Genomic DNA, 72,089 nt, shown 5'->3' with positions numbered 1-72,089 from the left:
ATAATTCATATGTATATGTACCACATCTTCTTGCTCCAGTCATCTATTTTTGGGCATTTGGATTGTTTCCAAAGCTTACCTATTGTAAATAGTGCTGCTATAAACATAGGGGTGCAGGTGCCCTTTTGAATCATTGTTTTTGTGTCCTTTGGGTAAATACCTAGGAGGGGAATTGCTGGATCATATGGAAGCTCCATATTACTCAGCAATAAAAAAAGATAAACTCGAACAGAGGGCGGAGCAACATGGCGGCGAGGAGACGCTGCGAGTAAGATCTCCCATTAAAAAAAGTTAATAGGGAGGAAAAGCGGCAGGTCCCAGTGAGAACTGGGACACGGAAGATAAACGGACGACTCCAGCAAACTGCCCGAAGAAGAAAGTGGCCATAAAAGAGGACCAGAAGGGAGGGAAGCGCAGAACCCTGCTCCCCTCCCCCGCCCACAGAGGCGGCACTCTCCGACCGGCAGAGAGGAGGGAAAAAACAAACCAAAATGGCCAACAAGAACAAAGGACGCAGCAAGCGGGACTGTGAGTGGAAAGGAACTATTGCAGCCACCACACCCCGTGAACGGGAGCTGCGGAGAACCCTGCAGGATCCGCCGCAGAGGTGAGCTCCAGGCGCCATTAAAGAGAGACCCCGCCCCTCAGGAGGAGACCAGCACCAGCACACAGCCCCGGCCCCCCGGTAAGCTTGCGCGGAAAGCTGCGCGCTGGAAAAGCAGACGCGGATCAGGATTGCGCGGAAAAGCAGCGCGGATCGCGCTGAAAAGCAGTGCGGTTGAAAAGCAAACGCGGATCCGGATCGGATCGCAGCTGCCCAGGTCCCCGCGCCTGCGACCTAGGCTTGCGGGGAGACGCGCGGAGGCCCTCCCTGAGTGAGCAGGAACCAGGCGCCCAGACAGGGGAGCGGGATTCAAAAGGCGCCATTCCCGCGCCACTGATCTGGGCTACAGCCCGCATCCTGGAACTGAGGGCTTTGGAACTGAGACCCGGGGCACGAAATTAGGGGCGTGGGTTCCCCACGACGGTGGGGCACAAGGCAGACACAGCACCCCAAAGCCGTTGAGGTGTACCCTACCATCCCCGCTCTGTTCCCTGTCCCACGGGGTGGAAAATCAGCTCCCCAAGGGCTCTAGGAGAGATCTCTGGCGCCACCTAGCGACTTGAAGCCAGCAGAGACCCCTGAAGGTGCCAGTGGCCAGCTGGGGAGTTAGCCCACACCGGGCCCCTTCCGACCAGTAGTCTGAGACCACAGGGAGAGCGAGCACCCACAGCCGGGGCAGACCAGGCGCGCAGAAGAGTGTGCCTGAGACCGGACGCGCAGGGAGTGTGTCCCACATCACCATTTTAGAACAGGGACATTTCTTCAGTAAAGACTACCTGCATAAGGCTTCCTCAGGAGCCAGAGGTGAGCGGGGGAAGTTCACCCACGCCAGACCCCCTCTGGCCTGCAGTCCAAGCCCAGAGGGGGAGCAGGAACCCACCGCCGGGGCAGACCAGGCGCACAGGGGAGTGTGTCCCCACAGCGGCATTTTAGAACAGGGACCTTTCTCCAGTAAAGACTGCTAGAAACTGACAGATGACTCCTGGAGGAACCAGAGGGGAGCAGAGAAGCCCACCCAAGATGCCGGCCAGTCCCAACAACACAGTGTCCCAACGCATATGGCAAATTAGAAAACAGACAGTAGGGAGGAGAAGAACCACACGCAACCTAGCAACTCTCCAGACAAAAAGCACACCACAAAAAGAAAACCAGCCCCCAGATTGCAACGACAATAACTTGGAAGAATTTCTGAGCCTTCCAGAAAGAGAATTTAAAATTGCCGTGATTAAAAAACTGACAGAAGTCATAAAGGAAAACAATGATAAGGGAAAAATAATCAACGATCAGAAGAATGCAATTGAGTCCCTAGAGAGGGAAAACAATGGTCAGAAGAAAGAAATTGAGTCCCTAAAGAGGGAAGTAAAAGAAATGCAGGAGATCAAAGAATTAATGGAAGAACTAAAGAATTCTGGGAAAAGCAATGAAAGCAGAATAGATGAAATGGAAGAACGAATAAGTAATCTTGAAGACACAGAAATAAAAAGAACCAAAACAGAAAAGGAAAGAGAAGTACGAAGGAAAAAGAACGAAGAAAGACTTCGGGAACTATCTGACTCCATGAGGAAAGGAAATATAAGAGTTATAGGAATACCAGAAGGAGAGGAGAGAGATGTAGGAACAGAGAAAATATTCAAAGAGATAATTGAAGAGAACTTCCCAAATGTGAAGAAGGAGCTGAAAATTGATATACAAGAAGCAAGAAGAACACCAAACTTCCACGACGAAAGGAAAAATACAGCAAGACACATAATAGTAAAGCTCCCAAGAATCCAGGACAAGGAAAAAATAATGAAGCTGGCAAGAGGGAAGAAACAGATAACATTCAAAGGAAAGCCAATCAGGCTGACATCAGACTTCTCCGAAGAAACACTACGGGCAAGGAGAGAGTGGAGGGACATAGTCAACAGACTCCAAGAAAACAGATGCCAACCAAGAATACTCTATCCCGCAAAGCTCTCCTTCCTCTTTGAAGAAAGAATATGGACCTTCCCAGACAAACAGAAACTCCAGAATTTCATTACAACTAAACCCCCACTCCAAAAAATACTACAAGGAGTCCTAAAGCCAGAACCTCAGAGGGACGAATAACAACAAAAGAAGGCCAAAGAAAAAAAAAAAAGTTATTAAAAGAATAAATAAATAAAATCAAAGGAAAGACAATCACAATGGCAAATACAGATGCTAACATATCAATATTAACTCTAAATGTAAATGGATTAAACTCTTCAATAAAAAGACATAGAGTTGCAGCCTGGATTAAGAAACAAAACCCAACCTTTTGCTGTCTCCAGGAAACACATTTAGCTACAAAAGATAAAAATAGGCTCAAAGTTAAAGGATGGAAAACAATCCTACAAGCAAATGGACCAAAAAAGAAAGCAGGAACCGCTATACTTATATCAGATAAAACAGATTTCAAACTCAAAAAGATAAAAAGAGACCCCAATGGTCACTACATTATGATCAAGGGGACAATACTTCAAGAAGAAATAACACTCATTAACATATACTCACCAAACGAAGGAGCACCAAAATATATCAGACAACTGTTGTCCTCTCTGAAAACAGACATCGGAGAAAACACATACGTTGTGGGAGACTTCAACACACCACTATCAACAATGGATAGATCAACAAGACAAAAAATAAGTAAAGAAACCAAAGCTCTAAGTAAGGACCTAGAGCAATTGGGCTTAACAGACATCTATAGAACACTAAACCCCAAAAAAACGGAGTACACATTTTTCTCAAGCGCACACGGATCATTCTCTAGGATCGATCACATACTGGGGCACAAGACAAACATCAACAGATACACCAAGATTGAAATCATATCAACCATCTTTTCTGACCATGAAGGCATCAAACTAGAAATAAACCAAAAAAAGAAGGCAAGGAACTTTCCTACCTCGTGGAGATTAAAAACCACACTACTGGAAGACCACTGGACTAATGAGGAGATCAAAGAAGAAATTAAAAAATCTTTTGAATTGAACGACAAGGAGGACACCAATATCCTAAATGTATGGGATGCAGCAAAAGCAGTAATTGGAGGAAAATATATAGCAATAGAAGCTCACATCAAGAACCAAGAAAGAACTCAAAGAAACAACCTAATCTCGAAGCTCAAAGATCTAGAAAAAGAACAACAAAAAAACCCCAAAACCAGTAGAAGAAAAGAAATAATAAAAACCAAAGCAGAAATAAATGAAATTGAAACTAAAAAAACAATCCAAAAGATCAATGAAACCAAGAGCTGGTTCTTTGAAAAAATCAATAAAATAGACAAACCCCTAGCCAGGCTCACAAAGGAAAAAAGGGAGAAAGCACAAATACACAGGATCATCAATGAAAGAGGAGAAATCACAACGGACACAGCAGAAATCAAAAGAATAATCAGTAACTACTATGAACAGTTATATGGAAACAAGTTTAACAATCTAGAGGAGATGGACAAATTCCTACAACTCTACAATCACCCAAAGCTAGATAAAGAAGAAATAGAACACCTAAACAGACCAATTACAATTAGCGAAATTGAAATGGTAATCAAAAACCTCCCCAAAAACAAAAGCCCAGGACCTGATGGATTTACAAATGAATTCTACCAAACATTCAGAGATGAATTAGTGCCTATCCTTCACAAACTCTTCCAAAAAATTGAGAAGGAAGGGACAATACCAAACACGTTCTATGAAGCCAACATTACACTAATACCAAAACCGAACAAGGACAACATAAAAAAGGAAAACTACAGGCCAATCTCCCTAATGAACACTGATGCAAAAATCCTCAATAAAATTTTAGCTATCAGAATCCAACAATGTATCCATAAGATAATTCACCACGACCAAGTAGGATTCATTCCAGGGACACAAGGATGGTTCAACATCCGAAAATCAATCAACGTTATCCAACACATCAACAAAAAGAAATATAAAAACCATATGATAATATCAATAGATGCTGAGAAAGCTTTTGACAAAGTGCAACACCCATTCATGATAAAAGCCCTTGAAATTCTTGGGATACAAGGAACATACCTCAACATCATAAAGGCCATCTATGACAAGCCAACAGCCAGTATCATTCTCAATGGTGAAAAGCTGAAAGCAATTCCATTAAGATCTGGAACAAGACAAGGATGTCCACTCTCACCACTGCTTTTCAATATAATACTGGAAGTCCTAGCCAGGGCAATAAGACAAGAGAAAGACATCCAAGGAATCCAAATAGGAAAAGAAGAAGTCAAACTATCACTATTTGCAGACGATATGATATTATACATAGAGAACCCCAAAAACTCCACAGAAAAGCTAATTCAACTCATCAATCAGTTCAGTAAAGTGGCAGGATACAAAATCAACACGCAAAAGTCAGTAGCCTTCCTATACACAAACAATAAATCTGAAGAAGAAGAAATCAAAAAAACCATCCCTTTTGTTATTGAAACAAAAAAAATAAAATATTTGGGAATAAATCTAACAAAAGAGGTAAAGGACCTATACAAAGAAAACTATAAAACACTGTTAAAAGAAATAGAAGAAGACACAAAGAAATGGAGAGACATCCCCTGCTCATGGATTGGAAGAATAAACATTATTAAAATGGCCATCCTTCCAAAAGCAATATACAGATTCAATGCTATTCCAATCAAAATTTCAATGTCATTCTTCAAAGAAATAGAACCATTATTGATGAAATTCATATGGAATCACCAAAAACCCCGAATAGCCAAAGCTCTCCTGAAAAAAAAAGAAGGGAATGGAGGCATCACACTCCCAGACTTCAAACTATACTACAAAGCCATAATCATCAAAACTGCATGGTATTGGAACAAGAACAGACACACAGACCAATGGAATCAAATAGAAAATCCAGAAATAAACCCACAGATTTATGGTCAACTAATCTTTGACAAAGGAGCAAAGACTATGCATTGGAGCAAAGAAAGTTTGTTCAATAAATGGTGCTGGGAAAACTGGGTCGCTACATGCAAAAGAATGAAGCTTGACCACTACCTCACACCATACACAAAAATCAACTCAAAATGGATTAAAGAACTAGACATAAGACCTGAAACCATAAAATATATAGAAGGAAATATAGGCAAAACACTACGTGATTTGCACATCAAAGACATCTTTACAGACACATCACCCAAAGCAGTGATAGTGAAGGCAAAGATAAACAGCTGGGACTACATCAAATTAAAGAGCTTCTGCACAGCAAAAGAGACAATAACAAAAACAAAGAGAAACCCCACCAACTGGGAGAACATTTTTGCACCCAACTCTAATGATAAAGGACTGATCACAAAAATCTGCAAAGAGCTGATGAGACTCAACAACAACAAAGAAAATAATCCAGTCAAAAAATGGGCAGAAGAGCTAAAAAGAAACTTCTCTGAAGAGGAAATGCAAATGGCCAACAGGCATATGAAAAAATGTTCAACATCACTTGTCATCAGGGAAATGCAAATCAAAACTACCATGAGATACCATCTTACACCATTGAGAATGGCACATATTAAAAAAACTAGCAACAACAAATGTTGGCAAGGGTGTGGAGAAAAAGGAACTCTTCTGCACTGTTTGTGGGAGTGCAAACTGGTCCAACCACTGTGGAAAGCTGTGTGGAGATTTCTGGACCTACTAAACATAGAGCTTCCATATGATCCAGCAATTCCACTCCTAGGTATTTACCCAAAGGACACAGAAACATCAATTCCAAAGAACACCTGCACCCCTATGTTTATAGCAGCACTGTTTACAATAGCTAAGCTTTGGAAACAACCCAAATGCCCAAAAATAGATGACTGGATCAAGAAGATGTGGTACATATATACCATGGAATATTACTCAGCTTTCAAAAAAGATAAACACATGCAATTTGCAGCAACATGGATGGCGCTGGAAGGGATCATGCTCAGTGAAATAAGCCAAAAAGAAAAAGAAAAATACCGGATGGTCTCACTCATAGCAGGAATCTAGAAAACTTAAATAAGGGACCAGGAAAATGAATAACTATAAGAAAGTGAAAATCAAAATCAACAAAAAACTATGAACCAGAGACACTTTTAGGGGGGCGGGGGCGGGAGGGGAGGGATTGGGGTCAGAATGGGGGGGCTGCAATTGTATGGGGAATATAACAATAAAATTTATTATCTAAAAAAAAAAAAAAAGATAAACTCATGCAATTTGTAGCATCATGGATGGAGCTGGAAGGGATCATGCTCAGTAAAATAAGCCAGAAAGAAAAAGAAAAATACCGGATGGTCTCACTCATAGCAGGAATTTAGAAAACCTAAATAAGGGATCAGGAAAAAGACTAATTATTATACAGTAAAAATCAAAATCAACAAGCAACTATAAACCAGAGACAACACTACAGGGGGGGAGAAGGGAGTAGGATCAAAACAAGGGGGGTGGGAATTTCATGGGGACTATAACCAAGATGAAAATGCATACATTGTATAAAAATGAAAAATGATGTAAAAAACACATAAAAGATATCATTCATATACCATATAATTCACCTATTTATATAATTCAATGATTTTTGGCTGTGAGAATTGGGCAACTATCATCATAATCAATTTTAGAACATACTGATGATCCAAAAAGAAACCCTGGGCCCTTCAGTCTTCCTCCCCCAACTTCTCCACCCCCCTCAATGCCAGGAAACCACCAGTCACATTTCTGTCTCTATAGATTTACCTGGGGTGGACATTTCCTAGAAATGGTATCATACATGTAGGGGCTTTGTGACTGGCCTTTTTCTCTTAGCATAATATGTTCAAGGTCCATCCATGTTGTAGCATGTAGCAGCATTTCATTTTTTATTCTCAAATATTTCCTTTATTCATTCATCTACTGATGGGCCTTCAGGTTGTTTCCACTTGGGGGCTCTTATGAATGATGCTACTTACTATGGACAACTCTTTGCATGGACATAAGTAGTGATTTTGGGGGGTATATACCTAGGAATGGTATTACCGGGTAATACCACAATAACTATAAGTTTAACTTTTTGAGGAACTATCAAACTGTTTTCCAAAGTGACTGCACCATTTTGCAACCCCATCAGGAGCGTAGGATTTCCATTCTCTCCACATCCTCATCAACACTTGCTATTGTCCATCTTTTTTATTAGGTGTGACGTGGTACCACGTATTTTCATGTTGCATATCCCTGATGGCTAATGATGTTGGACATCTTTTTATGTGCTTATTAGCCATTTTGTATATCTCCTTTAGATAAACGTCTATTCAGAATCTTTGGTCACTTAAATTGGATTGGCTTTTTGTTTTCTATAAGATTGAATTTTTAGTAACATATCAACTGTACTTTAAAACTCAACCTCGATAGGAATCGGTTAGGTTCCTCTAATTTTGTATCTCTCCCCCAGGAAATAGAACACCATTCTGGGACAATTCTAGTCCCCTAAATTGTGATTCTTAATCTCTTTTTAGCTCATCTTTGAGAGGCTGATGAACTATGGACACCCCCCCCCAAAAAAAAACGTACATATGCATATTTGCATATTTTGCATTTAATATCAGGAAGTTCTGAGAACTTCCACCATTCAAACATGGCCTTGATCAGGTTCTTTTCATCAGACCCACTTTTGACTGGATTGGCAAATCATTTGAACCTGGCCTTAATGGACAACACAAAATTCCCAAGTTCTAGATTCCCTCAGAGAAAAAAAAAAAAAGAGTGAACTGTTGTTGTAATTATCAAAATCTCACTGTGGAGAAACAACTTTCACAGAAGATTGCTTTACGGGAGGCCCATCACTCCCCTAAACTGTCCCCTTTGATCAAGCCAGGCCACGTAAGCTTTAACCAGCATGTTCTGGACTCTGCAAGAACTGGCTTCTCTGAATCGCACTTTATCCTTTTGCCCACGCCAGCACCGAGGCATGCTGCCTGGTGCTGCGCAGTCGCTGCTTACCAGTAATGAAGTTGTGGCAGGCCCTCTCCCAGTGCTCACTGACCTAGCCAAATGCTCACATAAGCAGCAGAAAGAGATGTGTCCCCTTGAGCCCATGATATGTTTTGATCTTGTGGGTACCACAGAGCTTTTATATGTTTTCCCTCTGTTTTTGTCCTTAACAAGTTCACAAGTAATTGTTGCCTGCCTCTAGCAACTGGAGTGGGCTAAATGTGAATCAACATTTACAGTGCTCATTTTCCCTTTGCCCTGATTCCACTGTCACTTTTTGGTATATTTTCATATCTCAAACTGTTTCCAAGTCAACACATCTCTTACTCTAATCTTGCTGATCTGCACCTGAATGTTGTCCTCACAACTGTTTGCTGTAGCTCTGTTCTCAGTGACATAGACAGAGCTTATTTTCTAGTTTTTTTCTCGCCTGTAACTTTTAGGTGCTGGACTCAAGGGTGTCTTGCAAGCAGATGACAATCACTCATAGTTCACCAGGTGCTACCTGTCTGTGTATGAGAAGAAAAGTTGAATTTTTTTGCAGGTAAGTAGACGTGGCAGAAACAGAGCGTTTTTTCTATTCAGATTACTTTCAAGGTGCTTGCTCAACCAGGCACTCCAAAGTTTACAAATACAAGGAAATTCTATGAGGGAGGACAATTTTATTTCCCCCACTTTATAGTTAAGAAAATGAGACAAGGAGAGGTTAATTAACTCAACCAAGGTCACCCAGCTAATAAATGGCAGAGGAACTGTTAGGAACAGGGCTGTCTGCTTACACACTGTCTCCCTAAGCTCTGCTGGAAAGAGCCCTGGTTTGGGGACCCTGACAAGTCACTTAAATCCTCCTACCAAATGGGAACAGTGATACCCACTGCCTCCTAGATATCTGGAGATCAACTGAGGCTCCACAGAAAGTCAGCGTCCAACCCACACTGGGAACTCAACTTTGTCCCTGTAAGGTAAGGAAAAATGTCAGGCTTTTCTGCCCTCCCACCATCAGGATAGATGGTGGATCCTTGCAGTCCTGAATGCATGTCTGATGGCGGGCACCTGGAATAGGGTGTGGGCAGATGTAGATAGGATTCACCTGGGCTAAGACTGGGCTTTTAAGGGCGGCATCATGAGGATGCCAGTAGAAGCCAGGAAACCGAGAAAGGAGCAGCAGAAGCCGAGAGAGAAGCAAGAGAAGCAGTAGCCAAGAGAAGGCCGTAGAGCCCAGAATGAAGAAGACCTGCTGGGGGCTGGGAGGCCTGCCAGTCTACTGGCCCCCCAGCACTCCTGCCTGCTGTGTACCTGGTAATCCCAATAAAAAGCCTGCAAAAGCCACTGAGGGCTCCAGAACTGACTCCTCCTTTACCCGGTCTGCTGGATCAGAAAACCTGCACTGTGTCATTCCTGCCCCTACAGTCCCCTTCAGCTAAAATTCACATATAAAACCAGACAAAACTTCACAGGGAATACAGGCAAAGAGGAATGAGATACTCACATGACATGAACAGCAAATCCGCAAACACCAAAACCAGACTAGATCCCCTTCATCTTTCATCGCATTTAGATACCCTGATCATTGAGAATTTGTAAACTGTGCATTGAGACACTAACTCAAAGTTAGCTTTGCCAGATTTTAACACTTGGCATATTTTGAAAAATGAAGTTGAGATTAAATTAAAATCAAATGTTCAAATTGAAGTAGTTAACTCCTTCAGCACAGTATAAATTTAAGAAAGTACATACCTTGTGAGTTCTTAAGTATCTCCAGTGCTACAGAGTCTTTTTCCTCCCAGTCAATATGTATAATAAAAACTTCAAAGCAGAGGTTGTACCCAACATATTTTAAATACAAGCTTGGGGACTGTCTGAAACTGAGAAATTCCCTCATACACAGACATAGTGTTTCTAGTCTGCAAAGCCCTTCCAGAAACGTGTTTTCAGCAAATCCTCTGAACCCCATGAGGTAATACCCCCAATCGAAACCTCAATAGTAGTGATTTTCATCTATGCAGTATTTGCTTAGTATCTATTATGAGTTAGGCAGCTCATTAAGGGTATTGGCAGGGCCTGGCCTCCATTTTTAAGGGGCTTTAAGTTTAGTGGGAAAGACAGCATTTAGAGACAGCGCAGTGTGGTGGGGCAACCGGGTGGCAGGGTGGGCAGGGGAGTTGGGAGGCAGGCAGGCAACCAAGCCTTCCAACCCCCGCCCATCCCCACGAATCTTTACACTCTTTCTCTGGTCTCTCTGGCATTCTCTCTTGTACATAGTCTCCTGGTCTAACCTCTCCTGCAGACTCCTACATAGTCTCCTGGTCTTACCTCTCTTGTAGTCATGCCGCTGGTCCTCACTGCCACCACTTTTATCCCTCCTGTAGGTTCAGGTGTGCACACTCATGCTCGGGGTGGCCAGTCAGGCACTCGTGCCCCGTGCCCGCGCTCCCAAGTGCCTTATGCATTAACATGATCATGGCGGCAGGTAGTAGCCAGAGGCTAGTGGCACAGAAAGCTTGATTAATTCATTCACCCTACACACAGTGTGGACAGTGTTTTGAGAGGGGCAAACAGGCTGCTGTGAGAAATGAGGAGAAACTCCCTGAGTTGGATCAACAGATGTTTGCCAAGCTAGGTGCCGATGAAAATATGTGAAAAGAGCAGGCTGACCCAAGAAACAGCACATACAAAGCTGCAAAGGAGAAATGCAGTGCATCTGAGGAAGGACAGTGTCCTGAGCACCTTGGGTGGATGATGGACCCCAAACAGGCAAAGTTGTTGTCCTCAAGGAACATAATTCTAAAGGTAGAAACAGACAAAACAACAGAAGTCACATAACAAAATTATTACTATAGAGTCATAGTGAATCCTTATGAAGAAAATAACACAGCAGAGCTAGGGTACCTTAGAGAAGCAGATTTAGAAAGAGCATCAGGGACGTTTTCTCAAGAGGGGACATTTTAGTGCAGACATGGGGTAGAAGAGCCCCCAATCATGTGTGAGGCGAGGGACTCCAGGTAAACCGTCAACAAAGACCCTCACAAGTTCAAGTTGGCTGCACTCAAACAGAAAGTCTGACTGGAGCACAATGAAATAAGATGCAGTGGGTGAGAAGCAGACCCAGATCATCTAGACCTTGTGGGCTCTGGCAAGCAATTCGCATTTATTCCAAGTACAAGAGTCCCTTAAAAGTTTTTAAAGGAGGCAGTGGTGACATTGTTTCATTTACATTTCTGAAGGATAACTCTGGAGGCACTGTGAGGAATGAATTATCAGTGTCATGAGTAAGATGCTACTAGGTGAGATTGGGTTCTTTGGGTCAGGATGTCAGCTGTGGAGGTCAGCAATGGTCGGATCTGAAGATAGGTCTTGACAGGACCTTCCAGTGGCCTGCATATGCAGTATGGAGAAGGAAGTAGATAAAGATACTCCTAGGGCATCAAAAACCTCAGGACCTTCCTTTACCTGCTGCAGATTTTTGAAATTTGAATCCTTCACTCTTCCCAACTGCTCTTTCTTGGGGACAGCTTCAAGTGCTCCAAAACTTGATTGACAGCTGAGATGCACAATGGAACCAATGGAAGGCGACAACTGGGACACACTATGGCATGAATGAAGAAGGGCAGAGAGCAGTGTGGGAGAGTATGAAGATGACCCAACTGCAGTCAGGCAAACCGCCCAGGGAAACATGGCTCCTGGTAGCAACGGAGGCCAATGTGCCAGGCCCAGTGAAGAATTCAGGCAGGTGGTGAATGGCCATTAAAGCCAAAAGCACAAAAGGGGGAAAGTGTTCCAAGAAATTTTCTTTACTAAGATTCCCTCACCTACGCATGCAAAAGCTATACCGTCCTACGATGAGAAAGCAGCTATTTGGAGATGCTGCCTAGGTCTTTTACAGTGCCTGCTCACACCCAGAGTCTGGACATTTAGAAAAGAACCTGAGCTACCATTCCTGCCTCCAAAGTGCCACATTTGCTGCAGCTCTTTAAGAGTTGAGCCCACTAACAGCGACCTCTGCCCCAATCACCTTGCAAATAATAATAGGTGCCTGCTTTTCTATTCTCTATCTTCTACTCATCTGTGAGCTGGAGACGAGGGTTGCCTTTCACCCATCTCACTGTACTCTCCTTCTGGGACCTGTAATAAATCTTGTAATTTCAAAGAAGTTTGAAAAGGATAACTTGTAGCAACTGGCAAACCCAAATGGGATGCAGTCCTGACATGGAATTTTAGCAAGAGAGAGAATCAAGAGTGCTCTCTTGGGGATGTTGAACACAAAATACCACATTCAGGTGAAGATCTCCCATAAGCAGTCAGAGATCAAAGCAGCTCCAAGAGGAGAGGTCTCAACATAGGTACCACTGGCCTATAGATGGTATCAAAAGCTACCACTGGACTATAGATGGTATTAAAAGCTTGTCAAACAAATGGAATATTCTAGGGAAGAGGATGCTGAGTAAGAAAACCCACCTCAAAGCCCTAGGGGGCCTTTAGGAGAGGAAAAGCCAGGAAAGTAGAGACAGGGAAATGACCTCCAACTAGGAGTGAAACTAGGAATGTCAAGTCCCAGAAGTCAAAAGGGGAGGAGGAAGAGACCTACTATGTAAAATGATGTCCGGGGACCTCAAGAATGAGAGAGCATTTTCATGGAGTGGGGGGGAAGTGGGGCTGAGGTGGGTAAGGAATTGGAAAAAGCCAGTGCAGACACTATTGCCAGAAATGTTTGGGTGAGCCAATATATGGCGCATTAAGAGGCATATGAAATTGAGGTGTGCTTTTGCTTTACAGGGAGGAGAAATAACAGGATATTTGTATGCTGATGGGAAAGATCCAGTGGGGAGAATTGCTGGCGCCTCATCTTCCAGCTGGCAAATCTGCTACATTTCATCTTCCTGTCACTAAGTACCAGATCCTCTACCAGCTTCTCTGGTAGATCTATTTCCTACAATCCTCACATGCTGGCCTCCTTCAGGGGCCCAAGAACTGAATTCTGCTCTTCTCTTCTTCCATGCCCCCCTCAGTAGAGCTCATCAACTCTCCACATTTTCCAGTGCCTACTAGTGCACATTGAGATTTGTCTCCTCAGAAATGCAGCTGAACATTTCCATTGACTTGCCCAGTCACCACACCCCAAAACTAGCTGATTCCCTCCCCACCTCTCTCTCGAGTTTTGAGCAAGAGAGGGCTTGTCAGGGTTCTGTAGCAAGGCCCCTCTAATCACTGCCAGTCAGACTATGCACATGACCAGCCCAAATGGCAAGCAAATGGCTACCAACCCAGTAAATAACCAGTGCACTAAGAGCAAACCCAGCACACCAACCCAGATCACTTCCACTCTGAAAGCCACACCTCTACTACATACTTCCCTTAAGCACCTGTAGTTACTTTATTTTCAACATATATCATAAAATCTTTAGTCTGTAATTATTCATATTTAAGTCAGCAAGAGAAAGTATCCCAGTATAAGTATTAATATGAGTGGAAAGTCTAGCAAAGTGGTTTATTCTTACAAGTTATTGCTAGAAAAAGTCCTTCTAGCAAACCTGTGTAGTAACATTCCCTGAGAGAAGTAACAGATTTCTTAATAACTACTTTAGTATGTCTCATCTTTATAATTTTTATACAGTTCATGTGTTTAAAGAGCTGCTACTCCACGTGATAGTAACTCTTTGGTGTTTATTTCCAAGTTTGTGATTTTATAAGAGGCTACTTTAGGGTTGTGAATTGTTTCACTGTCTTTTCACTCTCTCTCTTTAGTTCTTCAATATGGGCATCCAGGCGCTCTAGAATATGATGAGACCTCAGTTCCTCCTCTTCCAAAAATCTTGTAGCTATTGAACCAAGAGGAGACACAGGCAAGGGACACTAGAAGAAAAATAAAATTTGACATAAGTAAACTGAATATATTTCTAGGACACATTAATCACGGTATTTTCTAACATGCAGTACTCTAAAAGTTTTTTAAAATCACTTTTTACATCTAAAGAGAGGTTTCTCTGTTTTTATCCTAATAATAACAGCAGAAGAAAAATGTAAGTTTTGCAAAAAAATAACAGAGATCTCTTCCTTTCCAGCTCAAGTTGTAAAATGTAAAGTGTCATATAAATATGAGATATTTGTTATTGGTCTGAAAAGCATCTCAATTTAGATACTTCTACGCTCCAAAGGAATATATATCTAGTGCCTGTTATTTCATTCACTTTTAAAATATGTTACTTTAATTTTAAGGCACAGAAAATCTACCAATAATAAATAAGATACTAGTTATAATCATTATTTTCCCTCTTCTAAAATGTCAGTCCACGGTTCCTTTGTTGAAACCCTTGGGGCAAGTGTTATTTTAGAATTCAGATTTTAGAAAGGTAACATAAGATATACAATATATATCATCAATCCTCACTTGCAGTATTTTCTATTAAGTCACCTCAAAACAGTGAATTAGTGAATATAGAAGCATTGCTCTTAGGAGAATCAATCTCTCTCTCTTTTTGATTGTCATCCTAAAACCAATTCATTTATTTATTTCACAAAGAGAAAAGAGGTTCAGAAGTGTTTCGTGACTTCTCTGAGGCTTCCCCAGGTAAGTTGGGATTCCAATCCTGTCCTATGGCCTGAGAGTCTGGGTTTCTTGTATGGCACTGCCCTGCCCCTACCAGCAGCTTCATCCTCTGGTCATCTCTGTGTGGGAGCTGAAATGAGTGGGCAGAGCCCAGTTGACCTCAGCTAGGAAGGTGCAAGTCCACTGACTCAAACTTCTCACAGCTCTGCACAGGGCGGTGAATGAGTGCAGATATGCTGCAAGTCCTGGGCAGGGGTCACACCTGAGTTAGCAGGTATGCGAATTCACAAAACAGAATCCATAACTCATGAAGATTGAGTGTATCACCCTAGCGGAATCTGAGTTACCATCCCATAATCAAACATACTGGTTATTTCTGAGTAAAATGCTAAATGGGATAAATAAAGTCTATTCATACTATCACATCAGTTCAGTTCAGGTCGGGTTTATTGCCAAATAATTGTTGCCAAACTCAGGGAAGAAAGTTAGTTTTTTTTATTTCTTTGGATTCTAGAATTATATATAAGTGAATGGAGACTTAATTTGAAAACTAAAGGAAATCTTTCCATTGACTTGTTGACACAGTAAGAAGTCAAAAATACCGAACTTTTGCAAGTATAGGATCATATAAAGGATGGTGGGAAATAATGACCCCGTGCCATGCAAGTGCTCCAATCCCAAAGATGGTGGCATCTGCCTGGAAGCTGCAGGAATAAGGAGGCAGCACAGAGGCAAAGGGCAACCTCTGCCCCAAGGCCACCATCTGGGTGTGGCACCAGACCCTGTCCTGGATGTGTTGGGTGCAGTTCCTTTCTCCACCTTCAACCACCCCGCTTTTCTCCAACAGTTGCTATTTTCCTTCACCATCTATGCATCAGAACTGTCCCAGCATTGGGAGATACTCCCTGAACCAACCATTCCAATACAAAACTGCCCTTCTCTGAAAAAGGCTGGCAGAGAATTTGTAACTGTCACCTATGTTCTATTTCAGAACTAAGATATAGTTTGAAAAGTAATTAATAGCTGTATCATCACAAGCAAAACCATAAGAGAGAAATACATGAGAATAATCAAGAGAGTCTGTATAGGATGGTAAGAAAAACAAAACCATCACCCTCCTCACCTTTACAATAAAAAATTAAATCAAACTTAATAAACTAGTAAGATCATTCAGTTTCCATACCGAAAATATAAACTCTTCTTGGTCATTTACACTCTCAGAGACAGAGTCAGAAAAGTTGGCTTCATTTGTATCTAGCATTGAAGGCAAAGAGTGAATTTTACACTGAAAGTTGGAAGGCAAAGAGATGGTAGAGCTGTCAGTACTGATTTGAGGACTCAGGGGGGTGAGGACCCTGATCATGGGTTCTATACTATCCGATGCTTGTCCTCTTGGAGAATGAAGATCTTTTTTGTAGTGCTCAGTATTTATTCCATCATGTCTGTGCTGGCCATGGGTTGGACTGGATAGCAGATTAGAAAACAAAATAAATAAAAAAATTGTAGCAACTTTCCTCTTTCCTAACAGAAACTTTGTACTTTATTTACAAATAAACAGGCTAACTACTAAGACTGTAATTTATACAATGAGCCACCCACTTAGTCCAGGGGTTATTTCATTCATTCAGACCCCAAATATTCAATCCCTACTGCCAGACCCCTGCCCTCACACACAGCAAGGAAAATAGACAAGCTGTCAGTGTAACCTCATGGGGTTAGTGCTGGGAATTCGTGTCCACGCTTTTTGTGCACACTGTACTTCAGAATTAGAGAGTCCTCTGATGAAGATTTAATTGGAAATCACTCCCAAAGAAAGGAGAATTCTATTACAATAATACACATTTTACAAAGGGTACTTAAAACCTCATCTGGGTGGGGAATGAGGAGTAGGGATGTGGGTCAGCAAAGGCTTTTGGTAGGAAAACCTGTAAGTCATAGTCAGAGTAGAGCCAGGTGCTTTTTCATTCAATGTTGACTTCTAATGGCAACAGCCTATAATTAATTGACCAAAAATACAAAGAAAGCTTTTTATAAAAAAACAAAATAAAACAACTTCTACTTGTTACGGGGCATGTGGGATTGGGGAAGTGGAAGGCAGCACAAAAAGGCTCAGTGGAATAAGGACAGTGTTCATACACCCAGAGTGCCTAACACAGACCTGACAGGAGCTTTACTTGTGCACACTATACTTCAGATTTAGAGAGTCCTCTGATAAAAATTTAATTGGAAATCATTTTCAAAAAAATTCTATTACAATGATACACACTTTAGATATACTGCAAAGAAATTTTACTTGAAATCTGTATTCTTGAACTCTGTTGCTCTGCTGTGTGTCGGTTTAAAGGCTCTGTCATGGGTTTTTTTGCACATGTGAGTAGAAACAGAAATCTCCAGCTTAGATTTAGTATCCATCAAATCTTTCTGTAGTTGTTGATTTTCAGACACTAATTTACTTAATGTCTCAATATAATTCTCCTGAAGGTCTGCTAGTGAAATATCTTTTGCCTAATAAAAAGAATACTAGAGTCACTTCATTTGCATAAGTATTCTTGTGATCTGTGATACTACCGGTAGAAAATTAGATTTATTTACTTTTTTCAGTTGTAATTAGCTCATCTATGGCTTTACTTTGCTTTTCCAGGATTTGTTTTGGGGCTTTTTTATTATTTATTTATTTATTTATTTATTTATGCATACAAGAACTGGAGTGTAGGCCAGAGGTATCTGTGGGGGGAGGGTAGGAAGGGGTAAGAGGACTCACCAGGAACAGAGTGGGGAGCAGAACAGGTAGCGTCACTGAAATATACTGCTAAGGGGAGCAGTGGGCGAGACAGGAGAAGTCTGCTGTGCCATGTGGGCCAGGTGGCCTGGGACTGAACTCATGCCACAGTGGCTGGTGATAGCCCAACAGTGCTGCTTCCTCAACCCCTGCACCACCAGGGAAGTCCTGTTTTTGGACCTTGAGACTAAGCAAAAGTGTTCTGTTTCTTACAGCAAATGGGGATGAAAAGTTCAAAGCACAGTGAGAATCCCCATTGTGCCAAGGCATAAATATTCAAGGAGCTGGAGGAAGGATGGAACTAGGATGGAGGAAAGTTATGAGTGAGAATCAGAAACGGGGGAAAGGTAGCAGCCATGGGTTCTTTCTCAGGAAAGAGAAGATTGACTAGCACCCAGAAGCACCCAGAACATCTGTAGAAGAAAATCAACAGTCCTACTTCAAAAAAAGAAATGTGAGGGCCTCCCCTGGTGGCGCAGCGGTTGAACGCTGGACTACGAAGCTGCCCGCAGCCTCTGCAGCGCCGGTTCGATCCCCGGTCACAGGGTGAGGGTCCCACATGGTGTGCAGACCTCTCCTGTCGCCCGCTGCTCCCCTCAGCAGTGTACTTCGTCAGTCTGCCTGCTCCGCTCTCCCCTCTGGCTCTGGTGAATTCTCTCACCCTCCTGCGCTTCTGACTGTACCCAGTGCTTATATAAATAAATAAATAAATCTTGAAAAAAAATTAAAAAAGAGAAATGTGAACAGAAGATTCTGAAAAGGAGTTCTGACTGGCAGGGCCAAATTTTAAACAAATACTCTCTGGTTTTAAATACTTTCACGTAACATTGGCACCCATTCTTGTGTGTGAAATGAATCTGGACATGCTAAAGCAGCATGCAAGTACAGGGTGAGAATTAATATTCTGTGATCATAAATTTCATTGTTCTTCAATTCAAGGTGTTTCCCAGTAATACAGTACATGAAAAAACAGTAGTCTGAACCATATTTTTCTAGTGACAAAATATTTGAATTAGCATTCTGAAAAATTATGGTAATCTTCTTTGGAGTTTAATACATTATTTAGCTTGGTCTTTTCTGTAAAGAATTCCCTGTAAAGTTAGCCAACAGTGGTCTCAACAACAGATTTACTTAATAAAATATAAACTTTAAAATACAACTACCTATCAGTAGTGACGATCAGTTACAAAACATTTTAACAAGTTGTCAGTGCCAGATAAAATCTCAAACAAAAAAAAACCCATTTGCAGGTCATATAAGTTAACTTGAAAACATCTGTCAGTAATGGGGTAAATTATTTTATCAGAGTTTTTGCTTTTGTTATTGAGATAATTAATCTTATTTGAAAAAGATATTGAAGCCAAGCTTTAATATGAAAGAGTAATTCCACCTTGCTAGGTGGTAAAATGCAAAAAGGCACTTTCTAATAATTATTCATAATAATGATCAACATAACATGGTCACACTATAACTTCAAAACCAAAGGAAGTTTACACTGCTGACAGGATTTTCACTAGTCAGAGTTTGATGTCTGATATCATTAAATACACTTTTTTAAAAAGATAATGATTGCCTTTGCCAGGCATCTTTTTAAGTTTTTCTCAAAGTTACTATTCTATTAACAACAATTACAGATAAGTGAGTATGAAGGTTAATACAAAACCTGCATAACAGACACCTAGGTATGTAAAGAAAGGATAGTTCTATCACTGTTAGATGGAAGTGTCAGAAGAAATTAAGTTGAACAAAATCTCTGGTCAGAATACAGCAGAGTTCCCAACAGAAGTTAAGATTCTCTTAGTCAGGGATTGCCATATACTGAGCCTTTTAAAGATTTTTAAAATCTTCCTTGTACTTAAAAAAAAAGTCCTTTCATTTTTGGAGGGATTAGAAGAGGGTGCATGATTAAATGCGTACTTTTATCTGCCACTTTAAATGACAGCATAACACTTCATACTGAAAGTCACAAATTAACAAATCTATAAACTGACATTGAGTTCATTTCAAAATTTTGGATATTGCAAACAACAGTGAAATGACCATTTTTATACATTTGCTCCTATAGGATGGGTTCTTTGGGAATGAAAACTGTTATGACCTTTAGGGGGAACTATTCAGCAAAAACCATCAAAGTCAGAAATGCACATGACCCAGAGTTTATAGATTATATATATTTGTAGGTTTGATGGATATTGCTAAACTGTCCTTTGAAAGGCTCTATCAATTTATTTTCTCATTAACAGAGCATAACAGTGCCTGCTTCCTTACATCCTTACCAGCACTGGTTCTATTAGTTTTTAAAAATCACTGTAAATACAACTGGCAAAGACTATTTGTTTATTTTGTTTTGATTATTAGGGAGGTTTAACAGCTTTCCTTGCTCCCTGGATTTTTTTTATTACTTCTACAAATTACCTATTTATGTCCTTTGCCCATTTTTCTACTGGTTTATCTTTTTATTATCTTTATAGGAAAGTTCATGTATTAATATTTTATATTAACATTTTGTCTGTTTATAGAATGTTTTCCACCAGCCTATTAGTCTTTCTTTTTTAATGGGCCTTATTTGCCATCCAGAAAGTTTACATTTTTATATTATAAAATTCTTTATGGTTTTATGATGCTTACAGAGACTCTCACCCTTCCAAAAGATTATAAAAATAGTTCCCCGGGCCTCCCCTGGTGGCACAGCGGTTGAGCACTGGGTTGTGAAGCTGCTGCAACCTCTGCAGCACCTGTTCGATCCCTGGCCACCCGCAAGGGCCCCACACGGTGCGCAGACCTCTCCGGCCACACCCGCTGCTCCCCTCAGTAGTGTATTTCGTCAGTCTGCCTGTTCTGTTCCCCGCTCTGGTAAATTCTCTCACCCTCCCACGCTTCTGACTGTACCCAGTGCTTGTATAAATAAATAAAATAAAAATCTTAAAAAAAAAATAGTTCCCCATATTTTCTTGTAGTTGAAAGAAGTATTCATCTACTGTTTTCTATTTTCTCTTACCCCAGTCTCAAAAATCCATGACTATAAAATTAAGCTGCTTAGGAGCAACAGGGGCACTGTATAACTATGCATCTTTAGAGGCACACACTCTTTGGAGGGACAGAAAAAAAGAATTTCTACAACCTGGGGCATTTGACATATACCAAGAAAAGATGGAACAGCACAGATGGGTCATTTTGCAAATTATGAGAATTTCATAACAAAATAATTAAAAGAGAACACACAGTATTTATAATTTACTGTGAACTAAAGAAGCTCTTTCTGGTTTCACAGTATACATTTCTTACCTCCCTGCTATATTATTCTCAGTCTCTTAAGGCAAGAATCCTATCTTAGTCATCCTGTCTCCATGACATTGTCTACTAAAATGCCCTAAACATACAAGATTCAAGAATCTTGTATTTCTGACTTGTAGAAATATAATTAAAATTATATTACTTAAAAGATATACTTTATAGTGAAAATATATTGAAATCAATAATTATAACAGCATCTAAAAATGTATTTTGTACTTACTAAATACCAGGCTCTGTACTAAGCCCTTTATATACATTCTCCCTATTGAGAAACAGACTGTACATGTATTTTTATCATGTAAATAATACAAAAATTATCTTTCAATTGCTGGAGTAGAATCATATTTTGCTCACTTCCATCATTGTCTTGACTTCTTCTAATGTGAGAGTTTCTGCAGAAAAATTATTCCACAGTTTGATCTTTATCTTTACAATAACTGTCTCTATAAGGTAACTGTTTAAGGGTTTGGGTAGTAGACAAATATTTATATACCTCATGTAAACCCAATTCTAATTTCATCACCATTTCAGAAAGATGACGATTTTCTAATTTGAGTGACTCCAGTTGATCCAAAATCTCCTAAGAAGGGAAAATCATAAAAAAAAAAATAAATATAATAAGTAAATCAAACTCACCTTCCAAATTTTCCACATGTAATTCGTATACACACACACACACACACACACACAAATATACTTTTCATAAAAGATTTTTTAAGGTATTTCAAGATGAATTAATACACGTCATTAAAATATTGTTCTAAGGTGAGTCAGTTTCTGGTGAATTCCTAACCTCTCTCTCCTCTAAGGTGGCTTCTACTTCCATCAAGTGGCTTGTACTCCATTCACAAAGTAATAACTTGTTTTCAGTTCTCGTTCTCTTTTGTTTTTCTGCTTGACCATTCCTACTTGAAAAGATTAATGCCCTCCTAAGGTTCTTGATTCCTCAGTAAAAACTATTTGATTTCCTTCCTTATTGCTATTTAATTTTATAACCCCATTCCAATACCTTTTTACCCTAAATGAGGAGTATCCTAAGTTTGAGTTCAAGTCCCTGCTCTTCATACTCCATGCCTTCTCATGATAAGGTCTAAGTCTCTCAGGGTATTTCAAATGTCAAATTCATGCAAAGACACAAAGACTTCAGTAGCTAAATATCTTACCTTGATTTTAAACTTGAACTCCAGGTCTCCTGTAGAATGGACTATTAGATATTTCCATATGAAAGTCCAGTTTTTATCTCAATTCAAGTGTATCAAACCAGTATCCCCTCTACCATATTCCCCACTTTGTTTACTTGCATAGAAATTCATTACCTTCCCCAAGCTGCTTCCTATCTTTTCTCTATTTCACTAAAGAACATCAGGTTCCATTTAGTTGCCCAAGCTTACATCCTGATTAACAGCTTTCTTTCACTCTAATTCACTCTCCCTGTCTAATCAAATACAAAGTTCAGTTAGTTTTACTAGTCAACTATCTCCAAAATTCATTCACTTCCTTCTCCATCCCCTGCCCACACCTCCCCTGCCCCTGCTGACCACCACTGCACTGCTGAAGCAGCAGGCTGCCTCCTCGCTTACTCCCATGCGATGGCTACTCCGGCCTAAGACATTCTCTACTGACCTCAAGATAACACTAAATCTCCTTAACAAGGCTGGGGGCCCTTCAGGAGCTTGTCCCGGCTTCCCAGTCTCGTCCCTTGGCACTCACCCCACTTGGACTCTAGTTTGTCACAGTGAACATGTCACACTTTCACCATACACCATGGAAACAGTCTCTATTGTATTCTCACCTCCCCACCAATCCTCGCTGGAATGATTGTTACCCCGCATACCCTGAACCCAAAGCAGATGTCTAAAAACGTACTGAATTAAATAACACAGATATTATATCTTTAATAAATTCAATCCTCAAAAACAAACTTCTAATAAATAGAGTTTTTGGTCAAGCTTTACCTTATGCTCTACTGCTTTTTCTTCTGCCTTTTGTATCTCTGCTTTGAGTCGCTTTTCCATGTCAGAGGAGGAACTTTTGGCAGAAGCAATAGTGATATCTCGTTGATGTAGCTCCCGAGTTAGCTGGGAGATCTCCAACTTCATTCCTTCTAGTGCAGAACTATAGCTCTGGTCAGTCTGTAAAATCTGCTCTTTTAACTACAAAGAAATAGAAAGGAAAACCCAACAAATTAAGAGGTACAAAAATTAAAGCAGGTAGATAGAAAATACATTAATAGTTAAAATAATAGCAGTTTTGCCTTTTTACCTCAAGACATGAATTTTTTCCTAAATTCAATGTGCAGGAAACTGGCAATTTACCAAGTTGCACAATTGTATTAAAAGTTAGGTATACAGACCTACAGTCTTACTTGATCTCAAAACAGGAAAAGATGGTTATTCTCCAGTGTGGAAAACCAGTGCCAACATCCAGGCATACAGTATTTAGATGGCAGCACCTGGGACCATCACTTTTTTTAGTTGCAAAATCTAAAAAGTTTGCTTATATGCCTTCTTGGTCTACAGAAGATAATAGGCAAGAGGAAAAAAAACCTTCTAGAAGAAATCACAAAGACATAATAAAAAATATGAGTCAACAAATAGGACAGGTAGGGTCCAGAGAGCAGAGACAAAAGTTCTGCAAACCTTAATAGTCAATGTGGGCACTACAACAGGAGAAATTATATACCCATATTCATCTCTAGTCAGTAAGAAAATATTAACACTAGCCCATATATCTTTTTGAAAGCAAGAAAGTGTATCTTAGACATCAAAACATGATTAAAATAAAGTTTAAGAGTTCAAAGGGGGTAGGCTTCAGGTATGTTGCAAATACATATTTGGGGCCAGAGAGTGCCAAAGAAAGATGACACTTGGCCGTAGCACATTCCAAGTGCTCTAAAAAGAACTCCTATAACTTCCCAATCCATTGCCCGGTCCATAAATACACGTAACTTTGCAATCCCAGGCATGAGGATTTTTACCTTCTTAATCTCTGCCCTATACTCATTGTTATGCACTTCCATCTTCTTTAATTCTTCATATTTTTCCATTAGTTCTTGGCTCAGCTGTTTACATGTGGTACCCACAGATTCCAAGCTATAGAACATAAATAAGATCACATATTTAAGACAAAATAAAGCCCCTGAAAACCCACAAATTGAATTATCTAACTTACCTTCTTAATGTACACATTAAAATTCATTTTCAATTTCCTTATCAGCAGAGGCAGATAAATTCAGTTCAAACTTCTGGAGATACTATTGATTTCTGTGTTTACCTATATCTTTACCTCTGCTTAAAATGTAACAGGTTACAATATTATAAAAATTAACAGTGATTTAGCTAATTTGTTCTATCCAGTTGTACAGAAGCTACCATCACAAGTTCAGTCTTCGTCACACTTAATTACAATTCCATCCTATATATAGCTGCCAGAATAATCTTCTTTAAAGGGTTTCCAACTTGTCACCCTTACTTAAGAATTAATCCCTCTTCAGCTATAAGATCCTCAGGGGCAACATACCCCTCTTATCTCACACTGCTTATTTCTACTAATAAAATCTTCTTGCTTCTAAATCGATAGGCTTTACTGTCTGTCATATGCCATTTGCTTTGCCTGACTCTTATCTCTTGATATACCATCACCTTGACCACAAAGCACCTTCCTCTCCTCTCCTGGGAAAGGATGGTCAACATCCTTTCAAGAATCAGATGAGCATTTACCTGGTAGAGTCACCCCACCTCTCTCCCCCTAACTACCTTAAAAACAAGTTAATTTCAATGTTTATAGCTTGAGTGTAGAAATTTTCTAGAACTTTCTACTTTAAATTGTTCTAGGGTTCTTTATCGTGTATATTTTGCCACTCAAACTATAAATTCTGTGATTAAAATAATATTTTTTACATATTTCCCTCCAACCTTGCTTATCATGCCCTTAGTCCTGCATCACTTGGTTCTAAACTGTTCAAGAAATACTTAATAACTACACCTAGATTGTTTCCCCAACATAACCAACTTTCAGATAAGCTATGATTCAAAAATACTATCTTGACACTACAACAATGCTGTTTTAGGACATACTTTGCTTAAATTGAATAACATGAATACACTTTCTTAAAGGGCTCCTTCTCTATTTGCCTTTTGATACAAAAAAATAATAATCTTTAAAGTCATTGCTTTATTACTGAACACTGGTATTTATATTTAATCCAGCATCACTTATTTATGAAAATCCCAGAATCTCATTTATTTATTCCTTAGTATGTGATTATATGTGTCAAAACATGAGGGAGAGAGAAAAGACAAATTAGAGGTAATCTTGTCCTAACAGCAAATAGGAAGACTAGGGCCCAAAGTGGCAAAGGTGTACAAGTCATACTGTTTAGTCAGAAACAAGAGGCAAATCTTCAGAATCCTGATGGGAGTACATTACATACATGTAAAAGGTTACCAAAAGCAAATCAGTGGAAAATCCACGATAAAAATGTAAGTTTTAGTTCTGTCAAAAAGCATAAGCTTTATTTTATTCACCCTAAAGTATGCATGTATATCTCAATAATAATAACCAAGAATACCCTAGGTATTCCAAGGTAAAAAAACAAAAATGTGTGTGTGCACATAGTTAATATGTAAAGAATATACTTAGTGGTTTACAAGAACAGAAATAAACATGAAAAAAAATGTTATTATTTAAAGATAAACTAAAAGGGATAAAAATGGCAATATTTTTGTTGTTTGCCTAAAAGATAACAGTTTTTATATTTTTATCTTTTACATACAGAAAATGTTAGTGTAAGAGTAATCATGATTCTGGGCCTCCCCGGTGGTGCAGCGGTTGAGCGCTGGATTGCAAAGCTGCCCCCAGCCTCTGCAGCGCCGGTTCAATCCCTGGCTGCTCCCTGGCCACCTGAGGAGGGTCCCACGTGGTGCGCAGACCTCTCCTGCCGCCTGCTGCTCCCCTCAGCAGTGTACTTCGGTCCTTCTGCCTGCTCTGCTCCCCGCTCTGGCTCTGTGAATTCTCTCACCCTCCCACGCTTCTGACTGTACCCAGTACTTGTATAAATAAATAAAAAAAAAAAATTTTTTAAAAAAATAAATAAAAAAAAAAATAAAACAAAATATCATATTCTTTCCAGTTAAGAAGGTTATAGCTATGAAAGACAAAAATGATCCTTAAGTATGATAACGGTATATGTGAGTGGTTGTTTATCTCATAAGACAGGAATCTATTAAAACCCAAAGAAATATCAACATTTCAGAACAGAAGGACAGAATACCATGCGTCCAGTCCCGTGAGGGAGGTGGTATTGGAAAGAGCCTAATTGAAGGCATTGCACAGGTGAAATGGGAGAAGTATGGTCAGTATAGACAACTCTTTGGAAGAATCTGATTTTGAAAGAGAGCAAGAATTATGGAAGAAACTTAATGGGGATGTTGGATTAAAGAGTGATTTCCCCCTCAAGATGGGAAATATTAAATCATATTTTAAACCAGTGGAAATGACCTAGAAAGAGAAGAAAAACCAGCAAAAACAGTACATGAGGAGAGTCCAGGAGTCTGAACAGACATATAATCTGTCAATTCACCAAAGTAACAGATATGCATAAATGAAGTCAGACTGGTCAATATGGTGATAGAAAGATTAAGAAATAGTCTTTTAACTGTTTCTGTTTTCTCAATGAAGTAAGAACTTAGACATTTGTGGAAGCTAGAGAAAATATTTATTTTTTCACTAAGACTATTAAGTTTTCCAATATGATCAAAAATTCCCTGTACTAACTTGAACATTAATTGTTTGTATAATTGCCTACCTGCCTTCCAGACGAGTCACCTCTGCCTGCAGAAGTTCTTCACTAGTGTGGGTAAAGTCCAGCTGGGACAACACATTTTCTAAACTCCCCTGCCCTTGAGAGATGTATTTCCTTTCTGTCTGAGACTCCTCCAGTGACCTATGGAGGGACATAAGAGGACAGTTAAAGGTTTTTCATCTTTGAAAACAGAAACAATACACATACCAGTTTATATTTCCCAACTGTTTTTAATGAAATCGTTGGAAGTCTTCAGTTTCTCTCTTGCTCTACAAAAAAGAACACTGGGAAAGTAAAAAAAGACGAGATGATGCTTCTCAGAAAAGTCAGCAGCAGTTTACTCCTTCCTCAACTGGAACTTGGCCTGTTTTCCAAAGGAGAAGTGTAAAATGACAAAAATTACCGTGTCAACACTTGATAACTAGAGTTAAAAGAAACTAAAAGTTACAGGAGAGTTCTGGCAAGAATAAAAATGTGCGTTAGAGTTAAACCAAAAAAAAAAAAAAAAAAAAAAAACAGGAATGTAGCTCCTCTGTTACCTTTTATAACAAACCTTAGCAATAATTTTATGTAGAAATAAAATTAGTTTTAGCAATTTTTTCTAAAAGGGCTATCTCAATAAATGGCTGTCACTGATGATAAGCAGCTACTAATCATGAGCTATTCTATCAAGGAAGACAGGCCTTCCAGGAGATGTGAAATACAATTCCATTCACATTTGAAGTTTCACCAAGGGTACAGAATAAACTTGGGAATTTTAACTTTCTAAATATCAGTCTCTTGGTTAGAGACACAATTGGAAGCAAAAAAAACTAACCATATGTAATTTGATCCTGTACCTCTAAATCACATACAGTATTGTAAATCAGTATCACATCAATAAAATAAAAATTAAATAAAAAATTTAACACAGTAATTAAAACTGAATAAGAAAATTTATAATATGATCAAACACAAAATTACAATTATGCAATATTAAAAATGATATTTATGTCAAACTACCAAATGGTTAGGATTAATAATATTTAAGATTAGGTATACCTCATTATCTCTACTGTATGTTGAGTATCAGTTGTTTTTAATTTAGCTTTAGCTTGTAGCTTCTCCTTTTGCACTCTTGCCTCACGGGTGAAATTTTCCTGAGACTGAAGAGCTGCCTTTAGTTCTCTCTTTTCTTCCTGCAGAACCTACAAAATATTCAGAAAAATGTCATATTTATTTCCATTTATCTATTTCATGAGAAAAGGAAGCAAGTTATGAAATAGGCACAATATTAATAAAGTTACTAATATTTGATCCACTGGCTACAGATTAGGGTAGAAACCATAGAGTTCAGAACCTAATTCTAGGTTAATCAGTCTCTCTTAAAACACTCATATACAGATTCCCCCATCTGTAGTAATTTTAAAGCACACCTCTAACAGTTTTTCTGATTCCCTCAATTTTTCTTCTTTTTGTTGCTGATCATGCATAACAGTCATATTAGTTCCAACCAAGTCATTGACCCTCATGGTGAGGCGCTCTATTTCCAATTCATTGGCACAGATAGTGTCATTGGCCCGCTGTAGCTTACTGCTCAGGTGTTGAATTTCTGACTGGCTAGATAGCTCCACAGACTCTAATTTCTGTTTCCGATTGGCAAGCTGAGCCTTGAAACACAAATTGGTAGAATTGAAATAAAAGAATAAGGAACAAATAAGGAAACTGAGTTGTACTTCCATAAAAACATAAAACATTATCTTATGAAAATATATATAATAATCCATTGATGATAAAACCTAGTAATAAAGGGGAACATTCTCGTGCTCGCTTCGGCAGCACATATACTAAAATATAAAGGGGAACATTCTCAACTCAATAAAAAAAATTCTACAAAATCCCTATAACTAGCATCATAAACTTGAAGTTTTCCCATTAAGATCAGGAACAAGACAAGGATGTATCCTCTTGTTGGTTCCTTTTCAACATCACACTGATGTCCTTGCTTGTCCAATACGGCAAGAAAAGGAAATAATGGGGCCTCCCCTGGTGGTGCAGCAGTTGAGCACTGGGCTGCGAGGCTGCCCTCAGCCTCTGCAGCACCGGTTCGTTCCCCGGCCGCCAGCGAGGGTCCCACAAAAAAAAAAAAAAGAAAGAAAGAAAAGGAAATAAAAGGTAATCAATCAGATTGTGAAGGAAGACATAAAACTGTCTTTGTTCACAGCTAATATAATCATCTATGTAGAAAATCTACAAAAACCACCAAAAAAGAGTTGTGGAATTAATAAGCAGTTTCATCAAGGTTGCAGGATACAAGGTTAATATAGACAAGTGAATCTCTTATATACCAACAATGAACATCTGGAATTAGAAATTAAAAACAATATCATTTACATTAATTGAAAAATTGGAATATTTAAGTATAAATCTAACAAAATATGTACAAGGTTTTTGAGGTAAACTACAAAGCACTAAATAAAGAAAGAGATGTTCCTTGTTCATTGTTAGAAAACTCAGTATCGTCAAGATCAGTTCTTCCCAATGTAATCTACAGATTCGACACAATACCAACCAAAATCCCAGCAAGTAACTTTATAGATATTGACAAACTGATTCTAAAGCTTATATGAAGAAGCAAAAGACCAGAATAGTCAACACAATATTGAATGCGAAGAACAAAGCTGAATGACTACCTGACATCATGATTTGTATGAAGTTACAGTACTTAAGACAATGGCAAAAAAGAATAGACACATGGATCAATGGGACACAATAAAGAAGCTGGAAGTAGAGCCCTATGAATACAGAAAACTGATCTTTTATAAAGGAGTAAAGGCAACACAATGGAGCAAAGACAGTTTCTGGAACAAATGGTACTGGAACGAGTGGTCATCTACATGCAAAAAAAAATGAATCTACACAGAACTTAGAACCTTCATAAAAATTAACTCTAAATGGATCATAGACCTAAATACAGAATGTAAAAGTATAAAACTCCAGAGTATAACAGAAAATCTAGATGACTTTGGGTATGGAGAAGACTTTTTACATACAACACTAAAGGCATGCTCCTTGAAAGAAATAAATGATAGACTGAAAATTAAATTAAAAACTTCTGCTCTGTCGAATCAGGACTGATTAGAATTGAGGTCTATTTTGCTCAAAGTTTGTATACATTATGCTCTCCACAAAAGGAAGCATTTTTAAATTCATTTGGAGGACTATTGCTTAGTATTTAAATTCTATGAGAATTACAGAAATATTAAATAGACAACACTGAATAAAAGATTTGATCAGGAATATTTTTGATATAGCTATTTCACTGGATAATTTGTTTAGGAATAAAAGAAAGTAACTAGATCTCTTCAAACTTTGTTAACTATTTAGTTGGTTTTGAATTGTTTTCTGGAAGTCTCCTTAATTTAGCAGGTTTGTTTAGTAAAAAAAAAAAAAAAAAAAAAAAAAACTTCTGCTCTGTCAATGTCAAGAGAATGAGAAGACAAAACAGACTGGGAAAAAATATCTGCACAAGACATACCTGATAAAGACTATTACACAAAAATTAAAAAAACACTTAAAATTCAACAAAAAGAAAATAACTCTATTAGAAAAAGGGATTTTACACTGAGGGTGGGGACCAGGCGACAAAGGAATAGTGAAATTTTGTTAAGGAAAGCGGTGCTTGGAAAAAGGAAGGATTGGTTCTGTCATCAATTTCTGGATGTTTCCTGGGCTAGAAAATTTAGTCAAACATAGTGCATCTCAAATTAGTTTCATTCAATGATATATCTACCAAAGTGCATACAAAAAAACTACTTTAGTAGCTATCCCATAGACCTATAGGCTATAGCTCCTATAGACTCAGATATTTTTAGGCTACTCTAGCCATACTGGTCTTTAGCTGCCAACTCTAGTGTTCATAAGTTCTAATCCAGCATCTACACACTGAATATGGACATAAATCAAGTGTGTAAGTAAAATTGTTACAGGGTCTCCACCTGGGCCATGCTGCCTGCAAGGCAGGGCATGGCATCTTTGTTGGTGCTGACACATGTTGCCTCAGCCCACTACCTGCAGACAGCCCCTGTCCTGGCCCCAACATTCACCACCTGTAGGCAGCCCCAAGGTCACTCCAACAGTAAGTAGTATTGGTTTCTCACCCCACAGTAAGCTAACCCTGGGGCTCTGGCAGTGGAGGCAATCCCCAAGCCCTATAGCTGCTGGTTCAGAGCCACAGAAGCACTGGCCTCCGGTGGGGCAGCTCCAGTCATATGACTCCCAGAAGCTGAAGGGAGAGAGGCAGTCCAACAGGGTGGACTACCAACAGTAGCCTGTTCTGCATCCCCTGGAACCCATTAAATGGATCAATTGAATACAAAGTCCAATGGACTAATCAATCAGATTCCAGCTCTCTGGGTTCACTCAAGCCTTTGAGTTCATTGCATGAACTGAAAATGGAGCCAGGTGACTGGTGCTTAACTGGCACCAAGACTGAAAAACAGTCCATCAGGCTTATAAGATGGGGACCCTGAAGAGGATATAAGCAGGATAAGAGCAAGCATGAGACATTTAGCAGACAGTCTGTGAAAAGGTTTCATTAGACAGCTTCAGAAGAGGATTCAGAGGATGTCTGCAGACCCTTCACAGATCTTTCAGACCTTCATAGACTTTAAGACCTCCACAGACCTTTGCAGAGACCTCACTGCTGCACCTGCCTCTGGCCTTGCCAGTTATATGGCCTATAAAGAGCACCCTAGGCCTAAGTCCACTGTCTCAAAGAGCTGTTTGCTATTGAATTACGCCAATATCCCACAAAGAGCTGTAACGCTGGTGTCTCTGATGCCGCCGTCTGGTGACAGGTGCTGACTGGCACAACTGACCAGCACGTTGTGTCTGGCCACCTTTGAGAGCTGTCCACTACTTCTGGATCATTGAGCACCACCTCCTGATGCTGTTGAGTCTGGCACTGTCTGCACAAGAATCCAGTGTGTTCAGCCCAGTCTTTACACTATGGCTGTGGGCTGCTGTGGTGTCACCTCAGCAACTTCACCAGTGATCACCTCCAGCAGCTATGATGAATTAGATCCTGGCACACTGCTTACCAGTGTGCTACCAACTCCCTCATTGACAGGATAGTGCCATCTTGCTTAAATGGCCTTTGTTTTGGACTGCTGGACACTGTGGACACTATGTATGGTGAGACAGCCTTTGCAAATAAACCCCACTGGAGCAGCCTAAGCCTGAGTGGTCTTGTAATTGTGAGCACACGGGTGAGAACGCCCAGTGACCTGTCCCCCCAACTTGGCACTGTTTTATAATTTCTCTTAATCTAAATATTTTTTAAAGGTACACAATTTTATTTTTAAAACATAAGCTGTAATCTCTCTGGCAAGCCTATCTGCTGCAGATTTAAATCTGTAATTGTATGTAGTATAGAACCCAAATTCTATATTACGGTCACATTAAGTACATGCTCCACAATGCCCACTACGGGGAGAAGGCAAAAAGACAAACAGTGTCTGTATAAACTACAAATCAAGATTCCTGCATAAAGAACCAATTTTTTAAAAATCAGATTCCTACAATAGTGTGAAGGGACACTGAGTAGGTCTAGATCCACAACAATAACTGTGAGGCACTCAACTGTCTCCAAACTTTTAATATACAATGTAAACTTTCTTCCCAAGAGGAAAATTTATACAGAATCCTGTGTAGAACAGTAACTGGGTGAGAGAGAAAAAGCTGGAACCCAGCTTGCTGAACCTCCCCAGCGTCACCTTAACCTGCATGCTTTTAGTTAGTGTGCACACCAATGTAGAGTGAATCACTCCATATCTGTGTGCAAACAAAGCAGACTAGCTGCTCCCAGGCCAAATGAGGCACCTCAATCAAGGTACTCAGCTATCACAGAAATGGAGCAAGACGCAGACAGAAGGAGATCAAGGCAAGAGTCAGAAATAGCCAGAACAAGGAAGCCAGAGACTCAATAATGGAGCCAGAAAGAAATGGAAAAGCCGACAGAGAGAGAAAGGAAGGCAGAGAGGCAGAATCCAAAATGAAGAGAATGAACATGACTTAAGCTGGAATGTGCATAAGAAGGCAAGACAGTGAAGAGAGTGAGAGAGCAATAAAGAGAGCATGAATGAGGGGGCCAGGGACGCAGGGAGCCAGGCAGCCAGGCAGGAGAACAAGCAAGTGGGTGTGAGGACAGGAGGGATAGGAAAGCGCAAACGTGTACTACATTAAGGAAGTTCAAATCGAATCACGACCTCTCTGCCTCTTATTATTTTAAAATGTCTTAACCTACCTGAATTATCTCTGATTGTTCAGCCAGGGCCTTCCTTTGTGCCTCCAGAGATGATACCTGTTGCTGATAAATCAAGCGTTGCTTCTCCCAGTCCAATGATTTCTGACGAAATTCCTGAAGAGGCAATTAAGGTACTTAACTTCTAAGTGCTTCCCCTTGCTGTCACTATTTCGAGATTCACTTTTACTTTGATTTTTCCCCATGTCCCTGGGTGCCAGGCACCTTTCTCCACGGCAGGATCCCCATTATTCACTTAGCTGACGGAGCTGGAGGGGTACACTGGATTCCTTACACACTGCCTCTAGACACCTAAATTTAACACCCTAATGGTGAAGCATATGAAACACAGATGCTAAATACTGAGTCCATGATGATTCTCATAGACTTGCTGCCACCTAAAGGTTGTTAAATATTTCAGCAATTTTCTTTTTAAAGAAAACTGATGCTAATGTAACTGAAATTTCAGTATAGGATTATAGATATCTCTCATCATCCAAATTCTTGATATTCTAACCCAGTAAGCGAACAGCCTCAAATAAATATTCAGTAAAGCCCCTCAGTAGCCCAATTCTTACTTTTCAGTTTCTAATACTCAGAAACCAAGCAGATTCAGGTAATACAATATTCTTTGATATTTAAAGTTTTACTCTCAACAGAATTGCAAAAACTTTAACAGCAAGAGAAATCTGCATTAAATTTTAATAGAGATTTATAACCCAAAGTCAAATAGTAGTTACTTTAAGCACATGATCAAGAAAAATGAGTCCAATATTTATGAAAACAAAGGAAATCAAAGGAGACGGAAACTTAGTCTTTCTATCACTCTCCTCCCAGATCCTCAACTATAGAAGTCTCCTGTTAGCTTCAGGTAATTCAGATAATTTAGTTAACCAACTTGCTGATAGTCATTCGCTCATTCACTCATCCACAACAGAATCATTTTGCCTATTGTGTAGAAAAAAGAGAATCAGGGTTTTAGGTTTTAGAAAACTGAGGAGCGGAGCTACCATTAGATCAAGCAGGAACAGTGCCTAGAAGATAGGGAAGAGAAAATCAGGACCTTTATTTGGACATTTTAAGTTTGAGACAGCTTTAAACATCAAAGTGGAGATGTGAGATAGGAGGTTGGAAATAATTCTGTAGCAAAGAGTAGGATACTGAAATCCTGAAGAATTATGGTAAGAATTACATTGAAGAGAGAGAAACAATGAATTGGAAGCTAAAATTTGAGGAAGAAGTAATGCATGGCTCAGAATACAACTACTATGCTTGTATGTACACTGGTTGGTGATGTAGGCTGATGAATGAAATCAAAGACGGGGTTTTGAAGTAGAATGAAAAGAAAAGCAAGAAGATGAAGGGTTTGGGGATAAACACCCAGGTATCACTGAAGAGGGCTGGAAGGGAAACGGTAGCTGTGTAGTGCTCAGATTCTAAATTCTTCAAATATATAAAAATATTGAGATGTAAAAGAATACTAAACACAGAAATCAGAATCTAAGTTGTAATAATATATTGGCATTTGTGGGAAATTTGTCATTCTGAGTAAAAAAATTATAAGTAATCATATAAAGATGTCAAACAATGCTTGTTGAATTCAGCTAGGGGAGCTGGATAAATGCAGGTTCTTAAGTCCTATGCCATACTGTTGGGTGCCATATGCCTCAGAGTCTAGATAGGACCCTAGGAGAACCAGTTACACTGGAGAACCAGTGGCACAGACACAGGAGGAAAGTGGTGCACTCAAAGGGAAAAGTGTGACAGCCTTATGCTGCTGCTCCTCCTACTCTTGGTAGTATGGAACCAACACCTCCCCTTAAGACCACAAGACAATCAATACATATAACATTCATGGAGTTACTCATTCTTAGTAAAAACTAAGTCAGCAAAGAGCGAGGCAAATGACTTATTGTATGTAAGTGAAAACTGAGGAAACAAACTGATATGCAGACTTCTTTGTACAAAAAAAGCCATGAAATTTCAACATTTACTAAACCCCTATTCTATAAAGTAATAAATAAGAGAAGGATACTGCCCACAGAGAACGACTAGTAACTGCTGGTCACTATTTCTCAATATTGGTATTTGGGACACATTAATCCTTCCTATGTAGAACAATCTCAGGCAGGTTTAGCATGCCTGGCCCCTGGCACCTAAACCAGTTTCACTACCAATCATTTAAAAAATCAAAACATCTCCATTTATTTCTAAAAACCCTCTAAGGGTGATACCATCCTGTTGAGAACTACTGATAGCTAGTAACCCCATCAACCCCTGGAACCAGTTGATGACACTATGTACAGCAGATTGGTCTCCCACCTTTGAAATAACTCAGAGGTAGTCCTGGAGATGGCAGAAAATTGGTTTTAGGAAATAGCGCTATTACAAAGAGCATTTTCTTGCATGAAGGCTGACAATCACTAGGAACAAATTATTACTATGAACATACCTCTATTTTTCCAGTTAACCTCTCAATTTCAGACCGATCTTCCCTGTGATTTTTGGTGTTTCCTCTGAAGTCCCTTATATGCTTTTTCTGTAGCTTTTCATAGCTTTTCTTCAATCTGCCTAACTGTAGACACAGATATTTCTAGACTTAAAATTCAAGAATTTGTAAACAGTGATGGCAGAACAAACTGACATTATGAAAGCAAAAGCATTGCTAAATAGTACTACTGAAAAGAGAACAAGGCTAAGTTAATTTGCAAATTAAAATGCAATTCAAAACAACATATAAAAATAAACATTAGAAAACAAATATATTGAATCAAAGAAAAAAAAAGGAGAAAAACAGAGTTTAGAAAAAAAAGTTTGAACAAAGTTTTAAATAAAACTTCAATTTTTATTACAATAGCCTTATATTTCATGGCCCCACAGCCCACCCCTAAAATGAAAGCAACAAATAAAGTGCCTCTTTTCTCTCTAGGTCTGTGGTTCTTGAATCATTCTCCTATGTATGGAACTTTGATATTCAGTAAGCAGAAAGGAATACTTTGGAATAAAATAAAAATAAATGCAACTTTTTCCCCCATCTGAAGAATAAAATTAAGTTGATAGACATAATTTTTTATATTTTTCTTAATTATGTCAAAATGTTTCTAACATCTTTCAATTCTCCAATATTTAAAATCTAGCAACTGATTTACCTCTAAATTAAAATATTTAATATAAGTTTTGATATCAATAATTCCTGCATTATACAAAAAAACAGCTCTATTTCTTTCAGGTCCTCAACCAAGAAACACATTTATAATCCCTGTGCTAGGTATAAACATAATTAGGCAAGATTCTTTGCCTGGATTTAAGAACAGAGAAATAGATTTCCACCCCTGATCCCTTCCCATATAATATATTCTTCCTACTTTACAAAGTAGAAATGGGTCCATCAACAAAATTCATAAAGGTTAAAGAGAGAATTATACAACATATAATAAAATTAAAATCTTACTTCTTCATGTAGTTTCTTTAACTCCTGCTTGTACTCTATGGCCATCTCTTGCTTAATTTTTTCTTGTTCTCCTAATTGCTGATGTAACATTCCAACCTACAAACAGAGAGATGGTAGTATTTTTTATTATTAGCAGTGAAACAATATCCCTGAAACGTAAGAATAGTAAATAACCTCTGTACTTATTTGTAAACACAAGTTTTTAAAAGCATATAGTAACCCACTTTTCAGGTAGTGAATTATCTACTTATTTAATAATTTACTATCTACCAAACAGAGGAAGACAAATAATTGTTACAGAATTTCTAGGCTTAGGTGAAAACTTGCTCTCACTGTCTGATTTATTTTCCTCAATCCTTTATTCTAAACAACTCATGAAAAACCTAAGCTAAAAAGTTGTAAGAACCTTGGAAATGCAATATTAAACCAAAATGTGACTTCAAGAGTAAGTTCATTAGGTCAAAGTGCAGAATAGTAATGACAGGTGGAAAGACAGTAGGAGGCTTATACCTGCTTTACCATTTACCTCATTTGAGATAAACCAGTTCTACCAACCAGAGTAAAGACTGTCCTAACCCATTTCTCAGTGATTTGGTACCAGCCATAGCTAGTTCAGGTTGAGTCCTCACTTCCATCAGTATCCATCAGTATTTTTCCAAACCTCGCCATAACCAGCTAGAATTTCATCTATTGATGAGTGAATAGGGGGAAAAAGGATGGGGAATAGGAGGAAGTAATCTCAATCACAATAAAAAATGGTGATTGTTTAAAAAGTAGAAATAAACGTCTTATAAAACAAGGAGTTAATGCAATTCCAATTAAAAATTCTGGTAGGATTTTTTTTGAAATTTGAAAAATTGATTCTGAAGTTTAAGCTAGAAGAATAATTATAATCAGTGAAACAGGAAAAAGAAAACTACTTTTTAAAAAAATCTAAGTGGATTTCTGGATAGGAGAAAAATTTTAACCTTAAAATTAATGAAAAATCATTTAAAATGATATATTAACTATGTAAAAATGCAAAACTTCTCTTTAAAAAATTCCATTATAGTTAAAGTGAATAAACTTAGAAAAACATTTACAGAAATGCATGAAAAGATTTTTAATTTCTAGGTGTCTTTTTTTTTTTTTTGTGGGACCCTCGCCAGTGGCCAGGGAACAAACTGGCACTGCAGAGGCTGCTGGCAGCAGCGCTAAACCACTGCGCCACCAGGGGAGGCCCTCTAGGTGTCTTTTTCTAACTTGTTTCCACTATGTTCAGAGAATATACTCTGTGAGTATTTGAACTATGTCAATATTTATTTTATGGACCAGACCATGGACAATTTTGGAAAGAGTTTTGTGACAGAAAAGAACATACACTCCTGCAGCCCTGTCGTGCAATGCTCTGTATGTATAAATTAGGTCAAATCTGGAATTTTTTCATATCTATATGCTTACTATGTTTATTGCTTGTTCCACTAAGAAAAGTGTATTAAAATCCCCAGCTACTTTTGGTGCTTCATTTGTTTCTCCTTGTAGTTCTGCCACTTTTTACATACAGATAAAGAAAAATTTCTTTGAAGACTATTTTATTAGATACTTACAAATTCAGATTTTATTTTGGCTTAAGTTCCCCGGAAAGGATAGCCTGAGGCATGAACTTTGGAGCTTATAATTGGACATAATCACAGGAAGCATGAGCGAGTGACCCAGGGAAGGGGGTTATAATTTAGCTGTTTTTTTCAGTAAGCGGCAGGGGCTAAAATTCCACTGGAAACTCACCAAGGAATCAAATGGAAGGTATTACAGAATTCTTCCTGTAAGGGATGAGAAACTGCAGAATTTTTCCATCAATTCTAGTCCTCCTACTGCTTGAGGCTTGCCCAGCAATTCCAGGGTTTTGTTTTTGTTTTTGTTTTGGAGAGGGTATGGAGAGAAAGAGAAAGGGAAAAGAAAGGGGTAGGGGAGTAAGGCAGGGACAGCGCAGTGGGTGCTGGCATTATCAGGGACCTATATGTAACAGCAAGATGAAATCAGGGAGCAAAAAGGATAAGACGCAGGCCACCACCAAGACTGTCTGCTATGGTCATGTAACCTGCAATTTCATATGAAACGCTTCTCTGTTCACCTTCAGTTATGGTCACTGACTCTGCTTCAGGAATACTTTTTCAAATGTGAATATAATTACACCATCTTTTTATTCAGAATGTCTGTGTGGTATATATTTTTATTTTAGTATTTACTTCTCACTTGGCTGTATCTATAAAAACTAAATAACTGGGATTAATTATTGTTACCTAGTAGGACAACTGTTATCTTTTAACTAGGCTATTTAATACATTTACACATGACAGACTTGTTTGGACTTAAATCTCTTATTAAGTGCCACTGATGGAAGCTTAGAGTAGAAAAATTTAGATGGAAGGTTCCACAAGAACAAAAGCCAGTGATGGAAGTAAGGATGATTAACCAGTTGTTATACCAGTTATGGAATCTTCCAGGAATCTGAGGCAGGGCCAAAAAGGATTATCTGTAAACCAACCCAACCTCAACCCAAAGATAAAATTCTACAAAGGAATGAATCTCTCCCAAAGAAACCTATAAAAGAATGCCCCTTGCCCAGGCAAAACATAGGTCTTGTCCCCAAGACTGCCTGCATCTATGCAGATGTCTCTTTCTTAAACCTGATCCTTTCTAAGGCAGCTCTTAACCTGCCTGTGTCTATGCAGGCATCTTTTTCCTAATAAACCTTTAAAATGCAGCCTTTGCCTGCATTTGTCTCTATGCAAGTATATTTCTTCCTTAGTAATCTCACCATGTGCCACTGAATGGGAAACTCTACTGAAACTTCTCAGAGGGAAACTAAGGACCTCACTCACTCACACACTGAACCCCAACATCTGAACCCATTCATCTGAACCCCATCATTATTTATACTCGAGCTCTATGCTCCTTTACTCTCCTTTCTTGTCTTTTTTTGGGACTTTCTTTTCTTATTCCATTTTTCTCCCATGAGCTCGGAAGATATATACTCTATGTACTGTTAATGTTTCTCTCAAGATTAAAACATGGATCTAACTTAAATCCAAAGTCAATTAGTATTTTTATCAACTGACATGCAACCCAAGGACTACAGAAATACTTCAACTCCATTTAGCAGTCCGTTTTAAATACCATCAAAATTTTATATATAAATGAAACTTACAAGGCCACTGTTTTATAGAGTCAATAGTCACTTAGATTTACCCGCTCGTTTACTGTTATCTTTCATTCCTTCCTATTTCCTTAGCTCATGTCTTCTAGTAACAAATTCTTTCAATTTTTGTCAAACTGAGATGTCATTTTAATTCCATTTTATTCTGGGTATGTACTTCTGATTGGGCAAGGGGAAAAAGCCATAATAGATAATTTGCTGTCCTCTAGCTTTCACTGTTTTATCCACTGTTAGGATCTGTTTATAGATAAAATATCTTTTTTTTTTTCTTGGTATATAACCTTTTTGTCCCCTTTGACTGTTTTTCAGATTTCTGTTTTATCTGTAGTTTTCAGCCTAAGCAAATATTTCTTTTTATTATTTATCTTGCCTGAGATTCTTGTACCTCTTAAATACTTGGTCATCCTCATTTTTGTCAAAATCTCAGTCAACTTATCTTCAAATACTGCTTCTGTCAATTCTCACTTTTTTCTACTTCAGGGTTTCCAAAAACATTTCAGACCTTCTCACTGTGTCATCTTTTTCTTATTCTCTTTCATCTTTTCTGTTATTTTATCTGTTCTGTACTCTGAATATTTTTTCTGTTCTATCTTCCAGTTCACGAATTATGTTTCATCTTTAAGGTTTTAACTTCAGTTTTCCTATTTTTCAATATTATAATTTTCATACATTTTAAAAACAGCTTTCAATTCTTTCTTGAGATGCTCTATCTTCTATTTTATCTCCTTGAGCACAGGAAACAGATATTATAAAGTCTGAGTATGATAATGCTAATATTTAGATTTGCCCTGAGTCAGTTTCTGTCTTCAAGAGCCACCTTAGATAGACACTCAGTCCTTTATTCTCTTAGCTCCTTGAGGTTATCAAAAATCCCATTCAGCCTCTCAACCTCTCAGCTGCCTACTCTAGCTTCAGCTGATTACTGCCCCAAACCCTGGTCTCCCCTCCTGAACCTGTAGCCTAATCCAGATTCTGGACTGATCATTCTTTCACTACTTTGTTAGCACTCTCTTCAAGTAGATTTTTTTTTTTTAATTGAACTTGCCTAGTTGTCTTCAGTGAAGGGGGGGTGGGGCAAACTAGTTTGTCATTACTAAATGTTAAAATCTGAAAGGGTCACACTTAACCAAAAATATCCTGGGTGAAGTTTCCTTCTAAAGCAGAATTCCATGGCCAATTAAACTTTGGAAGAGGATAAATATTTTCAGATATGTAAGCTCTCAAAAGTATGCTCTACCAAAATGGAGAAGTAAACTTATAAAGAAGATGGCAGAGAATACAAAGCAAAAAAAGAGAAAAGCATAGGAATTTCCAGAATAATGGTGAAGGGAGTTCCCAGGTTGACAGCTACATAAAGAGTAACTTATCCTTATTTGAGAATGAGCTCCAAATAAGATGTCTTCACAGGGGAAAACCAAAACAGGAAAGATTACCTACAATGAATGAACATACTGAAAGAAGGCTTACACTTGTGTCAGAGCTTGGGAAAAATCAATAGTAGGTACATTTTTTTAAAAGCACAAGAAAATTAGACAATTACTAATTCCTGGGAAAACAAAAAAAGGTACAAAATATAAGTATGATTATTGTTATATTATCAGGCTCAACTGTTAATAATATTTACCATCTCAACGAGGTAAATACTGAAAAACATCCAACTGAAAATTAAGATATACAAGACTTACCATACAGAGCCAAAACTGAAAGTTAAGAAGTATCAGTATAAAATGTTACTTTCAGAAACGCAGGGAGAAGAGCAAAGGAAACAGTTAAATAAACTGAAATGAAGGAAGGAAGAACCCTAGGTTCAGTGGGGTAGGGCACATCACCCCACTGTTCCTCAGCTATCCAAAGTGGAACAACCTATTTAGTAGGTTATTTTTCAGTTTAGGGAATGCTCGAAATTTTTTTCCCTCTAAATTAATGACAATAGTGTTCCTAGAGTCCCAAAATAATCTGTCATCTCATCTAAACAGACACATTCCTACACTCTGATAACTGGGGAAGCCTATACTACTTTTTGTTGTTGTTTAGTCTTGTAGAGTCATTTTTCTTTTTAGCTACTATATGTGGCAAACATAAATATGAAGAAAAGACTACTTAATTTTATTTATGTACCAGTTTCTGGCTTATAATGGACACGCAACAAGATTTAAATTTCTTCAAGAAGAGAAGAGACAAAAAAGGTTAAATACTAAGAGTAATACTAAACACAAGCATTTGACAGAGAAAGGGAGCCAAAGATTGAAATTGTCATTATTGGTGATGGAAGGAAAAATGCTAAAATTACTGATTATTTTAAATACTATTTATAGTTTTCAAAGTTTCTTAAATAGCAACTCCTTGATAACAACACAGGACATGGAGATTATATCCTAATTTTACTCATGATGAAACAGGGGCTCAGAGAGGTTAAATTATTTGTCCAAGGCCATTCAACTGAAAATTATTTGTCCAAGGCCATTCAGCCAAATTCCTCGCTCATCTCATTAGGTCTACCTGTTCTGTAGGACGTTTAAAAGGTAAGAGCAGCAAAAATGTCCATTAAAATCCACCCAATCCCAACAGTGTAATCAGAAAACACATAAAGCACTCACTCACAAAATGAGTTGTGTATCCTAGTACTCTGTCTGTATGGTATGATCTGCAGGCAAGCTAGAGCTGATCACAAACAGCAATCCAGTAGCAGATAAGGAGCATGAGGTAGAATGTAAATCAACTATGCGATGAAACACACTGTTTAGTGCAACTGACAATTTTATGTAGCAAAACTTTCTATGAAATGAAGGAGCTGCAATGTACTGATTTACATTCTGGTGCAAACTTTTATCTCATCATGTATCTATCATTTGAGCAGCACTGGTTTATACCACAGAGTGCCTGCCTGTAGGCTTGTAACTTTCAAATAAATAAGAATGACAAAAACTAAAAGTCTTATTTTCTAGACCTTATATCAGGTACCGTTCAAAGTAGGTTATGAACATAGTATTACCAATACTATTTCACAGAAAAATTCTACAGAATAGTTTCCCATTACTAGGTTTGGTAAAAGCATTTTACTTTGAGGAATTTAATCAACTTTCAGCAGCCAATCAATGAAGCAGCAAATAGGCCAGACAGCTGCAATTTCAAATTTTCTTTTATGTCCCCAGGCCAAATGTGTAATCTTCAAGTCCTTACCATCAAACCTATCCATTCCATGCCTTTAATTTCTCTTTAGGGTATTAAATAATGGTAATAATGGCCCTGACATCAAAACTAACGTACAGGAATAAGTTCAGACAGACTCAAGAGTGACTAAATATGGTCATGATCACACACACAAAAACACACAGGAATTTCTTCAATGTATTTCTAACACAAGTACTGATTTAGATATTCACAGTGTATACTGTATATACATAATGTATATTCATGGTGCTTTTCTTAAGTAGGAAGCCATTATCATGTTAACTTAATAAGCAAAACTACTTTTGTTTTACCCTAGAAGAAATAGATGGAAGCTACAGTAGGAGAAGGAGCACTGACCCTACCTAAATTGTGATTATTTTAAAAAATCAAATATGATTATCATCTCATGCAATTATCATTGTTTGCGGTGCAATTTTAAAATACTAAGAGGTCTACACAAATTTTAAAATACTAAGAGGTCTACACAAATTTTAAAATAAATTCCAGTTTAGTAGATGATATCCATGGCCAATATTACTATGTTTTACTTTGACACAAAGTATAAATAGCCTACAATCAAAAATCTCTTGAAAAACATAAAAACATTTTTATCAACCAAACTCTTCCCTTGTTTCATGAAACATTTCTAAATTTTCCTGAGAAGTGCCATAACCAGACTCACAATCTCAAAGTGTACGACCCACGAAAGTGTAACTGGATATCCTGACTGACAGCACTTATGAGCACAATCCTACTAGCAAGTCTAGGGACTACAAAGTCCCTTAAGGTAGGGCTTGGAACCATTATTTCCCTACAATCCTTCCAGTCATTCTGAGATGGACATTCATGCCAGAAACTTAAGGGCAATGCTTGCGTTTGAAAATATTTTCTGCTTCCCTTCTAATATCAGTGTGTTGCTTCTTACTAATTAGCAATTATTAAACCTTCCCCCCAAAACTCCAAAATCTATATGGTGAGATTGCAAATAATTTTTATTTTCCTCTTTTTTTCCTTTTCTCTTAATTTTCAACAAGGGTACATACAAGCCTTTGAAGTGTTCTTCTAAATTTTGATTTAAATTTAACTTAAAAAAGCAAATTCTTGAATTTTGACCTTAACATTGCTTTTTGCATTAGTTACAAGCTACAATAAGATAAAAAATAACTTTCACTAAATTGAATGTTAATATAGACACATAATAGGATGGGGGTTACATAAAGATCCTGTGACACCCTCTGCATTTTCTTAAAGAGGTTATGCAAGTGTTATATGTGATCAAGGTAACAAGATCCTTAAATATTCATATTTTTATGCATTTTCACAATGAAATTTCCTTCTATAAGAAACCATCAGACAAAAAGACAATATAAAAACTAACTTGACAAACAAATGTTTTCTTCAACAAATATTTAAGAAACATTTAATATAAAAGTCAAGGTCAAAGTATCTAAAAGAGGAGTGAATCAACTGCTTTACCTCTTTGTGTTTCTCATCCAACTGACCCCTGAGAGACTTAAGTTCCCGTTCACGAATATCCAAGCAAGTTTCTAGAGCATGTGTCTGCCCTTCCCATTCAGACTTTTTATGAGCCACCATTATATCAATCTGTTTCATAAGCTCCTGTAGTTCTGCTTCGCAGGATGTCAAAAATCCACTATAAATAAGAACAGAAACTTAAGATCATTTGTCCAAGTGGCTTTTCATCTAACACACATAAACATACAGCAGATAAACTTAACGAAGGTAGAACACTGTGAATAAACAAACTATAAGAAGTAAAGAATAGGATTTCTGAACTTTTCTTTTTAATGTTCATATCAATAATATTGTCTTCCTCTAATTAGCCAATCAAAAGCCTAAGTCATTTCATCAAACACAGGAATAAAGTCATAAGCTGAACTATGAGAAAGACTTCCATAATCAATAACTAGCTCTTTTGTCATATTTTAGGGAAGGCTTCAGGAAAAATCTAAGTAAGTTTATACCATATTCTCAGGTGGCCAAAATAAAAAGCGTGGGAAGCAAGTAAGCTAGCTGGGAAACGATTTTACAAATTTAAGTGAGAAGCTTATGGTCAAAAGCAAACTTACCCATCATGTCCCCGGTTTTGCATTCCTTCCAATAAAGCCTCCATCACCAAATCCCCTTTGTTTTGGCAACTGGGAAAACGAAAAGAATCAATCAGAGAAAATTCATGTTTTAAGTTCTAACATGCCAACTTATAAGCCTAAGAATGTGAATGAAAGCATATAATTAACAAGAAAATGCAGCACTGCTGAGGATAACTACAGAAACTGTCAAGGGGTATTATTACTTCAAGAAATATTAGGATCAAATACGTTTCAGACTCAAAAAAATTACTTAAAATTAGCTAAATTGTTGTTGGTACTCTCCCCACATGATTGAAAACAAACACCTCAGTGTTGTATCCCACTTCCTAATGTAATGGTGGGCCAGGGAGGAGGTAGGGCACTAGACGCAGAGGGCACTGACACAAACCCCTCTTACAAAATGAGAGGAACTTAGGTGTCTTACACATCAGAGGAGATATGTAGCTTGAAGTCTGTGGTCCATCACAGGAGATCCTATTCACCCTTGAGATGACAGGCCTGTGAATCTTCTTAAAAAAAACCCAACTCCTAAAATGCTGCTGTGTGGGCCCTCCTCTCTTCTGCACCTCATTGCTCCTAGTGTTTAACAGTTCTTTCAGAGGGGCTATACTACATCAGAAATGAGTTTTTTTCATACCCTTATTCCTTACATTCATCCCTCAAGAATAAAAAAACAATTTCAGTCATTCCTGCAGCCCCGGAAATTAGTGTAGCAATTCACCATGGCAAATGCTGGATGCTTTGGGCTAAAATTATCTCAACTCCCCTTCCAATTACTTGCCCTCCGTGCCCCCACCCCCGCTCTGCCCCACCCCAGGCTAGTCATAGTTGGAGAACTGCAGAGCAGAGCCCAGCAGAGAAAGGGAAGGGAGACAGAACAGAGTGCCATAAAAAGGGAAAGACACACCATAATGACAGGAAAATTAGACCGAGGAAAGACCACCCTTAAATTCCTAAGGCCAAGGGCCTCCCTGGTGGTGCAAGGGGTTAAGCACTGCACTATGAAGCAATCCGCAGCCTCTGCAGCAGGAGTGTGATCCCCCCAGCTGGCCAGGGAGCAACCCACATGGCGCAGCAGACCTCTTCTGTCTCGCCTGCTGCTCCCCGCAGCAGTGTATTTCAGTTGGTCTGCCTGTTCTGTTCCCCACTCTGTCTCTGGTGAATCCTCTCACCCCCCACATCTCTGGCCTTACCCCAGCTCTCGTATGCATAAATAAACAAATCTTTTAAAAAATATATTTCTAAGGCCGAGATGAGTAGCACCTACAGTAGGTTTCGCACCTCTTACTACAAATCTTTGAAATGCTAATCAATGTCAAACAACTTCTCACTCCTGAGAAACAGCCTCCCCCACCTCCCCCCCCCCCCCCCCCCCCAGTCTTCAAAGGCTCAACCCTGAATGAATAATGGTCCTTGGACTATAGTGTGGTCCCGCCCCACTGCCCTAATGCCTTCTCTACAAATTACATTGTTTCGAAAAGGGGATTCTTTCATCAAAAAAGAATTCCAGATTGTACCAATCACTAGATATATAGTGATAAAAGATGTGGCCCTTCTCAAGGAACTAAGAGTCCAGTTAGGTGCAGAAAAAAATTAACCAAAAATGTCCCCCAAGTGTGATAAATGCAGTGACAGAGGCACACAGAGGGTGTCCCAGAGACACAGAGAACTGACTGGAAAATAACACTACATGTTATTTGCATTTATTTCTCAATTTACTAACAGGAATATTTCGCTATCCATGCATAAATATGCCAGAGAGGGCCTCCCCGGTGGCGCAGCGATTGAGCGCTGGGTTGGGAAGCTGCCCGCGGCCTCTGCGGCGACGGTTCAATCCCCAGCTGCTCCCCAGCCACCAGAGGAGGGTCCCACATGGCACACAGACCTCTCCTGCTGCCCACTGCTCCCCTCAGCAGTGTACTTCAGTCCTTCTGCCTGCTCTGCTCCCCGCTCTGGCTCTGAATTCTCTCACCCTCCCACGCTTCTGACTGTACCCAGTGCATGTATAAACAAAACAAACAAACAAATAAATAAATAAATAAAACATGACTCTATTAAAAAATATATATATATGCCAGAGAAGTTTTTTTTTTTTCCCCAGTCAGGTTATCCTTCATATCACACCAATATTAGATAAAATAAACACCTAAAGAAAAAAAATTTGTTTCACTCCACTTTGCCAAATCAGGATACAATTATAAGACATTGCAGAGCCCATGTTTTGGTCCACTGTATGGCAACTGAGCGGCAGTACCAGGTTCACAGTACTGTGTAGATGGGGAGCCAGGACATAGTTCTGCTCTGCAACTAAGTAGCTTTGTGTCTTTGAACTTAAGTTTTTGCATCTGTAAAATGAGGAGCATGAACTATGCTCTCCAAGGTGTCTTCCAGTTTTTGCATGGTATTCTAATAGCCAATTAAATGTATACTATAAATAGCATGCTTCTAATAACTATAGATGGACATTTATTCAATATGTAGGAAAGTGCTAATCCTAAAGGCATTGGAACTAGTTATTAAAAAATACTATTAATAAAATTATACTTCCTTGGGTCACATTAGACATTGATATATTTAGTAATATACACTAGTAATACACATTTGGTAATATATAATGCATTATGTATTCCAGATATTCTTTAATAATTAGCAATATTTAGAATAAAAGCTAAAAGTCATTGAATCTGTTCTGTCTTTATTATATTGTCTAGTTCAATCTCTTCAACACTCATAAAAGACACTTGTGCTCGTTAAGGCAGCACTTACACTAAAAACGGAGCAACAAAGAGATTAGCATGGCCCCTGCACAAGGATGATGTGAAAATTCATGAAATGTTCCAGATTAAAAAAAAATACAGATACCATTACTCTCAGGAAATTGAGACTTGAAAGGTTCAGTAACCTATTTGGTAAACTAATCCAAATAGGTTGTGAATTGTAATCCTCAGATTCAAACCTAGGTGGTGTGACTTCACACCCTCAGCCAATATAAAATATTCAGATGTTTTACAATATTCCATATCTTTAATTAATCAGCACAGACTTCTCTAGTTAGTAGCTGCCGCTTGGCAGCAAAAATCAAACCAAATCAGAAAGTCCTAACACAAGAAAAAATATAAAGTGAAGTATATCGTCACCATGTCCACCTGGTGGCAGCAGTACAGTAGTGAAGATGCATAGTCTACACCTGGGCAAGACGCCATTTCAGGAATCAAAATAATGCTCTCAGACTAAGACTGAGATCTCTGTTATTTTTTTTTTTTTTAAAGGCAAAGGGGGAGGGTAAAGTTAATCTTACTAATGTGATGTGTTTAACAATACCAGAAGGCTGCTTGAGTAGCTGCCAAACACCAACACCATCAGTGCCCCTTCAGGATCAGGTAAATAAAGGACTGATTTTTCTGAGTTTGTCATAGCTACATCAGTGATTCCTTTCCTGACCAAGCTGACCCTCATTCAACTATATGTAGTATGTCATTCTATATTCTTCTTTGCCTGCACCATGTGATAATTCTGCAGTTAGACATTCTCTGTTCATATTAAATACATATTTAAGTAATTACAGCCTGATGATCCGCTACCAATTGCTACTAACATTAAATGGAAACTGTAGCTCTACAACTAATATAGGACAATCTGAGTATTTCCATAGTTACACAAGCACATCAACAGACATTATTTATTGTAATGGTCCTTTGGAATGAAGACTTTTAAATCAGTGAAATCTGGTCTAGAATGATTAAAAGAAATACAGGCCTTTTTCACCAAGTGTAAGAAGCAAGGAAAAACATACTTTATATCTTAGAGGGAAAAGAGTCCAAACAGGATTATCTGATAATGGACAAAACTTTGAAATTCATTAACGAATTGGAACCTAAGAGCTAGAAAGGACCTAACAGTCTCCAATTTAACCTTTTTTTGTTTTACAGATCAGGAAAAATATTCATATTATATGACCGTGATCAAATTACTCATAAAATAGGACAGTGAGAGAAAATTAAAACTCTGGATAGAATTATGAATAAATGTATGCTGAAAGATGGGATGTGCCTACCTAGCAAGAATTGTTTAAAAGAAGATAGCAATGCTCTGCCCTCTACTGGTCTTGGTGTTATTGCAAACACACACCCTGGACTGACAGATATATTATGACTAATAAACTGTGGCTGCTCCAATAAACAATAAATGTTACCATTGCCCAGAAAAAAAAAAAAATGCAAATGATCTTAAACATTGAAAAGGATGCTCAACCTTGCTTCACATTAGAAAATACTAATTGAAACTACACTGGGTTATTCTTTCTTCTGTATTAGATTAATCAAAAATTAGAAGTTGGACAATTTACTCTGACAACTAGGCTAGGGGAAAACAGGCACTCACATACATGGTGGGTGGGAGTGCAAAATGACACAACTACTATAGAGATCTGGGCAATACCTAACAACTAATATCTATGCATTTACCCTTTGATCCCAGGAATCTATCCCAAAGATACACAGCAAAAATACAAAATCACCATGCACAAGGCTGTATGTTGTAGCACTATTTATAATTGTAGGAAAACACAACTGTCTATCAATAGGGGACCAGCTGAATATTTATCTACCAATGGAATATTATTTTAATTCATTTAAATAGCCACAGATAACTGATGGTTACTATACAGGACACTGCAATTCTAGATCTAACTAGAGAGAAAATGCACTTAAATTTAGAATATTCAGGGGAGAAATGGGAGGTCAGGAACTGCCATATTAAAAGACTTAAAAGGTATACCAACTAAATTCCACACGTGGATTTCTACAGGCTTTTGATCCAAACAAGTACACTTATAAGAAGATAATGGTGTAACTGGGTAACTCTGAACATAGACTGAATACTGACATTTACAGATTTTATATTAATCTGTGTATCTGTGATGACAGCACTATGGATTTTCTAATGAAAAAAAAACTAGGTCCTTGGAGAGGGAAAAATCCTAAAGTAACATAAAAAATCAAAACCTCAATTCTCGAGATCTATGTCAATGTCAGCTTTAGGTGAATTTCAAATCAAGTTGACTTCTTTTTTTAAAACCAGAAACTGACATAATAGACTGGCTGCTGTCATCATCAGTCACCACACCACATGAGAACCAGGACTAAGTAAAGGTCTTCTACCCTTCCAATGAGAGGAAAATGGCATCAGTATAACAATTACCAATAATTTGAAAATTATGAGTCTACACACGTTAAGAGGTCCTAACGCTATCTGAAGGTTTACAAATCTCTAACCCATTTTAATGTCAGCCTTTTTTTACTGTACTGATCACTGATAATGATAGTCAAAGGGCAAGCTAGGGATAAACACTCAAGAAAATATATACGCACAGCTAAATATAAATGTAAATACTGAAGCTCATGGGATGAGCCCTATGATCTCTTTTGTCTATAAAGCAAAGTAAGCATTGGGGGGGCACCTACCCAACACATACTTTATTAAAAGGAATAATTAAAAAATAAAAAACTGGTTGGGCCTCCCCTGGTGGCGCAGCAGTTGAGCGCCGGGCTGCGAGGCTGCCCGCAGCCTCTGCAGCGCCGGTTCGTTCCCCGGCCGCCGCGAGGGGCCCACAAAATAAATAAATAAATAAATAAATAAATAAATAAATAAATAAATAATAATAATAAACTGGTTTAAGGAATCAGCTGCAAAGCTCAAGGAAACTACCTTGTGCAAATAACTATCACCACAAATGTAGACCAGTCGCTGACATCAGGCTCATCAGGGACTTAAGAAAAACCACATTCTAGATTTACGCTCTTCAAATATCTTCATAATAAAAATGTTCCTAAGGAACCGTCCTTTGAAGCCCACTTTTTATTTCCAATCCCTGATTTGTGTGGGGCGATCTGTCAGTTCGGGATTCCCCAACTTCAGTCCTTCGCGATGTCTGCCACATGTCTGTGCCGCCTGTGCCAACATTACAAGTTTTTAAACCAACCCACTTTTAAAAAACTGCTGAACTCCTCGCCATACACGGATCACTATCACCTGCCGTCAACGACCTAAATCGCAACAAGGCTAGGAAGCTAACCAGATATGGCAGCCTAGGCGGGAGGGCTGTGCCGACAGTCCCTCCCCTGAAGAGGAAGGCAGGCCCGCGGCTCGCTCCGCCGGGGACGATGAGGCCACGAAGGCAGCTCGCCCCCCCCGACGCCCTCCCTCCCGGGAGAGGCTGACCACCTGGCGGGCCCGGTTGGCGCGCCGGGGAGGGCCACGTCCGCCTCCGCAGGTGGGCTGGGCGTACGCGGCGAGGCCGGCGGGCGGAGAGCCAGAGCGGACCCGGGCCGGCGGGGGCGGGCCCGAAGGCCAGCGGGCGGCGGTGGCCAGCAGCCCGGGCCCACACCGCCGCACGGCGGGCGGCATCCCCGGAGCCTCGGCGGCCCCGGGCCCAGGGCATGCCCAGCCCTCGACAGTCCTACGTGCGCACATGCGGTTACAGCGCGGCCGCGAGCGCGCCCCCGAGCCTTCCCGCCGTTACCTCCCCCGCCCCCGGCGGCGCGCACGCGCGTCAGCGCCAACCTGACGTCCAGGCTCTGGCGTCGGCACGTTCGTTCCGCCCACCGCCCTCTCACTTTTAATTGAAACGTCTTCCCAGACTGTCCCCCCGCGCAAGCCGATGGGCTCACCCACATCCGGGCATCGACGCGAAGGCGGGGCTTGACGTCAGCGGGTGCGGCGCTGGGCCGGGTGCCGGTAAGGGTTTCCCGCGCGCCAAGCCTACGGCTCTTGAAGGAGCGGGCACGCGTGCTTCCTCAGCGGCGGACTGCTCCCACTCCCGTCGCGGAGGCCGGGGTCTTCACTGCGCGCTCATGATCGCTTCTTTGACCGCCCGTAGGGTCGGACGGAAAGGGACTGGAGCGGCGGCCCGGGACCTCCCCCGCCTCCACGTTTGGTTTAGCCAGCCTCGGGCCGGAAGCCGCGGCGGGGGGCGGGCTCACGCACCTGGACGGAGGGCGGTGGCCTGCGAGGGTCAATTCTAGTGCGGGGCCAAGGCCTTCCTGTTTTCATCGTGTAAATTTGTGTTTACAGAGCTTGAAAGCGCAGAGGTGGATAAAACTTGCGCCTGCCTCAGGCAGTGTCACGAGCTCCCCTTTGGGTCCGTTTACTGCGCCCAGGCCAGCGCGGGGTGGGCGGAGAGACGGGTTACCGCGCTCCACCTGGGTCTAGGAGAAGATTTGGGGAAGGAGGCGACCCAAGAGCTACGTTTTTAGACTGACGAGGAGTTAGCTGGGGGAAAAGGAAGAATAAAGAGACTTCCAGACTCTGGGACTGCCACATGTGTAAGACGTGTGTTCAGGAAATGGGTGGGTGGTTTAGTCTGTCAAGCCTGACAAGTGCTTGGAACAGTGACGGTGTTCTGTCTGTCTAGTAACAGCCTAGCCTTTCGGCACCTTAACTCTGGAAATGTGATGTGGACCCCTGCGCTGATGCCTGTGTTGAATTTGGAAGGAAAAGCAGGTTTTAGTGTTGGGGAAAAGAGACTTAAGCGCAAAGGCTGGGAAGGGTGACAAGTGTTTGGAAGAGGGGCAGGTGAAAAAAGATTGAAGCCAAATTGGGGAAAGGTGTGCTAAAGAATCACTCACGCAATATGTACACATTACTGTTGGAGACAGTAATACCTGAACATTTGGTCACAAAGCTGGCTTAAGTTCTTTATGGATCATAAAAACACAAAGCTTTTCCAGGGCAGATGGAGTGCTTTGAGACAATTCCAAAAAGATGAAATCTGTGTAGTCCTGGGAAAATCAGCAGGTTTGAGCAGGGAAAAGGTTATTTCAGAGCATCGAGGAGAGAGGACTGGCAGTAGAAAAAAGGAGGGCAGCAGGAAATTTTTGTTTGTAGAACAAAAATTCCAAAATTGTATCTGAAACTGAGAGTAAGGACTCCTTGTGTGTATCTTTCCTAATTACGGGTTGTTTCACTTTGAATTATACCAGAAAGAGTACTGGATTAATTCTTGAGTGAAACAGGCCTCATTTGGCTCACTACTGGCACAAGTAGCTGGGCACTTTTTTCTTTAGTGGGCATAAAAATCCTTCTTCCACCCCAACCTATATAATTATGACCCAAGTATTCTGGCCATCTTGCAGTCAGATTCAGGGAACCCAGAGCTACCTTCCAAGCTATCTGCAGCAGTTTAGGAGAACAACAGGGAATCGGCCATGATCAAGGAGCTAAGTAAGCATCTAGACCACTTGGGTTAGGCACTGAAACCAGGACAGCATTAAGAATTGGGAAGGAACCCCAATGGCGCACAGAAACTGGGTTCCTTCCACTATTATTCACCCGGAGGTGATCCTTTCAGAGCTCAACTTGGCTGCTATATTAAGAAGGGAGCCAGTTGCCTAACAAGTATAATTGCCAACATCTTGTCTTGAGGATTTGTGTCTGTGGTTGATCACTTGGCATATTCAGGATGTTCATTAGCTCCTGCCTTTAAGAGCACCAAGATAGGAGCCAAGGCAGGTGGAAACCTTTGTAAAATGGTGCAGAAAAGGCTAGAGGGGCCAGAAAAGTGACTTAGTTATGAATCAGAGACACATCATAAGCATCTGGAACAGGAAAGTTGAATGTGAAAATTAGGAGAGAAAAGCTGCATTCCAGATCTACTGTGGTCTTGTAAACAAGGCCCTCAGATGTGTTGCCCCTTGTCATACTCTGAGACTGGTCTATCAGCTTCACTGTGTTTGTCTGGCCTATACTTCTGCTTGAGAGGAAGAGGGATCATGCTCTTAAAATTAAGTTGTCGCGTGACCAGAGGAGTCTTAACCCTAGTGATGTTATGCCAAAAGACACCTCCTGGCTAAAAAATCCTAAGGAATCCTAGTTCAGGATTATACCATCTCCTCAGTCCTCATATTTAAGATATAATCTATTTGATTTATAGATCTGACAAGATTAAAACTGCAAGAGAATGGACAGTGAAGTACAAAGAGATGGAAGGATCTTGGATTTGATTGATGATGCTTGGCGAGAAGACAAGCTGCCTTATGAAGATGTTGCCATACCACTGGTAGGTTATGATTTGTGCTGAAAATAGGTTAAATGTATCATCTGGGAGACCCTCATAGAGGTGGGATATTAATGAACAGATAAACTATTAAAACCAAGGAATGAAAGCTGTGGTGTCCTCTTAACTCTAGAGACCACTGGAGAGCATCTAGCAAAGTCTTTTACTTGAGATATGAAAGGTGGTTCAGACAGTTGACATGACTGGCTCACTTAGAGATCCTACCATGACTAGAACCCAAGTTTTCTGAACCATGGTATGTTCTGTCCACCATGCCAAAACTAGTAAGCCTGATGAGAGTTTAATGCATAAAGTGGTAAGGAGAAAAAAACGAAGGCATATAAGCTATGTTTCTTCTCTACCTGTGGCTTGTCAGTCTGTTGGCATTTTTCTAGAAGTTCACATTCAGGGAACTAGGTTCCCTGAAAAATATTGGGAAGATACCTGGCTTTTCTTTTGCATTTAGACCAATAGTCTCCTGGAATACTCTTTTTTTCCTAAACTTTGGAAAACTGTCCTGCAAGAAGGTTAAGTTTTGCTTGTATGAATGCTTATTAAAAGTCCTATTTATGTCATAGAACAAGGAGAATAGACCCTAGGGACTGTTTTTCTTTAAAGCATGCCTATTGCCCTGAAAAGAACTGTTAATAAAAGCTTGCTGGTAGACTGATGCTTCTACTATTTATAGAGAAATAAAATTCAACTCACCCACATTTTCATTTCAGAATAAGAGATAATAATGTGTTCAACGAATAAGTCACAACTTAGTTTAGGAAAATAATACCCAAAAAAGAGTATATTAAGAATTATAACTGCCATTTATTCAATAACAGTTTTATACCATACACCAATGTTGAAATCTGACATTGAATCTCTATTCCTTAAAACAACCTTGCAAAAAAACCCGAAAATTCCATTTTATAGGGAGGAGATAGGATCAGAGGGGCATGTGCCCAAGAGGCTGGTAACTGATAACTTGGACTTTACACCTAGGTCTGTGAGATTATAGATGCTGAGAACTTTTGTTCATTTGACAAACATTTGCCCTCTCATTAGACAGGCATTTTTTTTTTTTTTTAAATCTACTGTGTGCCATAGGACTAGGTGAACATAAAATGACAGTTTCTGCCCCTGGGGTCTAGCGAGGCAGCATATATAAATAAAAATTATAATAAGTGCTCTAAGTAGTACTTGTGAACAACTACATAGTAAAGGAAGTGGCTAATTGTCTGTTGAGCATCAGGAATGACTTTGGAGAAGTGTCATACTGGTTATAAGGGAAACCCAGAAGTTTAGTGGGGGTAGACAGGGACACTCCAGCAGAAAGGACAGATGTGCAAAGGCTTAGAGTTTTGAAATACTTTGGGACCTGGTGAGGCATTCAGTGGGACAGGGAGAATATTTGTCACAGAAGGAGGCAGGTAAGTTGGGTGTGAACCAGATTTCAAAAGGAGTGTTTTTCCCATACTTAGACCTCATCCTGGGGACATCCAGGAATGAGGGGTCTTCAGAATAGAAGTCTGCCAGGGTGAAATTTTGTTTCAGTAAGTAAGTTTTGCAGCATTATCAGAGAATGTTTGATATGGAGAAAGGGGTAAGTGACAGGATAGTGACACCTGTTATTGCAGTAGTCTAGGCAAGCAAGAGGGACCTGAACAAAAGTGAGAAAGTGGAGGGGAATTGCCAAACTCTGGATATGTTTATGACAGGACTTGGAGAGTGAGTGTGTTGACTTCCAGTATAGCCTGGTTCTGCAGCTAATCCCTGGCTTTTCCCATGTCTTGTGATTCTGAGCAGTATATCAGCTTATGCTGCATAGCAAATCATCCTGAAATGTAGTGGCTTAAAACAGCTATTTATCTCATGATTTTATAGCTTAACTAATAGGGTCTGCTGGTCCTCACCAGCTTTGCCAGTCTCTGCTGGATGGTTATGTTTTGTAGTCAGCCAAGAGCAGGCTGGTTGGAGGTAACTCAGGACACTTGAACACACCTGGCAATTAGCAGACAGTGAGCTGGCATGATGAGGTGACTACGGCCACTGTCTCTCAGCCAGCCAGCAGATTAGTCCAGATTTCTTCATGTGGCCTCTCAGGTTGTAGGAGTAGCGTAAGAAGAAACTGAAGCCACCTGGCCCACGGGCACTGCAGCTGCTTTCTTTCTGCCAAAGCAAGCCACATGGCTACTCAAATCCAAGATGGGGGAAATAGACTGGACCTTTTCATAGGAGTAGTTGCAAAGAATTACAACCCTTTTTGTAGTATACCATAACAGATGGTTATGTTTATGATACGTTATTTCCCAAGCACATGTAATTTTTTTTGTTGGCATTACAATATGAAAACTGTATTGTAGAAAGCTTATCACAAATGGGACGAAATGAAGCAAACTTGCTACCTCTGATTTAAACAATTAATTAACCAAGGTCCTGTTTATGTTTTGTCAGCTGTAAGTAAGTTTTGGAGCCAAACTTTAAGTTTGAGTGTTTTATCGCTTTGTAATAAATGATTTTTTTTAATTTGTTCTGTTTGAATCTCAGTCTTCTGTTTGTAGAGCACGATGTAGGTGATTCAGATATACTTGTGCATATTTTAAGTAAATTGCTTCATATATATTGAGCATGATTTTAAATTCTATGTATGTATATATACTTGAACTGCAAATTGGAATCTAGTGAGAAATGGTAAGTATGGATATTAAGTAATAGTTTGCTAACCTAAAAAAAAGTAATATAGTTAATTAAAACAGCTATTTATCTCATGATTTTATGTATCTGTGAACTCTGGTCCAGAGTCCTGGTAGTAATAAATTTAAATTTAAAATATCAGGGGAAAAGTTCTCATCACACGCACAAAAAAGGTAACTGAGTGGGGTGATGAATGTATTAACTAACCTTACTGTGGTAATCATTTTGTAACCTAAGATTCAGATCATCATGTTGTACACCTTAAACTTACACAATGTTATATGAAAATTTCTCAATAAAGTTTGAAAATCAATATATAAGGAAACTATTCCAGATTTTACTCTTTTTAAGTGTGGCCCATGGTTTACCATCTTAAGAAAACGGCTAAAACAACATGGGATGGCCATTTACGATATTGCATGTTACTGTGCTTCACCACCAGGGGGAGATCGCTATTCTGTTTCTTTTTAGTGTGCCCCACTTACCTCTTTTATTATATAGGCATGTTGAGTACAAGATAGTTTCTGAATACATTTCTTGTACTTAAGGAATATACCAGCCAATGTAGTATTGTGTTAAAGCAGCCTCCCACCCAAAAAAAAAAGATTTAGTGTCAGCTTATTTCAGTGTTCCTACTCAGTAGTAATAAAAACAAATATTCCTTGAGTAATGGATGCAGAATACTGAAAACTATACTTACCCTTGACTAAACTACCTGTTTAGTACTGATAGCAGTCCTTCATGGCGATGGCTACTATTTTTCTCTCAAGAAGAAACAAAGACTCCAAGAGTTTGAGTATCTTGCCCAGGTTACCCATTAAATGGTAGAGTCATACACTCAAATCCCAGTCACTTCTGGGAGTTTGTACCTTTCACCTCTGCCACACTGCCTTCTGCGCAAGTGCTGGAGTCATCACATTGTCATCCCCTACTGGACATGGACCAGGGTACACTTTGAGAGCTGCTTCTGATTTCTCCTCATATCTTTTTATTCTAGCTCTTCCTTCAGAATGCCCTTCTTTCACTTATGCCCTCTGTTTCTAGGACTGAGCAGACTTTCAATCTAAGAGCTCTTGAGTTTTAAGGGGTTTGTTAATGTAAAGTGTACCATCATTCTGATTGGCCATTGTACCTTTTCAGAACGAGCTTCCTGAACCTGAACAGGACAACGGTGGCACCACAGAATCTGTTAAAGAACAAGAAATGAAGTGGACAGACTTAGCCTTACAGTACCTCCATGAGAATGTTCCCCCCATAGGGAACTGATCCCTGACTCCTTTTTCATTGATGGATTTGGAGAAAAAAATACATAGATGCAAAATTTTTTTTCTGTCTCCTAATTCAGATCTTTTAGTGGTAGATCAGAAAATGCATGCCTGCTTAGTTTGTAGCGAAAAAGTACAATGTAGAAATCCTTACAGAGGGAGAAACTGATTTGATACTTCTTAGGAATGCAGAGTATTTGGCTCTTTGAACCTAAGTTTTTCATTCACTAGCTTGTATTTGAACATGATTTGGATAAATATTTGCCTTTAACTCTAGTTTTGCTTTACTATCAGAGTTTAGCACACTACTTATGTGTGTCCTGTGACACAGGTGATTAAAGATATGAGAGGAAAAGGCAAAGAGGAGCTGATACAAGAATTATTGACTTCCTGTGTACCCCGCCCTAAGAAGCAATCTAAGTGAATGTGAGTGGAGCTTGTAGATATAATGGATATGTAAAGAACCCACTCATTGACTGCTAGGATTCCTAAGATTCCCCAAGGTATTTTCAAACTTTGGATACGTTTACCCATTAAAAAATTGTCTGATAGTTACCTCTGCCCTATGTCCCTACAGCCTCCTTTGGTGCCCCTGGAATAAGATCTTTGACTACTTGGAACACTGGTTTTATCCAGTGACATGATACAGCCCTTGAAGATATAACTGAAACACTGTGAACTCAGTGGTTATACATTTGTCTAAGAATTTGTATTTTGCAAAACACATTCACAGACGTTTATCTCCTGGAATTGTTTGCCTGGGTAAAGTAGTGTCTTTCTTGTCCTCTACCCAGATTGTAAACTCTGCAGGAAGAGTTCATGCCTTATACTTCTATATCCCTCATTGAAAATGCATAAAAAAACAAATTAACTGATTTTTGGTTTTCAACCAGAAACAGTTGTAACAACTCTTTGGTAATCCAGAAACATGCAGGCCAATCTTACTACACATCAATATCCTGCCTAGAATCATTCATCTCAGAATAAAGACCCCACAGTGCCTGTCCTTTGATAACTGAAGGAAAAAACAGCCCAGTCCTAGACCTGAAGCTGACACTGAGTCTTCCAGCTGTGGCAAAGACACCCATGCATTGGGGCCACCACCTTCAAGGGCCCCGTTGGCATCTAAGGCTAGCAACCCAGAAGGACTGAAGAGTAGAGGTCCTCACCCACTTGAAGTCATTCATGAGTGTGCTAATGCTTGTGAGTCTCCTTAAGAGACAAAGGAAAAAGAAAAAAAAAAAGAGAGAGAGAGACAAAGGACACCCCAGTGTCCACATATTTCTAATTGCAGCTGCAATATAGTGCAGTAGAACTGAAAAGATTTAATTTGGAAAGCTTTGCACTGGCTCAAGGAAAATACAGTGGTGGCTAGGATTAGCAAGATGGATGTAAGGGGACTTTGATAACTTAAAATTGTCCAGATGCACCCAGTGAGAAGTGTATTTCATGAAGCCAGCATCATTGATCATGGTGTGGTTTTAGACTAGGGTGCCCAGTGCAAGTGCTGCCTTTGTGACTCAGGCCAAGCCAGATGCTAATAGAGAGGCAGCCTCTGTCCTCTGGACACAGAGAATCTGGGTTGAGGATCTACCCACTTCATAAGAATATAGGTGATAGTAGTGACAGCCATGGCTAACCGAACCCTTCTGTGTGTTTCAGAGGAGTGGTCTCTAGCCCTGCAGTTCACTTTTTAGTTAGATATTACTGTCCTTTGTGACTTTGTATGACTTGTTCCAAGTTAAAGTTAATTTGTTTCAAGTTAAAAACTTGTTCTAAATCACTCAAGTAGTCAGTGGATTCCAAACCGTGTCCTCTCACCGGGCCATGTGACCTCCCCGGTGACACTCCATGACCACTCCATTCTGAAATGGGAAGAAAATCCTCTCAGTACATTCAGAGCTTCAAAATGTTTCCTTAGTTTTTATAATTGAGAGAAATAACTAAAAAATATTTTTTTATTAAGAACCCAGGAATCATGAAACATTTAAAAATTCAACCAATCCCAGTGCCTGTATAACATAACTTTACTTCCATGAACCACAGTGGTGTCATGTGATGTGTTTTCAAGTCTGTGCATCAGGAGTAAAACAATAGCAATGCTATATAGTCACCAGCAGAGGGCACTCAATTCCTTTGAGAAAGTTTGAATTGCCGCAGAGCCTGTAGTAAATTCTGAAACAAGCTCCTGAATAAAGATGTTACTACTTGGAAGTGATTCTGCATATGTGGGTTGTCCAAGGAGCTGGATAGGGGTTTGTGTGAATTTTTTGGATTCAGGACAGTGCACCTTGTGGACTCCTCTCTTATGCTATGTAGGGAGCCAGTTCAAAACTTTGGTTACATAAAAAAGTAGCTAGAATCAGGAATTTTGCCTGCCTGTGACACTAACTTAAGCTCATGATAAGGTCTGGGGACTTTTTCAGTAAGCCATTTCCCAGATATTTGTGTTAAGTAATTGGGATAATTGAGGCATCACCCTGGAATGATCCACTAGGCTCCAGAAAGACATTTCCCAAAGCTCCCTTTCTTTATTTGACCCTGATTTACTCAAAGTTAAATTCATTCACCAGTTTTTTGTCATGTCACAGCCAATCAATGAGTTCCTATGGAAAGTAGTGAGGGATTAAGGTCTGGCAAGACAGTTGGGTGGTCTCTTAAGGAGACTACATAGCTTGTCTCTGTGGCCTCTGCCCCTAAGCCAGCTAGGACTGGCTTCATGGCCTCTTACCCTGTGTAATCACACAGGACTCTGCACTCAGAAGCCTGCTGTAACTGTCTTGTAGCTCATAATCTTAGATTTTTGAATAAGGGCCCATGTTTTCATTTTGCTCCTGACCCCATAAACTCTGCAGCTGGTCCTTGAATGTCTGTCATCCACCCACAGTTATCCATGTTGAATGGTAACTCACTTGGCCCAGCAGGTGCCCTCACCTTGGGAGTGAGAATTCAAGATACTGTGAGTGTTGGCCTTGGCGGTGGCAGAAAAGCAGGCAGATCCAGGGGAGTGGCAGGTGGAGAGTTGGAGCAGCCCTCCAAGCTTGCTGAGGCCTCCTGAATTCTTCTGGTTCCTTACAAAACCTTACAGTGCAGTTGCTGAAATTGTTTTCTGAGCTCAGCTGAGTTCTATGAGGATCTCGCCACCTGTACACTAACCTAACTGACCCACAGGGTAAGGGGTAGATGTAGAAACACTGGCAAGCAGTAAGACAAGTTCTCTGGACATCTAAAAACTTGAAGCAAGAATCTCACCCATTCTCCAGATATGGCCTTGCTAAATTTCATCTGGCTCTTAGTCAACTACCACAGCTCTGGGTACAAGCGACTCTGTTGTCTCAGTCATGCTGCTTACTGAAATAAGATACAAGACAATTACAGAGTGGGGAACAGGGGTCAAGACATGCATTTGTGAAGGGTTCTACGTGGGCTTTTATTTTAGTTAACTCTTTTGTGTCGAACCATGTGAAAAAAAAATTTTAATTGGTCAAAAATCATCAATCATAATTTCCTATGTCTTTAGCTAATATTATTCTTATCTAGAGCCAATTGTGCACATATACACACAACACAAACACAAATCGGATCTAATGGGCAGGCGAGGAGCTGGCAAAGGGTGGAGAATTTGAAAACAACAAAATGACTGGAAAGGAAGTGAGGGAGGTTGATGTATAAACCCATCCCAGTTATTCCAAGCCTTCCCTGGTGACTCAGATCCCCTTTATCGTGGTGCCACCTCCCAAGGGCAAAAGGGGTTTTCCTCCAACCAGGCCGTGATCTTGCCTCCACTCTCTTGGCATCTCTGTCCTTACTTCTTCCCCACCTGGCATCTTAGTCTCAAAGCAATTCCCTTGTCCCTGCCACCACACTCATAGTTGGTACTCACTGGCACACAATCTAACTGTGCAGGACTTCTTGAGGATGAGCAAGGTGGCAGCCTCTTGCTCGCCTCTTTCCCAACAGGCATGTCCTAACATCTGTCATCAACTAAGACCCACATAACTGCCCCCAACCCGACCCGGAGAGAAACAGCCTGCCCACTGAGAACCTTCTGTCCGTTCCCATCTCCCTGGTGTGTGTGTTCTCAGTTGTCCTCCAATTCCCCTCAGGGACTCACACTCAGGACTATGGAGATGTTGTGATGTTGACATACTCCCTCCTCTCCACTCACAGCTTTGTGCTTGGGGAGATTAGGTGCTAGCGACAGAGGAGTACGGGCAGCTCCAGAGTACAAGAATAATGAGTCCCAGGTTGCATGGGAGATCCCCAGGTAGTCTGGACCCAGCCGAAGTGGAGGGGGCTGCAGTTCTAGTGCCCTCCTCCCATTCACTGCTGCCTACCTGTCACCCAGTTTCTCTTTTTCACTTGCGCAATCAATCAATCTTTTTGCATGTTCCTATTTCTCTTGCTGTTTTCCCTCTCTTAATTCAAGCATGTATCTAAATATTACATTGATAGTTCATACAGTTGACTTATTTTTCTTCATTCATATTGCAACTACTTTATCTGAGGAACACATATCAAGTTTGCATCTTTTCTTACTCTACAGAATAAAGTTACATACAAGCAAAATACACGATTGCTGCAACATAGAGTGGTTAGACTACAGACTTGGGAGACAGAAGGACCTAGGTTCAAAATCCAGTGTAGGGCCTCCCTGGTGGCGCAAGGGGTGAAGACGCAACCTATGAGGCTGTCCGCAGCCACTGCAGTATGAGTTTGATCCCCGGCCAGGGAGCTACCCACATGGTGCAGCAGACTTCTCTTAGCTCGCCTGCTACTTCCCTTAGCAGTGTATTTCAGTCAGTCTACCTGTTTTGTTCCCCACTCTGTCTCTGGTGAATCCTTTCACCCCCCACATCTCTGGCCTGTACCCCAGTATATGTATGCATGAATAATAAATAAATCTTTTTTAAAAAAAAGCGTAGTGTGTACCAGCTGCCCATCCCTCAACAAGTTATTTACCTTTCTGAACCTCGGTTTCCTCATTGAAAATAGGGCTGCTAATATTGCTTATGTGATAGAGTTATTAGAGGATTAAGTGAGATAATGCCAGCAAAGTGCACAGATCAGTTTTGGCACATGGTGATCACCTGATAAATAATAATCATTTTTGTTTTCAACGTAATAAAACACTTAAGCATTTCAAAGAAATTCTACATTGAGACTCTGAAGCCAAACAAAAAAATAATTTTATTATGTAAACAATCATTGCTAAATAATCCTCAAGGGTTACTTTGTACAGTAGAAACAGAATGAATTAGGATGCAGAAAATGTAGGTTCCAGTTCTAGCTATCCCCTTACTGCAGCATGGCCAGGAGCCTGACTATCAACCTCTCAAAGCTTACTTCAAAGGGCTAGAAAGTGAGATGAATACAACGTGTTTAAAAGTATTTGGTACGGGCCTCCCTGGTGGCGCAAGGGGTTAGGATGCAACCTATGAAGCTCCCCACAGCCACTACTGCACAAGTTCAATCACCGGCCAAGGAGGTGACCCACATGGCGCAGCAGACCTCCCCTGACTCGCCTGCTGCTCCCCTCAGCAGTGTATTTCAGTTGATCTGCCTGTTCTATTTCCCACTCTGTCTCTGGTGAATCTTCTCATCCCCCAAAAAACTCTGGCCTGTACCCCGATTCTTGTATGTATAAATAAATAACTCTTTAAAAAATATATTTGGTAGTTATAAAAAAACTGCATAGACTTAAACATCATAATTTTTTACGTGTATATTTGTAGTTTATTCTCAAATTCATGTTTCATCCAGCTCTTAAAATGTGTTAACTTTCTTATTATAATAGTGCAAATAGGCATATCTGGATGTAAATTTGAAAAAAAGCATTTTTTTTTTCATTGAAGGAAACACCACAAACTACTGCCAGCCATTATCACCTCTAGAAACAAGATTAGAATAGCTGAGAGGAAAACTGTCACATCCTTATCTTTTTCTGAAAAGGTGGTGGGATGATGGGTAATTGTCTTTAAATAATAATGTAAATATTGTGAAGATCAGAATAGCACTTTCAAAAAATTTTTTACTGCCTTTGAATAAAGATTTGGAATGTACATTAAAACTTCTGTTAGTATTCAGCAGCTTTCATTCCACCAGCATTCAGCAGGAATACAGGCTCATGCAAAGCACTCTGGGAGATACAAAGTAGATCAGACATGAGATTTTACTTGCGATAACAATATGTTAAACCAGTTAAGACACTTAGGCATGGGGCCATATGCAAGAAAGAGGCCAGTGTGCCTGGGGCACAGTAATTCCTTAGTAAATAAGTACTATAGATGGACAAATGGATGCATGGACAGGCAGATGGATGACTGGATGGTTGGAGATACAAAGATAATGCCACGGAGGAGGGGAATTAGAAAAAGAATAGAACTACAGCTAAAGGAATTTGGGGAAACTTTGTGGAAAAGATAGTCTCTGCAGTCAAATGCTCTACCACTGAGCTATACCCCCAGAAAAGATAGTCTCTGAAAGCCACGTAGAGATTAAACAAAAAGTTGGGAAGGTGTCTTCTGGTGATGATGTCCTGTCATTTCTGATTCATTCCCAGTTTCCCACCCCCTCTCTCCCTTCCTTCCAACTAAGAGGCAGAGCTGGTATGTTCAGAAAAGTGTGGGAAATTTTTTTGGTAGTCACAATGACTGGGGTAGTAAAGAAGGGGGGGGTGTCAGAGTACACTCTTCATTTAATGGCCAGAGCTTTTTAATATACTGCAATAAAGAATTGTTCCATACAAAATTCTAATAGTGACCACATTGGAAAATGCCAGTAGGTGAGAGAAGCATCTTAAATAGATTATTACAATGTCATAAAGAAAATGCTGACAAAGATAGCCGCACATGTTTTCTGCTTTTGTCAGCCAAACCAAATTATGTGCCCTCCCTTCTAGGAAAGAAGCAAGGATTTAAGATTGGAAAGGCCCAAGGCAGGGATGCTGAGGAGACAGAGGGCTAGTCAACAGAGATTAATTAAACCTTAATTAAATCAAGGTCCCTTTTTTATTAGGGGAATTAACTTGTCATATATCTCCTTTAGGAAATGGCAAGCCCTATTTTAAAGAGAACCAAAGTGTGAAGTGACAATTTAATCCTTTTAAGCTTTACCTCGATTTTGCATCAAAAAAGCTAAACTGTCACTATATTTTTTAAATTTCTGCAAAATTAATGTACGATCAAATATGTTCATTCAATAAATTATGCTGGGACACTTGGTTTTCCATTTGGGAAAACAAAAATTAGGTTAGAGCCCTATCTCATACCACATGTTAGAGATGATTTAAAGAATTAAATATAAACAAATAAAGGTGTTAGGAGAAAATTGTAGTTGGATACTTTAGGAATCTTGAAATAAGGGAGGCCTTCTTATTTAAGCTACAAAATCTAGTAACCAGAAAATATAAAAATATATATACTTGAGATTTCTATATGATGAAACTTATAACATTGAAAGAAGGTAGCCTTAATGTATACAAAGAATAGAAGGGGATATTAATATAATATAAAATGTTACTTTTCAGAAAATCCATCAAGCTTCTATAAATTAATAAGAAAAAGATAACCCAAACAGAAAAAAAAGGCAATAGTTATCATCAGATAATTCACAAGGGAAAAAAGACATAAAACATGAAAATATGATTCTGGCAGACATTTCAGATTAATTCACTCCATGCCTACTACCTGTAGCTTGCTTACACCTGCATGCTCAAGCCTGAAAAACTAATACCTACAAATCCCAGGCCCACTTAAAGCTGAGCTTCTGCATGTGACCTAGCTTCCTCTCAAGAAATCAGACTCTGGTGGCACATGCATTAAGGGAGTTCTTAATTTTTAATTTGATTTGGGCTTTATTTTTTTTTTTTTTCTTGCATCAACATAGGCGAAATCTTGGTGTCTGGATGCTGGCTCCAGCTTTGTGGGTGTCATGGGCAGAACTTGGCATTCATCAGGCAGCTGAGGCAGTGTGGTCCTGGAGATCTTCCTTTCTTTCACATTGCCAAGTCAGCAATTGGGGCACAAATTCCAGAATCCCATTTCCTGGTCATGGCAGAAGAGGCAGCTCCTTTGATAAATGGCTTCTGAGTTGGAGTTCTGGGAATCAGTTCTAGAATCTCAACCTAGTACCTTCTCTTTCACGTTATCTGACATTTCCCTATTCTAGCAGTTTCCCCACCTTCTTTCTACTTGTCAAGCTACAGAAACTATCCAGAGTGGCTTTCATTGTCATCTGTACATGAATTCCAACACTATAACTAACCTTACTAATAATCAAAGAAATGCAAATTAAATGAACAATGAAATCATTTCTCATTCATCAGAATGTGAACACTTAAAAAGATAGATAAAATTCACCGTTGGTGAAGGTGGTGGGAATTGGGATCTCTTGGGGCTTATGTGTGTTGAAGCAGCAGTTTGTGTGTGTTAAAGAGCAGTTTGGCAGTATTTACGCAAATGTAAAACATGCATGGCATCCAACCCAGCATTCCACCTCTAGGCATCTGTCAAAGAAAAATACTACTACATAACCTTAAAGAAATATTTTCCACAGATATTAACTACCTCATTATGAATAATGGAAAAATAATATTAAATAGCTGAAATCAAGAGGAAATAGTTAAGAAACTGATTATACAGCTATTCTCTGGAATACTCTGGAGTAGTCAAAGAATAAGGCAGAGTTCCAAGTACTAACATAGAAAGCTCTCAAACTTATTTCCAAGCAAAGAACAAACTGCAAAACATTGTGTGTAGTGTGATCTCAATTATGTTTAAAAACACATATAACAAAAGTATATGTTTCTATTTAAACAGAGATCTACGTCTGCATAAACAGGGCCCTACATCTGCATAAACAGACAAAGGACGGAAGGACACAAAACAGCTATGCTTCAGGCTGGGAAGGTGGGCTGAGGAGGGCCTGTGCAAGGCTTTTTTTTTTTTTTTTTTTTGCTTCTACTCTCTAATTTTCTATTCTGTTTCAATGTTTGAATATTTTACAAGAATATATTTATATGTCCTATAATTATATTACTACATAAATTAAAAGGCTATAAAACACTATATAGGCAAGAGTCCAACCTTCAAATGTCTGAGCAAAAAGAAGAGATGGATTCATCGATCTATCATCTATCTAGAAAGAGAAAGAAAGCAAATGTGACAAAAATGTTACCTGTTGAATCTAAGTGGAGGGACAGGGCTTTAATTATACTATTCTTTCAACTTTTCTGTAGTCATTTTTTTTTTGTAATATAAAACTAGAAGTAAAAGCACATCAAATACACATCCTTTGACACACACACACACTTTTCCTACGCAAGCAGATTTTTCCAGATGTGGGAGCAAAGCCTATGGCTTGCTTAGCTGCAATTATGGCCAAAAGGCATTGGCCGTCCTTCCCGCTGGCTTCTGAGAGCAAGTGTCTCTCACTTCTGTGACCAGAATCATGAGCAGCCTGCAGAGACCTCCATGTGCGCTAACTAGGGGAAGGTGACCAACTCCCTGGTCCCTCTGCAGGCTCAGGGCCTGGGCTTGCTGAGGAGCAGGAACCCAGCTGTCCCTGCTCTTCCTACAGAGGCAGGAACCCATGGCCAAACCCATGGCAACATCAAGTATGCTCCCCCCGCCACCCAAGGTGAATTTCTATGTCAGTTCCATGAGGGAGTGAGGTGGCCACTGGTAAGAGGAAGAGGTGGGAGCCCCTTCAGGGTCCCATCAGGGGGCTAGGAAAGATTTCATTCATTCCAACTGGTACACTTAGAACCCCTCACTCAGTCCTCAACCTGGTGTTTATTTTTGAGAGAGTAGTTTGAACTGGAGGGAGGTGGGGGGATGGAATTGCAGAAAAAGGAATTGGAATTTTAATGAGAACCATCTGGACAATTTGCCAAGGATGCAATATTTGGTACAAGAAAGTAATTCCTCAGCTTAAATGAGCAAAAGAGAAATGAAGGAAATTATTACATTGTGCTTACTCCCCTCCTCCGCCCCCCTCCCCAAAGATACTGAACCATCTAGAACGCGCACATGACACACAACAGGGGCCGGGTGGGGCTGTGGTCAGGAGGAGAGCACGTCTAGCGCTGGCGTCTGCAGTGAGGAGGAATGTGTCTCCTCAGCCAAGGAGACTTTGAGGGATGGGTTGTGGTGGGCCCTGGGCCAGCGCCTGGAATCTGGGTAACCATGGAAACGGGCCCGCGGGTGACAACAAACACAAGATGGAATTTCAGCATTCGCAGCCAGGCCACAGAGGAATGGGAAAGTTCAGGAAAGTTTTTTTGTTTTAAACGGAGGAGGGGGTAGTGTGAGGTGTTGGGGTGGGGGGGGCTTGGAGGGGAGAGGAAGGAGAGGAAGAAGCCACAGTGTACGGAATGAATGCTGTCTGCCCAACATCGTAGCGCAATCAAGGGGAGCTAGGTTCTCTCTATTTTCACTTTATTCTTTTCATTTATTTATAGCCTGCTGCATGCCAGCAAGGATTCCATTGGGGTCTAAAGCTGCTCCTGAGGGTGTCGAGCACAGCCAGATTGCTGACCTTGCGTAGCTGCAACAGGCTGCAACATAATGATGTACATACTATGAGGACAGCCACCTTGAGCAGGACTCCGGTGCATGACAGCAATGCTGCCGCACAACAGCCCTGGGGCTGGGGTCACCAGGTCCCCACCTTACAGATGGGGAAAAGGCAAATCCAAGAGCCAAGATCACCCAGCAAATGAGTCTGTCTGCCTCAAAGCAACTCCATCCTTCTTGCACCATGCCATTGTGTGTGAAAGCTTTGTTCTGGAAAAAAAAAATGAATTTTTAGGGCAGACAGCATTTATAAATAAAAGAAGCATTCTACATCCATCACAAGCAAATGTAGCTATTCTTATGAGTGAAGAAGAGAGCCTTAATGGAATGGGAAAAGATTCATGTAATGAAAGGAAGAAATTTTTAGAGCTACTGGGCAGAAAAATAAAAGAAAATAACCCAGTGATTCCAGAATTTTCTGAGGTTGTTAGAAATACAATGATTTAGTATCATGCCTGGACAGAGTCAGGGCCTGGACCAAAGTGACCATAAAGACATCCACTGTAGGCTCCTTGGTTGGCAGAAGGGGAGACCGGGCAGAATCAGGGCAGGAACCCAGAAGCAGGTCCAAACTTGACCCTTGGGGTCCACAAGGAAGTAGTATGAATCGGCAGGATTAAAAAAGGAGATAATAATGATTGTTACAGAGTAGAGGAGCACTGATTCTGGTATCAGAAAATGGGGATTGGCATTCTTCAAAACCAAGATCAACAGGACATAAACTTCACTCTAGTTTAACGGTTAGAGCTAGTGGTAACTAAGAAGGAGCTTGTTTCAAAAAGTGAAAGAGGCTCAACAGTTAAGAGTTTAGCAAAGAAGATACTTTTAAATCAGCAAAGTTACATAACTTTATAACAGTTTGAAGAAATCATCTTGAAACTTCATCAGCAAAAAATGCCCCTAAATAAGCCAACAGGAAATAAGAAGTGCAAGGAATTTCTGGAAATGGGAGGGTGTTATTGTGTTTGTTTTTAAAGTGGAAAAAAGTTTTTAAGGAAAAAGGAAGCCCTGACCCACATAAAGATAGGATTTCAGTAAAACTAATTTGAGAGCAAGAGGCAAAGAACAAGCCTCTCAGGGAGTGAGTGCCCAGGCAGGAGGGCTGTGTGGGCTGCTGAAAACAACAACCCCCAAGAAGGCTCAGAAATGGAGCCAGTTTTACACTAAAGGTGAAATGTCATTCCCTAAAAAATAACAGATCTCCACACGACTGACCACGACCCTGTTGAAGTTTACTTATTACAGGGAAACTTAAGACTTATATCAGCACTAAATCCAGCAATACTTACTGTTTATCCTGAAGTCATTAATTTTTACCTAAAGCGCTGCTTTGTAACTCGTTATTCTGTTTCCCTTATGCAGTCCTTAAAAATGGGAGAATGTGTCATTCATTTTCTTAGTGCATAATTTTGACAGCTTCATCTACATCAGATCCTGAATACAATGCTGCTATTATGTCACGTTGTCACCTCTTGGGATTAGTAGCAGATCTAAGTTCTGAATATTAAAATGCAGAGTCTGCTGTGAATCTATGAACCTCCCATAAAATGTTGAGAGTTTTCCACCTTCAAATACTATGCGGGCTTAAAGAGGCCACTGCCCATTCCTAATGAGAATCTTCTGTTTATGATTCATGGAGCAAACCCCCATAAATGACTTTATGTACATGCCCAAAATATGTGGATCCACAAGAGGTCTGAGAGTATTCATGTAAATATGTATCTGCTCGTGAGAAAGTGTGTGTGGGAGGCATGGAAGGAGTAGAAGAGTAGAAACTTTTCATTTTAAAAAGCTAGAGGGACAAGCAAAACTCTTCATATACATCATTAAAGCAGTGAGTGCAGAGGGCATAAAGGTGGGAGAAGCCAGTTCATTTCCAAATTATCGTTCCTTTAGCCCTGGAAAAGTTCTCTTTAGTGGGAAACCATGGACTGGTTTTTATTTTCTCAGTGATAATTACATATTTTAAATCTCTGATTTTTAAAGTTTTTTTTAATTATTATTTTAAGAACCTTTATTTCTTTTAAAAAGAGCTTTAGCACTCAGGTTTTCATTATCTCAGTGATAATTATAGCAGAAGGAAGGGGCCCTACTGGTGGTCTCTACCCTTTGTACCACAGAACTAGCCTGACTGAGTTGAAAGGGCCATAGATAAGTTCATCTCAGCCTAGGGCCCCTAGATGTTTCTCCTGAGAAAGTGTTCTCCAGGCAGGGTATCCCTGCTGGACCAACCCAGACTGTACCCCTTGGAGGAGAGAGGCCTACATACTGGATGAGTTCTGAGTGAGGAGCACCCCACACACAACCCCCCCCCCCCGACTCCTTTCTGTCCCTTCCTTGGCCTGTCTCCACAACTTGCTGCTAGCCTTCAGGAGAATAAGCAACTAGAAATGTTGCAGCTATTACTCATAAACCCTATATTATGGGAAATAAAAGTGTATAGCTTCTGTTTTGCCAAAATGCCTACATGAAGCTGTATTTTTCAGTAATGACTCTGATGAAAACTGTGAACCAGAATATATTGAACTTCATTTTGTATTGTGCTGTCAAATACAGAAGTCCTTCTCCCATCCCAAAAAACCCTGTTTCAAGGTAATAGCCTATATCTAACAGAGAAACCTGTAATACCATTGTATCATTTGAGAAACTTTTGGTTGCAAGTAATAGGAAACTCAGCTAAAAGAAGCTTAAGTAATAAAGGAATTTATTATTTTATATAACCAACTCAAATCCAGGATTGTTTAATTCCCTGATTAATTGATATCATTCAGAAAAGACATTCTTATCTACCTTTAAGAATCTTGTGTCTTGTGTCTGGGCCCAAAAACATAAATTCAAAAGGATACCTGTATCCCTACCTTTATTGCAGCACTATTTATGATAGGCAAGACATGCAAACAACACAAATGCCCAAAAATAGATGACTGGATCAAGAAGATGTGGTATGTATACACAATGGAATATTATTTCTCAGTGAAAAAAGACAAACTCTTGCCATTTGCAGCAACATGGATGGAGCTGGAAGGGGTTATGCTCAGTGAAATAAACCAGAAACAAAAAGAAAAATTGAATGGTTTCACTTACAAAAGGAATGTAAGGGAACCAAATAAGGGATCAGGAAAAAAAATCATAATAAATTAAAAAACAAAATCAGGGCTATTGGGGGTTGGGGGAGGGAAAGGGATCAAAACAGGGGAGGGAACAGCACAAGGGACTATGGTGCATGAGTGAACTGGTGGTGGGAATTTTACAGGGACTACACCTAAGAGGAGAAAGCATACAATGTACAAAAAGAAAAATGATGTAAAATATAGATAAAATAAAA

General features: G+C 39.7%; 2 protein-coding genes across 6 annotated transcripts; one reads left to right on the top strand and one right to left on the bottom strand.

Moving 5' to 3' along the window:
* Positions 1 to 14,244: 14,244 nt before the first annotated feature.
* Positions 14,245 to 45,229, bottom strand: CEP63 (centrosomal protein 63; the record flags this gene model as incomplete). 5 transcript variants are annotated; one of them, XM_084232188.1, is made up of 14 exons in its annotated part: positions 14,245 to 14,403; positions 16,281 to 16,560; positions 17,391 to 17,602; positions 21,664 to 21,750; positions 23,126 to 23,323; positions 24,148 to 24,262; positions 26,977 to 27,114; positions 28,015 to 28,160; positions 28,389 to 28,622; positions 33,260 to 33,373; positions 35,709 to 35,831; positions 36,708 to 36,803; positions 44,551 to 44,728; positions 45,165 to 45,229. In XM_084232188.1, the coding sequence occupies 14 exons, from the start codon at positions 45,206 to 45,208 to the stop codon at positions 14,245 to 14,247; spliced, it is 2,124 nt and encodes a 707-aa protein (XP_084088314.1). The 5 variants fall into 5 exon arrangements, with proteins under 5 accessions (XP_084088314.1, XP_084088313.1, XP_084088316.1 ...); XM_084232187.1 differs by lacking the exon at positions 26,977 to 27,114 and having other exon boundaries at positions 45,165 to 45,208; XM_084232190.1 differs by lacking the exons at positions 16,281 to 16,560; positions 17,391 to 17,602.
* An 8,912-nt stretch (positions 45,230 to 54,141) lies between these two features.
* ANAPC13 (anaphase promoting complex subunit 13) lies at positions 54,142 to 58,188 on the top strand (the record flags this gene model as incomplete). Its single annotated transcript, XM_084232325.1, has 2 exons — positions 54,142 to 54,240; positions 58,063 to 58,188. 2 exons carry the CDS (start codon positions 54,142 to 54,144, stop codon positions 58,186 to 58,188), a joined length of 225 nt encoding a protein of 74 aa, XP_084088451.1.
* Between the last annotated feature and the right edge of the window lie 13,901 nt (positions 58,189 to 72,089).

The sequence above is a fragment of the Talpa europaea genome, assembly GCF_964194135.1.
Source record: "Talpa europaea genome assembly, chromosome: 4".
Lineage (NCBI taxonomy): Eukaryota > Metazoa > Chordata > Mammalia > Eulipotyphla > Talpidae > Talpa > Talpa europaea.
The sequence above is the reverse complement of the archived record's forward strand: the minus strand, read 5'-3'. Positions and strand labels throughout refer to the sequence as shown.